The sequence below is a fragment of the Prionailurus viverrinus genome, chromosome D1 (genome assembly GCF_022837055.1).
Source record: "Prionailurus viverrinus isolate Anna chromosome D1, UM_Priviv_1.0, whole genome shotgun sequence".
Lineage (NCBI taxonomy): Eukaryota > Metazoa > Chordata > Mammalia > Carnivora > Felidae > Prionailurus > Prionailurus viverrinus.
The window spans coordinates 57,139,788-57,210,142 of record NC_062570.1 but is presented as its reverse complement, the minus strand read 5'-3'; the positions used below and the strand labels follow the sequence as shown (position 1 = coordinate 57,210,142).

Genomic DNA, 70,355 nt, shown 5'->3' with positions numbered 1-70,355 from the left:
GTTCAATCAGTCCACATCCACCATGTTGTTAACTCCATGAGGACTCCCAAACCACACTGTGCTATTTCTGCCCTTGTCTGTCTTCCTCACTAGATATGGTAAACAAATTGAGGGCAGCGACTGTCCTGATTTCTCTCTGCATCTCTAGCTTCTATTAGCATGGTCTAGCACCTTCCAAAGGCTAATTAAAATTTTCTTAAAAAAAATTTTTTTTTATGTTTTATTTATTTTTAAGACAGAGAGAACACAGAGCATGAGTAGGGATGAGGCAGAGAGAGAGGGAGACACAGAATCTGAAGCAGGCTCCAGGCTCTGAGCTGTGAGCACAGATCCTGACATGGGGCTCGAACTCACAAACTGTGAGATCATGACCTGAGCCGAAGTCGGATGCTTAACCAACTGAGCCACCCAGGCACCCTGCCAATTAAAATTTTCTTAAGTGAATGGACAAATGGGGAAAATTGTATTCAGCAGCTTGATGCTTACTGTGAATGTGAAAACCACCTCAAGTCACCATACCCACGGAAAGACTTAGAGCGAACTTTGAGAAATACTTTGGCAGCCTCTGCCCAATGGAATGATGCCTTGTAAGAGTTTATTATAAAATACAATGTTCACATAGAACAAACATATATAAAGTCTAATATACAGTTTAATTGTAAAGTAAACACCATGTCATCACCATCCATGGGAGAATGAAACATTGGCAACACCTCATAAGGCCCCAGGTGCTCCTCCTTGATTACAAACCTCTCCCTCTCTTACAGAAATAACCCTGGGGCACCTGAGTGGCTCATTCGGTTAAGCCCATCTGACTCTCGGTTTCAGCTCAGGTCATGATCTCGTGGTTTGTAAGTTCGAGCCCTGCGTGGAGCTCTTGGCTGGGTCGGGCTCTGTGCTGGTAGCAAGGAGCTTGCTTGGGATCCTCTCTCTGCCCCTCCCATGCTTGCACATTCTCTCTCACAAAATAAGTAAGCTTAAACAAATAAATAAACAAGATAATTTTTTAAAAAAGAACCCCAGGGGCGCCTGGGTGGCTCAGTTGGTTAAGCATCTGACGTCAGCTCAGGTCATGATCTTACGGCCGGTGAGTTCAAGCCCCGCTTCAGGCTCTGTGCTGACAGCTCAGAGCTGGGAGTCTGCTTCAGATTCTGTGTCTCCCTCTCTCTCTGCCCCTCCCTGTTCATGCTGTTTGTCTCTCTCTCTCTCTCAAAAGTAAATAAAGATTAAAAAAATTTTAAAAAAGAACCCCACTTTTCATTTTTATAAGAAATATGCCTTCTCTTCACAATGTATGCCATCTGTATGCATTTATAAAAAAATGTAGGGGGCGCCTGGGTGGTGCAGTCGGTTGAGCGTCCGACTTCAGCCAGGTCATGATCTCGCGGTCCGGGAGTTCGAGCCCCGCGTCGGGCTCTGGGCTGATGGCTCAGAGCCTGGAGCTAGTTTCCGATTCTGTGTCTCCCTCTCTCTCTGCTCCTCCCGCGTTCATGCTCTGCCTCTCTCTGTCCCAAAAATAAATAAACGTTGAAAAAAAATTAAAAAAAAATGTAGTTTAAGATACCAAATGTTTTCACTCATGTGAATCCTGAGAAACTTAACAGAAGACCATGGGGGAGGGGAAGGGGGGAAAAAAAGTTACAGAGAGGGAGGGAGACAAACCATAAGAGACCCTTAAATATTGAGAACAAACTGAGGGTTGATGGGGGGTTGGGGAGAGGGAAAAGTGGGTGATGGACATTGAGGAGAGCACCTGTTGGGATGAGCATTGGGTGTTGTATGGAAACCAATTTGACAATGAATTATATTTAATATAAAAAAATGTAGTTTAGCCTTGCCTGTCTTTAAACTTTATATAAGTGGCATCATATCATATATATCTTTTTGAGTCATAATTTTTTTGCTCAACACTTTGTGAGATTCCTCATGCGTATACATAGTTCATATGTATGCCATATTTTATTGGCATCCAGTGTTACATCTTAGGAAAATTTTACAAGTTATAGAAATGTTGCCATGCCAGATAATAAAGTATGTAGATCTTCAACATGATAAGACAGTGATGAAGTGTTTTCCAAAGTGGTTGTACTTACGAACACTCCCACTATCAAAGTGTGAGGGTTCCATCAACCCATATGCTCCCTATATTGGATATTGTCAGACTTGGACATTTTAACCCATCTGATGGGTTTTCTAGTGGTAACTATTTGTTGTTGTAATTTGCACTTCTCCTGTTACTACTAGGTTGAGTGTGTTTTCTTAGATTTACTGGTCAAGATGCTAATTTTCCTTATGACTTGACTATTTCTAAAAATTGACCTGAATTAATTCTCTCTGTATTCTGGATGAATCCTGGGTCCTTTCCTTGGTGATATGCATTGCAAATAACTTTTTCTGTTCTGGAGCTCAGCATTCCACTCTCTCTTTGGTGCCTTTTGATGAACAGAAATTCTATATTTTAAAAGCAGTCAAATTTATCATTTTTTTCCCTAGGTCTAGAGTTTTTGAAAAATCTTGCTTAAGAAATACCTCCCTGGGGTGCCTGGGTGGCTCAGTCAGTTAAGCGTTTGACTTTGGCTCGGGTCATGATCTCGTAGTTCATTAGTTTAAGCCCCTCACTGGGCTCTGTGCTGACAGCTCAGAGCCTGGAGCCTGCTTCGGATTCTGTGTCTCCCTCTCTCTCTGCCACTCCCCTGCTCATACTCTCCCTCTCTCTCTTTCTCTCTCAGAAATAATAAAAATAAAAACATTAAAAAAAAGAGAAATACCTCCCCATCCCAAGATGAGAGCTATACTCTTCTATATATTTTTATAGTTTTGCCTTTCATATTTAGATATTTAATGATTATTTAATGCTTGCTTGAGGTAAGGGACAAATTTCATGTGGATACCTGATGGTATTAATACCATTTATTATATGTCCATCTTTCACACCGCTCTGCTGTGTCATGTTCATATATTTAAGGGTCTGATTCTGGGCTCTCTATTCTGTTCTATTGATCTACATTCTACTCATGTCTTAATAACTAACTTTTCTGTGTTCTCATATTTATTACTAGTTTAGCATTATTATATTAAAAAATCTATTTGATACTTTTATGAGACTGACTCACTGCCCAGCGTGTTAAGAAGGTGATAATTTTGATACTTTTAAGAAAATACTTCTTCTGTTTTATCTGACCTTTTTCTTTCCACAGAAGGGTTGATTTCATAGCCAATATATCATTAATGGAAATGGAAGTCTCAATGGTATATTTTGGGCCCTACTCTAAGGCACTCTTCCCTTCCAAAAACATTTTTGATGACATAATTTATTTTTAGCACAGCGGTATCCTGGGAACAAAATTAACTACATCTAAGAATCAAGGGTCCCTCCAATGCCCTGGGTCCTGGGGACATGCCATTCTGGTGATGGCTGCTTTGACATCCTTGTTCCTCAGCACATAGATGAGAGGGTTGAGGACAGGTGTGAGAATAGCATATACCACATTGCCCATGATGTGGAAGTCAAGTGGCAGGTTAGCTCTGTAGGCCACATAGACTATGGCAATGGATAAGCAGTAGGTGCCAACCACCAGGAGGTGGGAGCTGTAGGTGGAGAAGACTTCTGAGCATCCTTCTCGGGAGCTGATGTGAAGCACCGAGGCCAGGATGTGGGCATAGGAGAGAAGCACCAGGACAAAGGGCAGGAAGGATACTGCCATGGCGATACAGAAGCCCATGAGGCATGGTGTCCGAGAAAGAGGCCTGGACCACAGCCAGGTGGTCACAGAAGCAGTGATAGATGTGAGCAGCGTTGTCAAAAGCCATGTGGGAAGTCTGCACCACTGCTGGGTTGGCCAGGAGGAGGGCAGTGAGCCAGGCACAGGCTGGCAGTGCAGCATTGGTCTGTGGAGTCATGAGGACAGGGTAGTGCAGTGGGTGGTAGACAGCCACATAGTGGTTATAGGCCATGACCACCAGGATAAAGGCTTCTGAGCAGGAGAAGCTATGGAAGAGGTACATCTGCAGGAAGCAGGCAGGGAAGCTGAGGAAGTGGTCCCCAAGTAAGAATAAGGATGACATTTTGGGGACAACGGTTGCAGTAGAATGTCCAAGGCTCAGAGCTGATCAGGAAGAAGTACACGGGCTTGTGGAGGCTGGGCTCTGCCACCACAGCCAACAGGATCAGGCATTTCCCAGCAGGATGAGCAGGTAAATTAAAAGGAAAATCAAGAAGACAGGGAGGAAGAAAGATTCATGCAGAGACAGGATGCCTACCAGGTAGAAGACCAGTGAGTAGTTCTCTGATCCATTACAGATGGCTTCCATCAGCACATATCTGGAAACCAGAACAATCAGGGAAACATTAGCTAGAACATTCATCTTTCCCTTTTCAACCATAGATCTCAATCCCAATAGTTTCTTTGAGTCTAGAGTTTCATTTCACATCTAAGATGCCCATAATGGTGAGGTGTCTAATGAGCAATGCTTGAAAGAGCTGGTCCTGTCTGGGGGAAGAAAAGTGGACACAAACACCTGAAGGGCTGTTAAAGGGCAGCCATGCTTACCAAGAACTAGTGCTAGTGTTAGTAGCTCCAGGAGCCCAGAGTTCAGCCCCACACATGGAATAAGTTTCTTACAGTTAGAACTATCCCATTAGGTACAAATTTGGCCTGAAAATTAGTAGATTCCATATAACTAGAGGTATGCAGGCTGGGGGCTTTTTGGCTGAAATGCTACAGAGAGGTTTTAATATCTGGGTAAGAGCTAGATTACAAAACTTTTATGCAGCCTTCTAACCCTAGATCCATTGGTTCTTAAAAAAAAAAAAAAAGTAACATAAGTGAATCACGTCAATCAGATTGTGGAGTTTCGTGGGCAGACATATTCCATCCAAGAGAATAAGTCTTGGGAAGCATCCATTTCAGCTCAAATGTCAATTAAAAATCAAGTAGCTACTTTGTTAGTTAGTTCAGTAGCTCCTTTAAGGCTGTCTTGTATGGTAGCCTACCTCCTGCCACCGTGGGTGAAGGAACATTCTGGGTAGGAAATGTGGATGAGCCCCTCATTGGATTTTGCTCTCTGTCAGCACTAGAATCTTGAGTGCAGTCATTTGTCACAAGCCCATCCGGTCCAGAGATATCTACATAGCAGTTCCTGGTGGAGTTCTTTAACCTGAGACCTCGTAAGGACAATGGGATCACTGGCTGATAATGACAAAGCAAGGGCCTGGGTGACTCTGTCACTTGAGCATCTGACTTTGGCTCAGGTTGTGATCTCATGGTTGGTGAGTTGGAGTCCTGTATCAAGTTCCCTGTTGTTAGTGTGGAGCCTGCTTGGGATCCTCTCCTCGCCTCCTCACTCTCTGCCCCTCCCCTGCTTTTGCTCAATCTCTCTCCCTCAGAAATAAAATAAAACATATGAAAAGAGAGACAGAGAGAACAACGAAGCTAAAGTCTGTGGTAAAAACTTACATACCTTACTCTAAGGTTCCCTTGACCCTACTTACATACCTCTGAGCCTAAGGGTTGTCAGTGGATTCTGATAAAGGCTTTCAACTCATAAGCTCTATGGGACTGGTGGGAAGCCTTCTTCAGAGACACTGAGAGAACCATTTCTATATAGCTCTGGATTCAATTCCTCTTCTACACCCCACATCCCACCCCATTCTCATCTCACACCATCTGGATTGGGACGTTGTCTCTTGAATCAGTGTCCCTTGTCTCTACGCTTCCATTTGCTTGAGGACTCCCTTTCTATGATATCTTACCGTGATATCGTTGGGAGGGCTGCTTTCTCCAAGGAACACTACAGACTGCTATCTGCCTAACTCAGGAACAGTCGCCCTTTCTGTGTAGCTGGGGCTGTGGGCCTCTGTCTGTCTCCAAACTGGGTACCTGTGACCTGTCTTTCCATGGAGCAACAAGAACTGATTTTCCCAGAACTTCCTTGTGTTAGCACTGAAATTCCCATGTCCCAGGAAATAGCTCCATCCACAGCAAATCAAAAGTTGGTTACCCCACAAGGGTAGAGGTACTGTATGTGCCTTTGGTCGAAGGAGTCATTTTCTGAATGGAATCTGAGTTGGAGATGAATTCTCCCCCAGTGGGGAAAAAAACAGACTCCAGGGAACTTCCATATGTCTTCCCTCTTCCTAGCTGCTGTAGCTTGATAGGTGTTGTTACTGTTTAAGTATTTTATGCCCAGTAACCCCAACCCTTCCTTTCTTTCTTTTTTTTTCTTTTAAGTTACAAAATTCTACTTATATATTTATTTACTTATTTTTTATTAATTTATTTTCAAGTTAGTTAACATACAGTATTGTCTTGGCTTCAGGTGTAGAACTCAGTGATTTATCTCTTACATATGACACCCAGTTCTCATCCTGAAAAGTGCCCTCCTTAATGCCTGTCACCAGTTTAACCCACCCCACCACCTCCCTCCAGCAGCTCTCAGTTTGTTCTCTGTATTTAAGAGTCTTTTATGGTTTGCCTCACTCTGTTTTTATCTTACTTTGCCTTCCCTTCCCCTATATTCATTTGTTTTGTTTCTTAAATTCCACAAATGAGTGAAATCATATAATATTTATCTTTCTCTGACTGACTTCTTTTGCTTAGCGTAATACACTCTAGTTTCATCCACATTATTGCAACAAGTAAGATTTCATTTTTTTTATTGCTGAGTAATACTCCATTGTATATGTATATATACCACATTTCTTTATCCAGTCATCAGTTGATGGAAATTTGGGCTTTTCTATAATTTGGCTATTCTTGATAGCACTGCTATAAACATTGGGGGTGCTTGTGCCCCTTTGAATTAGCATTTTTTGTGTCCTTTGGGTAAATTCCTAGTAGTGCAATTGCTGGGTTGTAGGGTAGTTCTATTTTTAATTTTTTTATAACCTCCATACTGTTTTCCAGAGTGGCTGCACCATTTTGCATTCCCACCAACAGTGCAAGAGGGTTCCCCTTTCTCCATATCCTCACCAACATTTGTTCTTTCCTGAGTTTCCTAATTTTAGCCATTCTGACAGGTGTGAGGTGATATCTCATTGTGGTTTTATTTGTGTTGCCCTGATGGTGAATAATGTTGAGCATCTTTCATGTGTCCGTTAGCCATCTGAATGTCTTATTTGTAAAAGTGTCTATCATTTCTTCACTGAATTATTTGTTTTTTGGGTGTTGAGTTTGGTGTTGAGTTTGGTAAGTTCTTTATAGATTGAATACTAACCGTTTATCTAATATGTCATTTTCAAATATCTTCTCCAATTCCATCCATTGCCTTTTAGTTTTGTTGAGTGTTTCCTTTGCTGTGCAGAAGATTTTTTATCTTGATGAGATCCCCATAGTTCATTTTTGCTTTTATTTCACTTGCCTCTGGAGACATGTCAAGTATGAAGTTGCTGTGGCCGAAGTCAAAGAGGTTGCTGCCTATTTTCTCCTGTAGGATTTTGATGGTTTCCTGTCTCACATTTAGGTATTTTATCCATTTTGAATTTATTTTTGTGTATGGTGTAAGAAGGTGGTCTGGGTTCATTCTTCTGCGTGTTGCTGTCCAGTTCTCCCAGCACCATTTGCTAAAGAGACTTTTTTCCATTGGATCCTCTTTCCTACCTTGTCAAAGATTAGTTGACCATATATTTGTGGGTCCATTTCTGGGTTGTCTATTCTGTTCCACTGATATATGTCTGTTTTTGTACCAACACTATACTGTCTTGATGACTACAGCTTTGTAATACAGGTTAAAGTCTGGGATTGTGATGCCTCCAGCTTTGGTTTTCTTTTTCAACATTACTGTGGCTACTCAGGGTCTTTCGTGGTTCCATACAAATTTTAGGACTGTTTGTTCTAGCTCTGAAGAATGCTGATGTTATTTTGATAGGAATGGAAGGAAAGCTTCCAAACTCATTCTATGAAGCCAGAATTACCTTGTTTCCAAAACCAGACAAAGACCCCACTAAAAAGGAGAATTACAGGCAAATATCCCTGATGAAAGTGGATGCAAAACTTCTCAACAAGATACTAGCAAGTCGAATTCAACAATACATTGAAAGAATTATTCAAGTGGGATTCATTCCTGGGCTGCAGGGTTGTTTCAATATTCACAAAATTAATCAACGTGATACACCACATTAATAGAAGGAAAGATAAGAACCATATGATCTTGTCAATAGATGCACAAAAAGCATTTGACAAAATGCAGCATCCTTTCTTGATTAAAAAAAAAAACCCTCAAGAAAGTCGGGAAAGAAGGATCATATCTCAACATCATAAAAGCCATATATGAAAGACCCACAGCTAATACCATCCTCAGTGGGGAAAAACTGAGAGCTTTCCCCCTAAGATCAGCAAGGTGGCAGGAATGTCCACTCTCACCACTGTGTTCAACATAATGTTGGAAGTCCTAGCCTCAGCAGTCAGACAACAAAATGAAATAAAAGGCATCCAAACTGGCAAAGAAGTCAAACTCTCACTCTTCACAGATGACATGATACTCTACATGGAAAACCCAAAAGACTCCACCAAAAAACTGCTAGAACTGATCCATGAATTCAGCAAAGTCGCAGGTATAAAATCAATGAACAAAAATCAGTTGCATTTCTATACACCAATAACGAAGCAACAGAAAGAGATATCAAGGAATAGATCCCATTTATAATTGCGCCAAAACCCATAAAATACCTATGAATAAACCTAACCAAAGAGGTAAAAGATCTGTTTGCTGAAAACTATAGAAATCTTATGAAAGAAATTGAAGAAAACACAAAGAAATGGAAAACATTCTGTGTTTGTGGATTGGAAGAACAAATATTGATAAAATGCGGATACTATCCACAGCAATCTACACATTCAAATGCCATCCCAATCAAAATAACCCGAGCCTTCCTTTCTTGTGCAGTGGGCGCTGCAGAGGGCACTGCAGAGAATTGAGAAGACTCAGAACCCGGAGAGGAGAGATGGCCGAGTGAGCACTCTTCAGTGACTGTGCTTTCTGGAAGCTGTTGAATAAGGTCCCACACAACTCTGGCCACCCAAGACCCAAGTGAGACTTTGCAACCCCCAGAACTGAGCTGAGGGAAGTGTTGGTTTGCCCTTTACCTGGACTAAATGATCCAGGGCCACGTTATGCCGACATTCAAATCACTGCTTCTCTGCCCCAACCGCCACTTGAGCAGTTCCACTTGGTTTTCCCAGACCGCCTCCAGCTTCCTTCTCTTTTAACAAAACCCTCCTGAGGTCACAGAATATTTAAGAGTGGAAATGGCCCTGCAGATAGGTGAGTCCCTGATCCTTTCTTCACAAAGGAAGAATCGGGCGGGAATGGGATGGGAAACAGTCCCAGGTCAACAGCAGGTCGGTGCCAGAGTTAGTCCTGTGAAGCAGGCCTCCTGGCTCTGGCCTTGGACTTGGCTCAGCAAAGCCAGGACAGCTGGAGAATTGGGAAACTGCTTTCCACCTAGGGGAAAATCAGGCTAAGGGTTTATTTTTCCTCTCTCCATTTCTTAGGTTGATGTCAGAGACAGCTCTAAACTTCTATTTTCTTTTGAGGGCATTTTCTAACAGTTTCAGATGGACTGGTTACCAAACAGAGGCTCTACGTGGCTAGAAAAATGCTCTTTTCAAGTCATGACTTAAGGAAGAGATGGGCTGGGCACACATCTGCATGGAAAAGGTCATGGCAGCCAAGCCCCGTGTCCTGAGCAGAAAAGTTATACACCTCGTGCCTGGTAAAACCAGCTCCTCAGAAAACCTCAACAAAGATATTTTTTTTAAATTATTTATTTTGAGAGAGTGAGAGAGAGAGAGCATGTGCAGGGTAAGGGCAGATAGAGAGGGAGAGAGAGAGAATCCCAAGCAGTCTCCAAACTGTCAGCGCAGAGCCTGATAAGGGCTTGAACTCATGGATCATGAGATCATGATGTGAGCCGAAATCGAAGTCAGACGCTTAAGTGACTGAACCACCCAGGCACCCAAAACAAATATTTTTTAATGAATGAATTAATGAATGAAAGGGTAAACCTGGGTCAAGCTCCACTTTTTCCCACAATGGACTAGTCCACAGGGTTTTCTATTTTCTTTTAGCATTTAGATTGATACAAACCATATTTCCCTCAAAGTTGCCACAATTCTGAGAGGCTATCCCCTCCACTGACTAAGCCCATGTAAGCTGGTCATGCAAGGTTTGCTGGGCAATCACAGAACATCAGAGACAGAAGCGCACTTAAAAGCAAGCAATATAGTCCAATCCCCATTTCTCCCAATATTTCAAAAAGGAGTGGCTTGCTCAAGGTCGCACAAGGGTTGAAGACAGAGCTGTACTGGAAGCCATATTCCTGGCTCCTTGCCTCTCCACCTTTTTTTTTTTTCCTAAGTTTATTTATTTATTTTGAGAGAGACTGAAAGAGTGAGCAGGGGAGGGGCAGAGAAAGAGGGAGAGAGAAAATCTCAAGCAGGCTCTGCACTGTCAGTGTGGAGCCCAATGTGGGGCTCGAACTCACGAACCATGAGATCATTACCTGAGCCAAAACCAAGAGTTGGATGCTTAACAGATTGAGCCACTCAGGGGCCACCTTGCCTCTCTACTTTGGGAGAGGCACTGAAGCTCCCCTGTCTGGAGGCCCACATCATTCCGGGAATTGTCATTCTTGTTTCCCTCATTGGGAGTTCCTTAGGGCTGGAGATTGGCTCTGACTCATCTCCTACAAAACCAGCCTCTCAGTGGGACCCATCTTGCTTCCCGGTGTTTCCACAGACAGACACTGGAGCATGGCTGTCGACACCCACAACCTCAGGGCTTTCTCTCTAGCATTCCTGAAGAATCAGACAATACTTGGCTTTATGGAGACCTTACGATCCTGTTCCCTTATTGTTGCTGATAGTGAGGGAGAGGCCCAGAGAGGGGCTATGACCTGGCTAAAATCACACAGTTAGCAAATCACACAGTTAGCAAATCAGAACCAGCCCATCCAGAATGCTATAAATTGGGGCAGAAAGATTTTAACCCATCTCCCTTCTCTTAGAGCCCTTCTCATAATAGGGTGAGAGTCTCTACCTGCCTGCCCGCCTAAAGCCTGCCCTCTTAAAACCTTGTCCCTTCTTGGGCTCTGACCAGCTCTGGACTCTTCCTTTGTGGCCTTCATACCTGAGATCTCTGCAGGGTGGCCCAGTTCTCCTGCAACCCAGGCCACTTCAGCTGCCCCCTTCTCTCCCCAGGTCAGCGCTGCCTTGATGGAGAGAACCATGTGGGGCTGGTCCTGGTCCCATTAAACCTCCCAGCCCTGCCCATCACTAGCCTTCTGGAGGCTCTCCCCCTTGAGATCCCACTCTGCTGGGGCCCTGAGTAACATTTTTCTGGAGACTCCCAAGTGGCTAATTAGTAGCAACCACTGGGCTTTGCTGATATGAGAACAACAAGAATAACTGTCTTCACCGGGGCTCAGAACTGTGTGGTCTGTGGACATTTTCCCAGCTATTCACCAATAACTCGTATCCCTGTGTGATGGATGAGGAAACTGGGGATCAGAGGTGAAGGGATTTTCCAAGTCACACAGCAAGCCCAGGGCAAAGGGGGGATCTGAGGTCTTACATTTGCTAACTCTCAGACTAGTCTCTGAGCCAACCAACCACACAAATGAGGAAAAATTTGTGAAAACTCTCTATGTAAATGTGAAACCAGTCCTGTGCTAGTGGCCAGGGGATGGGGGTAGGGCCTTGAGTGTTTTGAAGCTAGAGAAACAAGTGTGACAGCAGGGAGCCACTCAGTTTCCCAGATCTTCACTCTTTCACACTCACCTGCCCTCTCTTGCTCAATCTTGCTCTTTGTCAGACACTTTATAACTCAGTCCAACTTCCTCCAGGAAGCCCTCTGTGATTTCATTTCCTCCAGCTCCCAGGGCTCTTGCATTCCTCTGGATTAACTAGGCCTGGCTACCTATGCTGATCATTTTAAAAATAAAGAGAACTGAGGATCACCACTCATTCCATATTGAATGAAGTTGGCTGTGTTCTGGCTGCCTGACCACAGTGAATCGACACAGTCTAGTGGGGGGAGTCAATGGCAACACTGACAAGCAATCATATCCAGTGTGATGTGTACTACTATAGAGTTGGAGGGCTCAGAGGAGGGAACAAAGCAGGCTTGTATCATGGAACACATCTTTTGGGCTGGTTGTGAATTATAAGCAGGTGAAGAGAGCCCTTCAGGCCAATGAGGCAGAGACAAAGTCAGGAAGGGCTGAAAAAGCAGAGGGGCAGATAGAAGAGAATTTGGGGTGCAGTACAGAGGGGAAGACTGGGAGTCTCAAAAAGTGAAGCTACAAAAGTTGGCAGGGGCCAGAGAGAGAAGAGCTCAAATTCCAGACCACAGAATAAGAACTCAGCATGAGACACTGGAGAGCCAGGGCCAGTTTTCAGGCAGGGGACTACCAGTCAGCTGCCTGTTCCAGAAAGATCACCCCCACTGCCAGGTGGAGAGCAGATACTAGCTGTCTAAAGTGGCTAGAGGCAGGGAGGCCAGCTGGGGAGCTGATTGATGAGAAAAGGAATGGGGAGAAGTAACAGCATTCCTGATGGCAGAAACCGCTGATGTTCCTGAGTGCTAACTTGTGTTAATGATGTGCCTGGGTGGTCACATGCTTCATCGCAGTTCATCTGAGTGTTGGTTTTCATTACCCTGGCTTTATAGATGAGAAAGCTCAGAAAGGTTAAGTAACTCAACCTGCTCTTGTCTCTCCTCTGGGCTGACAGTGAGTCACTGTTAGAATTCTATCCATCTCCAAGGATTAGAGAAAACATCAAGGGACTGAATGGCCAAAATTTGATAACTGTGCATGGAAGAATCCAAGCATTCTGGCTTGGGTGACAAGGCAGATAGTGGTGATGTTGAGACACGGGACATGGTGGTGGGCAGTGGGCAGTGCAGGTGGGAAGATAGTTTTGGAGGAAGATAATGAGTTTGGTTTTGGACATGTTGCATTTGAAGAGCCAATGAGACATTCAAGTGGAGATGTCCAGCAAATATTTGAGGGATTAAGCCTGGAGCCCAGGAAAGAGCTGAGTTGCAGACAAGGACCGGAGGAGGCCTTTGTTTTATGGAGCTAAGGAGAGTGTGAAGTGAGGGGGACAGAACCTTGGAAGAAACCAGCATGAGACAGAGGCAGAAGAACAAGAAAAATCTGTAAAAGTTGCTGAGAAAAAAATGCCCAGAGAACATGAAGCCACAATGATATCACAGAGGAGTTCCAAAGGGCACATGTGGCCAGCAGCAGTAAAGCCGCTGATGGGACCAAAGGATGAGAAGTAGAGACTGTCCAGGGGCCCAGCGAGGAAGAGGCTGCTGGTGACGTTGGAATGAACAGGCCCAGGGGAACCGTGGGTGTGGAAGGTTGGGGACTGAGTAAGTGCAGAGAGGAATAGACAGCATTTTCAAGATGTTTGGCTGTGAAGAGAAGCATGTGGTTGGAGGGCAATGAGGGGTCATGGAGGATTTTGTTGTATTTTTTAATTGGAGATATTTGAGCAGATTTCCCAGCATTTGTTGGTGGAAATAAGCCAGTAGAGAGGGAGAGGAGGGAAAAAAATGGGACAGGGAAGGATGGTCAACAGAGGAGAAGAGGAGCTTCAGGGTCCAAGGTCTGGACTCCTGGTGAGTCAGGTGTGGTGGGGGAGTTGGGAAAGTGGGAGGTGGTGGTTAAAAAAAGAAGGGGGTAAAAACCAGTTTGCAGATTTAGCAGTGTCGGTGGGGGGGGGGGAGTCTGATTTCAGACAAGAGTGGTAGGAAAATTTTGTGAAGCTGTAGGGGCTGTGGGGAGTTTGTTCTCCACGCAATGGGAGCTGGAGCCTCTTATAGAGGTCTGTGCTCAGATCTTGGTGCCAGACTGATTGGGCTCAAGCCTGGCATTTAGCTTCTTGAGACTGAGTTTCCTCTTGTGTAAAATGGGGGTTTGCTCATTGAGTAAGTATCTCTAGAGTGCAAGCTCTGTGTTCGTGCGGTGCGGGTTGAGAAGAGGTGAATGGTGCGAGCTGTTGTCATAAGCATTTTCCACCCAAATCACACAAGCCCTGTCCCTCTTGCCTGGCCTCTCACCTGGGGCCATGGGAAGGCTGGTAACTCTCACAGTCCAGGCCTCTTGCTCCTTAGAAAGGGGGGAGGTCCAGATATGTCTCCAGGAGGAGCCTGTGCATCTCAGGAGCTTTTCTGGGCTCAGAAGAGAAAACAACCTGGCCCTCTGAAGTTCCCACCCAAGCAGAGGCCAGCTGCCTGTGCCACCTCGCCCTGGAAAGTCCATGACATTCTGTCTCTCTGTCTCACCCCTACCGCTCTTCCCCCTCACTGACACAACGCTCTGACAGACTCGAGAGGCTGGAAAAGGAAGGTGCCAAGGGGGAAAGGGAAGTTATAAATACATTCAGGGAGAGCCTAGGCTGCCTTTCCAGCTGTGGGCAGGAGGCCATTGAGCTCCAGGGAAGAGAGTCCAGAATCAGGGCCCACATGGGTGGGGCCTCCAGCATTCTCATCCCTGTCACCATCCTCCTGCCACCAGGAGGCAGGGTGGCACCAGCTTTGGGGGTTCAAACCCTAGCTCTTTCACTTATCACTCCACTTGGGCAAATGACTTCACGGTCTCTCTGCCTCTGTCTCCCCTGAGGGAATGGGGAGCACCAGTAAAAGCACCAGCAACAGTGGCTGCAGTGAAAGTCTAGTGAGATACTCTAAGTGAGAGTATTTTGCAAGCTGAAGGGCTGTGAGGAAGTTTTCTATTGCCATCACCACCATAGCCACAGAGAGGCCACTCCCCTGGATGTCTTCTCTTCTAAGGTTTTTCACCTTGGAAGGGTAGAGGCAGAAGAACTGGCTGTGGAAACCTCCCTGAGGGTATGGCCAGACTGTTCAATGCTCACAGACCAAGGTCTGTGTAGAGAACTAGGATATGATTCTGACCTTGTCCATTTTCTTCCTGGAAGAGTCAGAAGGAACACTTGGGGCCGGGGGCGGGGGGGGGGGGTGGCAGTTGGCAGTGGTCCTTGAAGGGTGAGTGCTAATCCTGCAACAAAGGGAGGAAGGACATTTGTCCAGGGGGGCACTGCACATGTACAAGTACCAAGACGTAAGTGTGTCTGGTAAGCTCTGGGCAGGGGACCATTGCAGGTGGGGAGGCTGGTAAGGTAGGTTGTAGATAACGAAATGACAAACATCAATTTTAGGCTAAAAAATAAACTTTGCTCTAAGGAGCAAGGCTGGGTGCCATGAGATTGGGGTTTAAAGATGACTCTGGGAGAATGGGGGGAATGAATTAGAACAAAGAAACTGGAATCACAGAAGAGCAAAGGGACTGCAAGAGTTTGGAGGAATTAGGAGTGGAGTCAGCTAAGGTGGTTGGGGAGAAGGAGACAAGAATATGAGGGCAGAGACTTGCTGTGGGGAGGGAGTCTGGGATGGGCCTGACTCCAATGAGACTGGGCGCTTAACAAGGGCCTGGCAGGGGCAAGTCTCCAAGCCAATGATGAGCTCTTGCTGAGCTGGAGGTACCTGGGTGACCCCCAGAAACAGGTGGACATCAGGAGGAGCAGAATCTAGGAATCTGCTGGAATTTAAGCCCTTTCTGCTGTGAAAGGGAAACCTGAGATTTGAGGAGGAAAGTGACACACCCAGACTCATTCAGATGGTCATCAGTAGAATAGGCCTGGACCCCTGTCAAAGGTGCTTAACTCAGTACTCAACTCTATTCAACCCCACGGCTTAGGGAAAGGTAGACAGATGACTGAATCCTCAAACTAGCTGTCTGACATAGTTAAGTGCCATGATTCAGGACACAAAATCTAGGGTCAGACTGTATAGGTTAAATACTGGTTCTGCCTCTTAGCAGCTGTGGGCGAGTCTCTAATGTCTCGGTGCCTCAGATTCCTCATCTGTAAAGTGGGGGTTATAATGGGTGATTGGGAACATTAGCTGAGTCAATGCATGTAAAGAACTTAGAACAGTGTTTGGCATGTAATGAATACCAGCCATATTTATTATATCAGTTGTATAGTTGGGGAAACTGAGGCTTAAAAAAATGAAATAGCCACCCAGGGCCACATAGCTAGCTGTGGGCAGAGCTCAGGCCTACGTGGCTCCAAAGACTGGATTGGTTTGCTTATGCTGAACTTCTTTCCCTTGTGGCTATTTCTGGAAGACGGTTGATGTTTTTAACTCAAGAGACAGGAGTCCCCAGCCTAAGGACCCTTGAGGAAGAGACTCTGTGGTCCTGGGCTCTGATTCTGGGCCCTGCTCAGATTTGGTAGACAGATTCACCCCACCCTTGCCAGAGACCTGGTCTGCTCTATTTGGGACATCTCAGGCCTGGTCTCTCCCTTCTTCCAGTAAGACTCATGTGTGTTTCACCCAGAGGACAAAAAAAGGGCAGGCCTTTAAATAAGTACAGCACCACTTTGCTAGTGAGAGTGTTCTAGGCATGAGTGCCAGAACAGTCAGAGTGAGCAAATCTAGGAAGAGTGTATGCCGAGTGGGAGAAGTAGGTGTGTTTGGGGTGGAACGTGAGAAGGAGAGAATTGAACAAAATGCAAACTGACAATGCTCCAAATAAACAGCACTGATGGAACCAGCTAGCCTGTTCCAGCTGCTCCTGAGAGTTAGAACAGAGGCAAGTTGGGAGTCCTGCCCTGGCCCAGACTAGGCCCTAATGCCAGACAGAATTCTATTTGCCCCAGCAATTCTCACCAGAGCATCTGCGGAGGGCCAGCCTGGCAGGGATCAGCTGCCTGTGCTGCTCTGCTTCCTGTCTTCCCTATCTGCAGGCTTACAACCCCATCAGGGAGGAAGTGACTCATCTTCCTAGATGAAGCATGCGGCATGCTTCCCCGGCAGCTGGCGTAAACTCTGCCCGAGTCACAGAAATGAATCCTGGGGAGTAATAGGCCCTTGGGTTTCTGTAGATAACCCATGCAGTGCTGCTGCATGTACTTTCCAGAGCAGTTGCCTCAAGAGGATAAAATAACAAGTAATGTTGACTGAGTACCTATTACCCACCTACCAGGCCCTGTGCAAAGACATCCCCTTATTAGTCCCATCCTACAGATGAGAAAACAGAGGCATAAAATCACACAAGGATATGGAGTTTCAGTTTGGGGAGATGAAAAAGTTGTGGAGACGGGTAGTGGTGGTGGCTGCCCCAAAATGTGAACGTACTTAATGCCACTGGATTGTACACTTACAGTGGTAACAATGGTAAATCTTACGCTATGTGTATTTTACCATGATACAAAACAACTTACAAACAAGCAAAGAATTAAGTAACACAGCTACCAAGTAGAGAAGCTAGGAGTCACACCCTGAAGTCCTGCCCCAAGGCCTTGTTCTTGACCATTTGCCATTTTGTCTCATCTGCAAGTGGAGATACTGACCTGGCCGAAGACTACAGACAGACTGGGGCACAGGCCATCAGGCTGGGAAAGATGGGTTTATCCTGAGGGCCGCTGGGGAGAGCAGGGGAGGGCAGGGTTTTAAGCAGGGAGGGATAGCATTAGATTTAAGGATTGGAAAGATCCCTCAGGCTTTTAGGAGGAGGGGCTGGAGGTGGGGAGGAAGCTGGGGCAGGGCCCAGCCAAGAGCTGTTGGTGGTCTGGACTAGGGTGGGGACAGAGGAATGGGACGAAGTGGGCCAGTTTGAAAGACTTGTGAAGCAAAATAGAAAGTTGTGGAGGGGAGGGAGAGAGGCAGGAGCAAGCTGTGACTGGTCTCACTGGGCTCCTCCTGGCCTGCCCACTTCAGCCTCCTCTGACAGCGGTCCTTCCACTCCCTTTCCCTGACTGGAGTCTCTGGGAGGAAAAGCTCAGGGCGCAGCCTCCTCTCCGGTCCCCAGGGGGCAGTGTTGCAAAGCCTTCTGAGAGTTGGCCCTTGCTTCAAACTACCTGCAGTGGGGGGCAGATGCTGGCTCCCCTCTGTCTCTCCTCCCAGCCTTGGCTGCACCCTTCCCCCACGTCCTTTTTTCCAGGAGCCAAATTATTAATAACCGTAATCCCTCATGCCCCACACTTGACACTTTACAAAAACAGTGATACATGGATAAACTCACGTGGTTCTTCCCCAAAGACAAGAGTGGGGAGTGAGACCCTTCCTTTTATCCCTCCACCACCATTTTATACTAAGGAAACTGAGGACAGGCAGGAAATGGGATCTGACCAATGGAAGTGTGTTAGTGGCAGAACCAGGGCTAGGAGCCACGGGCCAGCCAGTGCCTGGTCTAGAGCCTGTGAGAGGGCACCACCCCACAGCGCCCATAGCTGCTCACAATGGTCACCCAGCCTGCCTGCCTGCGCCCCAATTTTGCCCTGCAGTTCCCTCCCACCTCAGGGGGGCTTCTCGGTGATTTATTCCCATGGGGTTTGTCAGTCAGGTCAGACTGACCTGGCACACACCTGCCGTGATTTACTTCTTCCTCATCCTCTGTTTCCAGAATTACAAGAGTCATCCCATTACCATCGTCACCATATTAATAATGGCTCTCGTCTGCTCAGCTCTTAGAACTTAGCAAGTGCTAATCCATCCATTAGCTCATCTGAGCCTTATGACAGCCCTGGTCACCCAGCCAGGTCTTGGGAGAGTTTATAGTCTGCTGGGATAGGGAGGCTATGCATGTACCAAGTTGAAGAGAGGGTGAGATGGTCGGGTTTATTGCAGATTTGCCTGGAGGTTTCCTGTTATCTCAGATAAGGAAACTGAGTCTTTGAAATCTTCTTACTGGGTCAGTTTTGAACTATCTGATGGCCAAGCTCATGCTCTTTCTGGGGCTTGGGGCTGCCACTTTCAGGGAGGGATGCAGAGTTTCTAGCATAGTATTCTCTCCAGGCTAAGGGGGAACCTGGTGGGAGGTGGATGCAATTGGACCCAGGGAAGGTTGTTGTTGGGGCAAAAAGTCTTCCCGGGGAGGAACCTCCAGGGTGGTGTAAGCTGTAAAGAGCCCACAGCATGGGCTGTGCAAAGCTGGCTGTGCTGAGCCAGGGCCGGTGGGGCTGCATGGCCAGACCAAGTACCCACCTGTCTGTAGGCCTATCCTTCTCCTCAGATGATTGGGGAATTTCCTATGTTTTGATCTAAAAGCTGTGCCAACAAAGAGGGATAAGATCCTGAACTGTTGGCAGGAAGGGGTCTGTTTCTCATCCACCAGAAAGAGAAACACTGAGGCCTAAGGAGAGTGAGTGACTTCCTTGTCATCTCACCAGGCCTCAGTCTCCCAGTCTGAAAAAGGAAAGGGATAGATTAAATGAGGTCCCAGTTTCTTCCCACTCTGACCTTCTAAGCACCATGCGTCCATCCTTGCTGTCCTTGGCTCTGATCCCAGCCCAGGCTGTATATTTGACTTGTAACTCTGGGCAAATCACATGGACTTTCTGAGTGTCAGGGTCTTCATGGTGAGATAAGTATGACACAGCCTTCCTTGGGCAGATTAAATGAGCCATGCATGGGAGCATGTCTGTGTAGCTTGGGTTTTGACTCCAGGCAGCGTCCAGAGGCAGGAAAGGCTGAGACTCTGACTGAGGTCCTCACTTGTCTGCCCAGCCAAGGGCTCATTTATAGACATCCGCTCCCTGGCTGCCAGGCCAGAAGGGAAGTGGGAGCAGAGGTGCTGAAATAGCAGTTTGGAGCCTTTTTCAGGAAGGAGGCACTGGCTACCCTTCCCCTTCCCACCCCTGCCCCCCATCTTCTGGACATTCTCACACTGATATTAATGAGTCCCAAAGGGGGATGGTTGGATGTCATGATCTCCATTTAACATAGGAGAAGACTGAGACCCAGAAAGGGGAAAGGACTTGCTGCAAGTCCCATAGCTAATTAGTGACAGAGCTGGGACTGGAACTGGAGTCTCCAGTCGAGGACTCAGGACTATTCCCTTACACCCAAAGTCAGATAGTTCTATAAAATGAAGTGTGCTCTATTTTTCTGGGTTTGCAAACCTCCAACATGGGTTGGCTTAAAGAAGGGAAAGGCCTGGGTTCTGCAAACAGCCCAGGGTTTGTGAAACGGCATCAGGCTTGGCATGAGACACAGGACTGTGCACACATCATGGGGCCCCAGAAGCCTCAGAGCTCTGCAAACTGTGCTGGGCTATGCCAACAGCATGGGACTCTAAAAAAGGCAACGAGTTTTGCAAACTGTGGGAATCCACAGATGGTGTTGCCATCTACACACACCATGGGGCTCTGTAAAATGCACAGGGCTCAGCAAACCCCATGCTGGCAAGTAGTAAAGCTGGGGTGCCAACCAGGTTGGCTGAACAAGCTGGGACCACCCACAATGGGGCCTCACTGCAGGATTAGCCCAAGAGCCATCTGAAGACCTGTTAGCCTACCTCTGAGAAGCTCCTGGGTACCTGACCCTTGCTCCAATTCCAAGCTGAGTTCAGGAATATTCTTGGACCAGACTGCGTCAGCCTGTGCAGGCTGAAGTGATGAATGAAGAACACTCATGTCTGAGGTTCCTGTATGTTCCATGCCTTGTGGGGTGTTGTGTGTTGTATATTGTCTCACTCAAAGATTGATGACATGAATGTAGCCTGCCAAGCTGGTCCCAGCATATTCCCAGACCAATCCATGTATAGAAGTTTTTCAAACCTCTGAAACCAACATGGAGGCACCTGAGCTTCCAGAAAGTCTAAAGGGACCTTCTCTTTCTTAACTATGCACCTGCAGTTTGGAATCTGAAGGTGGCACCTCTGCTGGTCTCTGTGAGGACTCACAGTGCTGACTTCAGTCTGAAGGATTTAGAGAAATAGACCCAATTGGTTTTCTCAAGCAGGAGCCTCAAGCTGAACGGGGCCTGGTCTTTATATCAATCTGAGTCAACTATTGACCTTTCCCAGTATAGTGGTCATGCATTCACATTTCTGGTTTCTTAAAGACTCAGTCATGCCACAAGTACCTATTGAGCGCCACTCTGTGTCAGGATGCACATTGATTATTTCAAATACTCCCCACTTCCCACTAGCCCCTTCATATAGCCCCCAGAGCCAAGTGGGACTGATGTCTATTTCTCTATCATTGCACCCTAAAACTTGGATTCCAAACCTACATCCCCATTTCATGCAAAGACCCTATTCCTGGAATTGGTTCAAGTTCACTTCTGTATCTTGGATTTGGGGAAACCCAGAGGTCTTCCTCAGAAAATGCTGCCTGGGTAGAGGGAAAAGCCTGTTTCAATGCATGGCCCTACCACCTACTAGCTGGGTGGTATCTGGGCAGTTGCTGAGACTCAATGCCTCATCTGTAAAATGGGAGAATAAATGCTTGGCCTATGAGGCCAATAGGAGGACCCAATGGGGTCTCATGTGTGAGAATGCTGAACTAGCTGGAAAAGGCAAGCAGGTGTGTTTTCTCTTGCTGTCCTGTTCTGAACCCTGGCTTCCTTCTCTGAGCTCCAGACCTTCAGGCCTTTTTTTTCTCACTCACTGAACTTGCACAGCAGCGCTACAAGTGCGGGGCCAGCTGTCCCTTCTTTATGGATGAGGGAAATGACACTCAGAGAGGTGCAGAAACCTGCCTGAGGCCACACGGCCAGTGAATGACAGGACTGAGAAAGAGGTCCAGGTCTGTCTGGCTCCAAGGTCTCCATCTTCAGCCTTCAGTCCAGAAAACTCTGGAAATGTCATATTTACCCTTCTGCTCCCCAACCCCCTCCACCAAGATGCCTGTACTTTATGGAGCTGCTACCATGAGTTCCCCAAGGCGGGCTGGCCATTGTGATTCCTGGTGAATGGACTTCCTCTTGGCTCTGGATCCTCAGAGCTCAGAGAGGAGATGGGGGTTTGGTGAGAGGGGATGAGATCTTGCGGGAGACAGGGATTCCAGGGAGGGGGACAGTGGGGGGGAACAAGGGCTCTAGATGGGGCTCATGGAGGGTGACAAAATTTCTGTGAGGGGGGGGGACAAGAGCTTGGTCAGGGACAGACTGAGAATGGGAGTGTAAGAAGAGACTGGAGAATCGGGACTGAATGATCCCAGGGCATGGGGATCATTGAAATTCCCTCTCCCTGCCATCTCTTTCCTGCTAACAGAGGAAGTGAAAATATCCAGGGGAATGCTGAGGCATGAGGCTGAGGGGAGGCGACACAGCAGCCTCCTCCCATCAGTAGGGCTGGATCTAAACAAACCCAGCCTCCCACAGAACTCTGGCCCTGGGCTGTCCCAGCCAGGAATCAGAGGAATTCAGAGAGACAGAGACAGAAGGAACAAGTGGCTGCATGAGGCAGGCACTTGGAGAGTGGGGTCAAGTTTTGCAGGAATTCCTAACCCATCTTGGAAGAGGTGGCTGCGGTCCAGTGTGGCCCAGGCAGCATCAGCCTGGTGCCTGGAGTCTCCACATTAGCGCCTCCCTTCTAGAAGTGGCTCGCAACTGCTGTCTCCAGGGGCCTCCCGATAAGGTCTCACTCCCTCTCTCCTGCTCAGCTCCACTCTTGAAATTGAAATACGGGCTGGAATTCACTGCACCCCAAAAATCATGGGACCCAGGATAGGTAAGTCTAGATGACGTAAGGAAGGGGCATTGGGAGGGAGTCTGGGGGCTATGTTCCCAGTGTGGAGGGTGAGGAGGTTGTAGAGCCAAAATGGGTAAACTGGGGTGAAGTCGGGTGGGATGGGGGGCTTGGCGTTCCCCATGCAGAGCCAGACATAAGGAAATATAGTGAAGGTGTATTGAATGAATGAGTGAATAACCAAAGGGGCAGGAAGGGATACTGTTTGCTCAGCTGGAGGCAGGGAACCCAGCCTATGCTCCCTGATGACACAAGGATGTTGAAAGGGCGGTGCAAATTCAGGCCACTGAGCCCCTCACCGAGCTGAGCCCTGTTCTCCCTCTGAAGTAGGCAGAGATACAGACAAAGCAGAGAAAAACACAGATAAAAGTGTAGTCAGAGACAGAGCAAGTCCAGAGATATGCAGTCAGACAAAGGCTGGGACAGAAGGGCGACAGGACAGAGGAGAAGACAAAGACCAGCAGGTGTCTGCAGGAGCATGCAGGGAAAGGGAGGGAGGTCAGCCCCAGAGAGCTGGCTGCAGAAGAGACAGGGAGAAATGAAGAGAAGCAGAGATCATGTGGGAGAGAGAACCAGAGACAGAGACAGGAGAGAGACAGGAGACCTGCCACGAAGAATCTGAAAGATCAGTAGAGAAGAGAAACAGGTTCAGAGAGAGACCTGCAGAGCCAAGCCTGGAGTGTGACTGAAGCACCACGTGGAGACGGTGGCAGTTCTGTGAACAGAGCACCCAGTTGAGCATTTCTTGGGCAGGCAAAGGAGGAGGAGGAAACAAAGGGTTCTTCAGATGGGGTGGCCCTCCGGGCTGGCTGCCCTGTGGTGATCACTTCTGGCCTCTTTCTAGCTGTCTGTCCTCCTCCAGCTGTGTTAGCCTCACCCCCACTCAGGCAAGACTGAACTTGCTCCCTGTCTCGTGCACGCGACAGTAAGGGCTTTGTGGGCAAGCTGACGCACCTGGGGACCATGGCATGGCAGGAAGGGTGGGATGGATGCTTCCTCTAGGGACCTCAAAGGAGAGATGACAGTGAGATCAGAGTTGGACGGATTGGTTTGGAGATGGGTCACTGACAAACCAAATTCCCCCTCAGCCTTGGCTCATGGCAGGATGGGAGGGTTGGTGATCTTATAGGTATGGGAAGAAACTAGAGACTTTGGCTGTACTGCGCTTGCCCCCTGCCCCACTGTTATTCTGACCCCTGCAGGGCTCAGTTCTGGAATATTCTCTAGCTGCCCCCACATCCCACACATAGAGCAGGAGGCTGACCCCAGCATCTACCCACTGGGCCACCAAAAGTCTTGCTTCCTGAGCTCTAACTTAAGCTGAGAGGCTAGTCTTCCTCCATGCTCTCTTTCTGGTCTGAGGGCACTCTGAAGGATGTGGGAATTCAGGTGGGGCTGGGTATAAAGCCTGGATCCTGGGAAAAGAGCAGGGACCAGCTTTCCTGAGGGAGGGAGGCAGCTCTACCAGCCAGGGGCTGACACACAAAGAGCAGTCAGGGTCAGATCTGGCTCTTGGCCTAGCCCCACCACCAACTCACCACATGTCCTTAGGCAACACGCAGAGCTTCCCCATCTGTGGGGGAGGAGTTGGAGAAAATGATCTTCCAAGGCCATTCCCATTTTGTGGTTTCAGAGAAGCCACTTTCCTACTTCTGCCCCTTTGCTCAGCTTTTACCTCCACCAGGAAGGTATTTGTCCATTTTTCTTCACCCATTCTGGTGAAATTTGCTATTTTCCTCCTTCAAATTTGCCAACTCTCCAAATGCCAACTCCTCCAGGAAGCCTTCCAGACCAATTCTCCCAGCTGGAAGTAACCTTTCTCATATATGCTGTTTCACTTTTCTTTTTTGAGGTTCATCTTTTCTTGTTCCTAATATTGTTTCTGTTGCTTTTGAACCCCCCTGGGTTCAAAGTGAGCCAATCTAGGGCAGACAGGTAGGGCAAGGGAAAGAACCAGCAGTCCTGGGTTAAAATTTGAACTCTGTATCACTGGCTTTATGAGAATGAAGTGACAATCTCTCAACCTTTCTGATAGTTGAGGAAACAGATGCTCAGAGAGGGCAAGTGACTCACCCAAGGTCACCCACCAAAGGAGCAGCAGAGTGGGGGCCAGAACCCAGGTTGTCTTGATGCCAAAGCTCTTTCCTTTCTCTGCCATTACCCTCAGGGCTCCCACCTCCCTTCCACAGACCCCACACTAGTGAGACTCCACCCATTTGGGCATTTCTCCACTGGTTCCAGACAAAGCAAACTATTCTCTGTGCTAGTGACTGGGGAGTAGGCAGGTTTGGGGATGATTATTTCATCCCAGGCTAGGCCTTGCCTACTGGGCCAGATCTCAGGCAGCTGTGAACCAGATGTCAAGCTAGCCTAGAGCCTACAATTGGGTGCCAAGCATTCAATGCCCAGTCTGCTTTCTGAGACCCACTGTCTCTGTGCAGTAGATGGAGGGGGTTGGCCAAGGTGGTCGTTTGGTCTCTTCCTGTACTGAGAAGCTCAGTCTTCTGTGTCTGCAAGGAGCAATGCAGCAAGGGCCTCTCTGTAGGGGAAGAGATCTCCCCATCAGTGTTAAGGGAGCCTGGCTATTTCCAGGGTGCCAGCTTGAACTTCAGCTGCACCCTGGGGGTCAAGAAGAAGTAAAGACATAAACTTGGTTCCAGCCACCCCTCATATGCTACAGCCCAGAGCCCTAAGCACTAATGCTTGAAACAATGGAGAACAATGCCAGTCTCACCAGACTGGGGGCTCCCTGGAGGTGGGGTCACATTTGATTCCCTTCTTAAGGGCCCAGATCTGAGCACAGGCTGGGCAGAGGCACGACATTGGGAAAGTCACGGTACATAGACTGTCCTCCTTCACTCCATGCCTCCCCCATGACATTCCTTCCTTCCCTCCAACCTGTTGTGAAAGCCTACTCTCCTTGAGGACAGGAGACTCATGATATGGAGTGAGGTTGGGTTTGATAGGGCTCCAAGGAGTAAATGTAAGCATGGAGAAATGAGCTGGGACTCACGGTTGGGGGACCGAGCATGGCCAAAGTCAGTGGCTACCTGTCTCTGAGCCTCATTCTCAATGTTTTAAGCTGAAGGAGACCGACCTGAATTCCCTGTGGGCTCAAGGCTTGCCCTCCCCCCAGGCCCTCCTCATTATTTTTAAGGTCTTCTTGGGTTCAGATAGGATAGCCAGGGCCAGAACTGGAAACAGAAAGTCCCAGCACAGAGTGCCTGACCCAGCTTGGAAACCACCAGAAAGTGCTTGGCCTCCTCCCCCACCCTGCATGGATCTCCTTCAAGAAGCAACAGCTGGAAGGCTCGCAGTAGCTGGACCTCAAGCATGCTATTGTCCTCCCAACAGACCACCCAAAGTCCTGCTAGCAGGAATTTCCCAAAGATGGCAGCCAAGCTCTTCGTGGCTTTGACTCTTCCTCCTCCAGGAGCCCACCAGGCCATGCTGGGAACTGGAGCACTAAGGGGGCCCACTCCACCCCCACCCCAACCTGGGCCCCTCCTCTCCAGGCCCTGGCCTTCCCTTCGCCCTCATCCAGCTTAGCTGAATTCAACAACCATGTTTTTAAGCTGAGCCAGGTCTTGAAAGATAAGAAGTGGTTTGCTGGGGAGGAAGGACACTCCAGGCTGAGGGTACAGTACGTGCAAAGGCTGAGGGGTGAAAAGAACAGGATGAATTTGGGGAAGGGCAAGCATCTACGGGGCCAGAGAATAATGTTCGCTAGGGGTGGGTAGATGAAGCAGGAACAGTTCCTGGGGGCCTTGCCCTCTTGAGGCTGAGGTGTCGGTACTCACATGTTGCGGATGGGGTGGGAAAGGAGGAGGGGGCTAACTGTTGTTGAGGACTGCAGTGTACCCGGCACAGCATTTTCCTTCAATCCTACAAAAAGGCCACGAGACGGGCACTCTTCTCTCGCTTCCAGAGAAGGAAAATGAGGCTTACAGGGGTTACATAAACTGCCCTAGGTCACATAGCTACAATGTAGCAAAGCAAATATTTGAATCCAAAGTCTTCTGACCCAGAGGGTTTCAGCAGGCACTTGACATGATCCCTCGGGACACAGGACGGGACAGGCTCTGCCCTAGGGAGTTCACTGCTTAATCAGGGGGACATAAGTAGTGCAGGAGACTGACCAGCCCTGTGGCCCAGAGCAAGGGCTTAGGCAACTGGCCCAGGAAGGGGTTTTATGGAAGGAAAGACAGCTGGTATGGGCTGCAGGAGCTAGGCAAGAAGGACCAGCAAGCCGAGGGAATACAGGGCAAGGAGGTAAGAAGGGCTCGACGCAAGGGTTGGCCACACTGGCCTCCTTCTACCCCAGCACTTCCAGAGAGAGCTGTCTGCTTGTTATGAGGGACAGATTGCCCAATACTTGCCGTGGGGGATATTTCCCTTCCCAGGCTTGGGCTGTGGGGGCTGTGTGTGCATTAGTGCTGGAGGCTGGTGGATTTTCCAAAAACATCTTGGCGCCTTTGGAACACTGTCCCCTCCCCTGACCTTGGCATCTGACCACAGTTCCAGGGCGGGTTTCTCTTTCGCTCTGTTCTCTTCAGGTGGGGCACATGGCAGAGGCGTCTCATTCTTACTGGGCAAGTTGCCCACTTGTGGTTTCTGTTACCTTCTCTCCACTCATGTCTCCAGACAGCCAGAGATCTCGCTCCAGCCCATATCCCCTCATGGGCTCTCCTGGAGCCCGTGGCCTCCTAGGCATTTCTCCCTTGGTGCCCCCTGGCCACCCCAAGCTCACCATGGCCAAGGCTGAGCTCACCACTCAGTACCACCCTATAATCCTGGCCTTCAATGTTGGCATGTCCAGATGCAGAGCTGCGCCTCTCCCCACTCCACCCCTGCCCCCAGGATTCCTCAGCCTCCTGCAACCCCCATAGCTGATTTTCCATGAAGTCCTGCCCATCCTACTTCCCACTGTGGTACCTTGGCTTGTTACTCTCCATTCCCACTGCCACTACCTGACCCAGGCCCCAGAGTCCCTTGCTGCTCTGGACCCCACCCCTGCCTTTGCCCTAATCCCTGCCCACCACCTGACTTCTCCACTTTCCCTGCAGAGACATGGAGGTCTTCCCAGGAGGCCAAATCGGACCTCATCCTTGGGCTCAGAACAAAGCCCAGCCCTACAGTCTGGCATTCAAGGCTTGTCAAGTCTGGCTCCTCCAAGCGCTCTAGTCTCACCCCCTCAACCTTGGCCCCAGGGCTCCAGCTTTGTCAGACTGTTTGTTCCCTGAGCATTCTTTGTGCTTTGATACTTCTGCCCTTTTCTCTGATGTTTCTTCCTTTAGGAAGCTTTCCAGAAACTTGCAGTCTAGGCCGGGGACTCTGCTCTGTTTCTGTAGGCTTGAAACTCCTTGTATCACATCAGTGAGCACATTTCACTGTGATTCTGTGTTAGATGTCTGCCTCCCCCCAGCCCCCCCATACATACACTGGGAGCTCCCTGAGGACAGGGACTGGGGCTGCTGGCCTCTGGGTCCCCAGAGGCCTGCCTCAGGTTGCTGTCAGGATGTGTGGAATAAATCTTCACTGTGACTTCTAGAACCAGCAGGGACCAGTTCTTCCCATATGGTGACCCTGGGCAAATCATAGCGCTCTCTGGTCCTGTTTCCTCATTCCTCAAAGCGTTAACCTAGCCCTGGCTTCCTGTCCAGTGGACTCCCCAGGCCCAGTGTTGCTGTGAAGTCACAAGCAGGTGAAGAGAGTCCATCAAACAGACGAGACAGGCACCCCCCCCCCTCCGTCAAAGAGACTCCAACAGGGCAAATTGCCACATGTAGGCCCAGAAGCTTGGACCAGCTGAGTGTTGGCATATGAGAATGTGGGCCCAGTATTGCCAGATCTGCTAATCTTTCAAAAAGAAGCAAAAAAATCTGGAGTTTATGTCAAGTTTCCTGTTTTTAAATGTTGGCAACCAGCTGAAAAACACTGAGAAAGCAAGCATTGTGAAAGCCCCCCAAAATGTCTAGAAGTCAGATGTACCCCCCCCCCCCCAGGCAGGACTGCCATGTGCCACACCACTCCAGATGGCACCATTCACTTTGTGGTGCACAGCCCACACAACTGTACATGGGCCTTTGGCCAGGGCCTCCCCATTGTAACCTCTGCCCTATACTCTATCTCTGCTAGTTCCTTTGGTGGCTTTGGCAAAAAATGTGGAGGAGAGAACTTTCGTTCTCTTGCACAGGGAAGTTATTAGGAAAAAAAAAAGACGTTTGAATGCAGCTGGTGAGATGGGTTGGGGAGAGGACAAGAAATAGCAGAGGGAGGCATCCAGAGGGGTCTGTATTGCTTCAGGGATCAGAAGGAGGTGAGAGAGTGACACCAGGGCTGAGTCTCCCACAGGAAGGAGTATGAGTTATTCTGGGGCCTGGTGACCACACCTGGAAATAGATTCCCTAGTGAGTTTGGGGCAGAGGCTGACGAAATTGCTACTTGTGGGACATCCTGATATTGACAAAGGGTGTTATCCTGTGTGACCCTCATACAGGCTTCAGAGACAAGGTTTAGTATTCCTATCTTGCAGAGGCTCAGTGAAGTCTACTTGCTGGCCCAAGGCCATACTGGGTCTAAGTGATCTTTGATCTTGCTCTCTCTGCTGGAGACAGGCTCTTTCTTGAGAGAAAGAGTCATTGCCCTGACCCCCCCCCCCCCCACTTAGTTCTCAGGATGTGGAAACTGTCACATTTCTCAGCAGATCCCTCCTGAAAGTTCAATTCTGGGCCTTGGTGATGAGTCCTGAACTCCCACCATACTTAGGTCCCCCAGAGTATAGGACTTAGATCCCCACATGTCCCCCTTCCCTCATTATCGTTGCTGTTGGGGGCCCAGGAGTCAGATAGATCCAGGTTCTGGTCCAGGCTTTCCCATTTACCAGCCCCAGGACTCTGGGTAAGTTGCTTTCCCTCTGTGCCTCAGTTTCCTCCTCTATATCCTGGGGTCACAACAGCTGTCTCAAAGGGTTGTCTGGAGGATTGGTGAGGGAGCCCAGCCTAGCCAAGCACAGCACATAGTATTGCTTGGTCTGTGATAGCCCCTCAGACAAGCTCCTCTAAGTCCCTTCTTGTAGAGGATTAGGGTGAGCCAGAGAGCTGAGTCTCCCAGCCTCCCAACTTTCCAGCCTTCCTGGGTTGAACTTTTTCTGAATTCTCAAGTACCAGATGTGGTAATGTTCCTTGCAGTCACAAAGCAAGTATGGAGGCCTGTCGGGAGTTTGTGTCAGGATAGACAGCTAACGGAAAGACTGGCTGCCTGATGAGGAATAAAACAACATTTACTGAACATCTGCTATGTATTGTATCCATGCTGGCTCCCCACATATTACTGACATAACCTGTTGGTAAGACCAAGTTTACCATGATAAGGGATAATACCACTTCTCAAAGCTTTGGCACGATTCAGAGTGGGGAGGCAAGGTCAATATTTGTTGAGAATTGAAAGTTTGTTTTAAGGCAGGTCTTTTAGTATGGGGAGGGAGGTGGAAGAGGGAGGCTTGACTGGGATTGGGTAAGAATCATGATACAACAGTTTGTTGGTGGAAACAGAAGATAAGGATTTTGTGCACAGAGATTCAAAGAATCAGAGGCACACACTCTGTTGATGGTTTCCCTTGAAGAGTCGAGCAGTCTTTCAGGAAGTTCCTGTAATGAACAATCAAGCCATTTGCTTGAGCTGGTCAGTCTGGGAAGAGTAAGAAGAAAAAATGCTAATGAAGACAGTGGAATTGCAAGGTCAAGTTAGTGCAGACCATAAGATGTGGTTCCAGGCTTTCAGTGTCCAGGCTAAACATGGGGTGGAAGGATCTGATTGTCGGTGGGTGCTTTGTGTACTGGGATGTAGGGATTACAGGCCCTGTCACAGATGAGAAAGCAAAGGGGCCACTGGTCCAAAACCACACAGCAGGATTGCAGCCAGTGGGGATTGAAACCTGGGCAATTGCTTCTAAAGCCAGTGAGTGTGCATGGAGGGAAGGGGTTCAGGTCCTCAGGTCTTGTGGTAAATTTGGGCCTGGATGAAAGGCAGAGACAATCTAGGGATGGAAGAAGGAGGTGTTAACTTGGAGGGGTCAGGTGCACATGGAAGGGAATGGGTTCAGTTTGACCTTGTGGCCTCGGAAGCACTTGAAGGTTATAAGGAGAGGGGAGGGCAATCGTCCTCAGTGGGGCCTACTGTATCCCAGGCCTGAGCCAGCCCCCCTAGATGCCTCTCTTAGATGAGGAAACTGCTCAGATGTTTCCTCTGAGATGAAAGGGCATGTCCAGGCTCACACAGCTGCCGGTGGCAGAGCTGGGGTTCGAGCCTAGGTCTGAGGACTTTGAAACCCACACTCAGCCCCACACCTGCCTGGAATTTTCTTTTTTGCAGCTGGGAGGTGGCTGGAGGAGGCCAGACTTTGAGCCTTTCCAGCAAAGAACAGGCAGAGAAAAGTAGTCCTCTCTGTCAGGCTACTCTCTGAAACCTTCCTCCCCATCACCATGGATCCAGCTGGTGTGAAGAATACTGACTCTTGTCATGGAGGGGGCAGGGAGACCCCAGACCAGAGCCCAGAGGCTCTGCCTCTGCCTTGCAGACATTCAGAGTTTATCCTTCAGTGAACTGAAGGTCTCTGACAGACATTCAAGATGACTGTCTGACTGGCTAGCTAGCTAGTTTAGCTTATCTGAACAGACAAGTCTTCTGAGAGACAGCCAGACCAATGACTTACCAGCTGATGGACATGAGTTGGCCTGTGCGTGGCCAGCCATGTAACCAACTGACAGACACACAGACCCCTTGCCTGCCACTCTAGGGGCGTGGGCTCCAGCCCTGGGAACCACCTGGCCTACCTAAAGCCCCCAAACCTGGTTGCTCACCTGGGAGAGAAACAGACTCCGATTTTTTCCTGGAGCCTGACTTCCTGACTCTCCCCTCATTCCCACAGGATACCCAGTCCCAGCCCAGGTTCAACTCCACAGCTGCCCGCTCTTCTGTCAGGGATGACCCCTGACAAAGTTTTCACCGGATGGGAAGGTCCTCAGAGATGTCACATGAGGAGGACCTACCTTCCTGGTCTCAGGATCCTCCTGTCGAGAGGAGCTTTGTCCTTATTCACAGAGTTGGACTGTTTCCTGCCAGCTCACTCAGAGGCCTCAGCCCACAGGAAGAGCTTGGAGAGGTCTGGCTACCTGCCTGACCAGCCCCGTTCAGTGTTCAGTGATCAACTGACCACCCTGCGCACTAACTGGTGGCTGCTTTCAGATCCCAGGGGCCACAGCTTCCCTCTACTAGACCACAGGAAGGTGGAACATTCTAAGCTGGTCCACTGATCTTCTGTCCCCCTCCCTCATCCATATCCTGGACTTCTTTCAGAGCTGGGGCTCCTGGTCAGCGACTTCTGCCCGCCCCCCAACTCAGCTCCAGCCTCATCATCTGGTTGGCCTGACCCCTTGATGTTATTGGGTGGGCACTGGCCTGGTGGCCTGGTTAGGCTTGGTTGGGCTCAGACAGAGAAGAGCATCTCCCCCTCATCCATACTGTGCAAGGAACATGGAGTGATGTTGAGGTTAACACCTGGGCTTGAGTCCCTGCACCAACATTAATCAGCAGAGCTAGCTACTTCTGAGCCTCTGTCCTCGTCAGATACAGAGATAACGAGAGCACCAAAGGCACAGAGCTATGGAGAGGTTTGCATGCATGTGAAGGCTGAGTTGCATGTAAAGTGTGTAGCCCAGAATCTCTGCTGTAGTAGGTGACCGTCTATGCTGGTGAGTGGAACCAGGGCTTGCAAACGTCCTATCAGCCTCCTCTGGGCAAGTTCACCTGGAGCCCCCTCACCTCCTTTTCTCCTCAGTGACCTCCGCAGAGCCCATCCCACCCCCACTTCACTGGGCCAGCCCCTTATCTCCTCCTGGTCAGGTGTCACTTTTGTTTCAATATCTCCTTGTTTCCTCTGAATACTTACATCCCCCATCGGGACTCCTCCCCAGCCACACACACTTTCATTTCCTCAAATTCCTCAAGCTATCTGAATAGACATTTCTCCAAAGAAGATAAACAAATGGCCAATAAGTAAGTGAAAAGACTCAACATCATTAGTCATTAGGGAAATGTTAATCAAAACCATACAAGATATCACTTCATGCCCACTACGATGGCTATCCTCAAAGAGACATGATAATAAGTCTTAACAAGGATGTGGAGAAATTAGAACCATCCTATGCTGAGGGTGGGAGTATAAAACAGCGCAGTCACTTCGGAAAACAGTTTGGTAGTTTCTTAAAAATTTGAACAGAGTTGCCACATGACCCAGGAATTCCGCTCCTGGCTACATACCCAAGGGAACTGAGAACACATGTTGACACAAAAATGTGTACGATACATGAATGTTCACAACACCTGATACAATCCAGATGTCCTTCAACAGATGAATGGATAAACAAAATGCGATTTACATCCACAAAATAGAATGTTGTCCAGCCATAAAAAGAAAGGAGGTACTCATATGTGCAACAACATGGAGGCACCTTACACATTACGCTACGTGAAAGCAGCGAGGCGCAAAATAATTACATATTGTACTATTTTGTGTATATGAATTTATATGAAATATCCAGAATAGGCAAACCCAGAGAGCCAGAAAATAGATTAGTGGTTGCCAGGAGTTGGAGGGGAGGCAGGACTGCTAACAGGTATGTGGTTCTTTATTGGGATGATGAAAACGTTCTGGAATTAGTGGTGATGATGTATAGCTTTTTGAATATACCAAAAAGCACTGAATTGTGTACTTTAAAAGGGTGAGTTTTATGGTATATGAGTTATATCCCAATTAAAAAGAAATTCCTCAGGCTCTCAGGTACCTCGTGTGAGGAGCACAAACCCTTGGCTGTGGTGGTTCCAGGCCTCTGTAGCCCCTCCCTGATTCTGCCTTCTGGGTCTGGAGATGGAGAGTCCCTACCCCCCTACCTGGGTCAGAGGTGTCCTGAGTCCATTTCCAGACTCTACAAGGAGCTTGTTGAATGAGGGGAAACTCCTGCCAGGTTGAGAAACATAAGAAACAATGGAGGAGGCTTCCGCAGGAAGTGGGGCCCCAGGAAAGGAGGAAGGCCAAGGTGGTGGGGGTTTCCATCTAGGTGGAGGCATGGAGTCTCCCAAGGCTGGACTTCAAGCTCCTCACCGATAGTAAACATCAGGAGGGGCGCCTGGGCTCAGGTCATGATCTCATGGTTTGTGGGCCAGAGCCCTGCACTGGGCTCTGTGCTGACAGCTCTGAGCCTGGAGCCTGCTTCAGATTCTGTGTCTCCCTCTCTCTGCCCCTCCCCTGCTTGCACTCTCTCTCTCTCAAAAATAAATAAACATTAAAAAATTAAAAAACAAAACAAAAGGACATCAGGAGGCCCCAGGAGATGCCCTTGTGGGGGTTCAGCTTTCCTCTCACTGCAGTGAGTAAAATGCTGACATGTTACCGGTTTCCGTGGAAAAACCCAGACATGCCTGATGGGGCCAAGGGTCCAGGTTCTAACCATAGCTCTGCTTCCTGAGTCATCACAACACTTGGGGAGTTCAGTTTGTCCAGGGTGAGGGAGGTAGTTAAATGGGATGACCTCTGAGGGCCATTTCTGCACCAACTAGCAATATGGTTTGATTCATGAGTTAGAGATTGGGCTAGTTAGCTCTATGATTACATGCAGGGTGGTGCCCTGTGGGGGTGTTGGTAACTGTTTTGAACTACTCCCAGGAAAAGCCTTTACCTGACCGTGGACCAAGCCTTGACCCTGCACCTGACCCCGAACCTGTGATTCCCACACCGAGCCAGACAGACCCACAGCCACTCAGCCTCTATGAGCACCAATGTCTCACAGCTACAGGCCCAAGGGGGTCTAAGTCTGCACATTCTTACTCCTGGAGACCTTGCTTGAAACTTATGTAGTGTGGCCAGCAATGCCTCCCTAGAAGGAAGGTTTATGCTGGGAAAGGAATGAAGTCACTGTGAGATAGGTGGTTTCCGTTAGGATCTGGCCAGCGTGGGCACGTGGGGCACATACCCTCTTAGGAAGGGCCCTCCCATCACTGGGACTCAGGGAGGCTGAAGGTGCTCAGACTCTCAGATTCTCACCTATGCCTGGAATACCTTGGGCGACCTGAGTCAGGGACATCCTCTGGGATTCCATCTCTACCCTCACCTCCTGGATGTCTGTCCCACAGGTCCAGTGGGTGAGGAGCCCCGGATGTCAGACAAGGACACCAAGGCCATGATGAGCACAGAAGACATACCTCAAGGCAAGGCCAGCCCAAACTCTCAGGACTTGCAACGAAGTGTGTTCTATAGCATCAAGGTATCTCTCAGGGCCTGCCGGGAGCAGGGGTGTCCGGACCTGGCAGAGAAGGCCGTGTAACTCCAAGCAAGCTGCTGCTTTTCTCTGAGTCTCAGTTTCCTCGTCTGTAGAATGGGTGGCTGTGAGAATCAAAGGGACAATCTACCAAAGCATTTAGCTTAGTTTTGGGCATGGAGAAGAAACAAGGGCTGCCCCGGAGGCAGTGGGGCACCAGTCTCCTTGCCTCCCCATGTCCCTGCAAGGAAAGAGAAGGACCCCAGAGATCCTATCTGTATGAATATCAGGGAGCTCTGGCTCCACCAAGGGCAGCCCTAAAAATGCAAGTGACCCCTGGGCGCCGGGGCCTGTGCCAAGTGACGTCTTGTTTAGTCCTCGCAGTCACCCTGAGTGGCAGGGATGTCGTCCTTGCTGTGTGCAAGAGGAAACCAAGACTCAGGAACAGAGAGACTGTTTTTAAGCTCTGGAATAAACACCCTTCTTTGAAGCAAGTTTTCCTTCTCCTGGGAATACTGCCAGTTCACCAGGAGGGAGGCCAGACGTTTAGGATGGAGTTGGGTGGGGTGGGCAGTTTGGGGATTCGGTGTGTGCACGTGGTCTCCCAGAGGAGCTCTAAGGGGAGGACCGGGTGGAGTGAGCAGGGAAGGATCCGGGAGAACTTCCCGGAGAAAGGGGACAGGGTGGTGGAATAGGGAGGACGGTCCAGTCTAGCCCAGGTGGGCTCTGAGGGTCAGAGTGACTCTCATCATTCTTGGCCCCACAAAGACCCTACTCTCAGTCATGTGGGTCTGAGATGGCACCCAGGACAGCTTGTGTAGTTTTTAGGCCTGTGTGAGAAGCCATGGGCTACTCCAATAACTCTCTCTCTCTTTCTCTCGCCCCTCTTGTTCTTGGCCCTCCCGCCCTTACTCTCTCTCTCTCCTGTGTGTCTATCTCCTCTGACTCTATTTCCCCATCTTTATTCCTTGCTCCTCCCTTCCCCCAACTCTGTCTCTGTCTCCCAACCACCACCCTCTCTAACTGCATCCCCACCTGTCTCCCTGCTGCCCCGCCGGCTGCCACCGCCTTGGCCCCTCCGGCAGTTCTTCGTCCTGTGCCACAGCCTGCTGCAGCTGGCACAGCTCATGATCTCCGGCTACCTCAAGAGCTCCATCTCCACAGTGGAGAAGCGCTTCGGCCTCTCCAGTCAGACCTCAGGGCTGCTGGCTGCCTTCAATGAGGTACTGGCCCTGGAGGAGTCACAGGGGTGGGTGTTGAGGGCGACTCTCACCTGGCCTCCTCATCCTTCTCTCTCACCACCCTGACATAGGCCCTTCCCCTCCTGGTGCCCACAGGCGACCCCATTACAGCTTCCTCCCCTAAGATTTTCTCCTCAGCCAGCTCCTTCCTCATGTTCCGGTAGAGAAACTGACCTCTGCCTCCCTGTAACATCAGAGCACTGGCAGTCCTGCCCTCAGGGGCACTCTAACGGGGGGTATGGGGTATTTTAGAGCTAGTCAGAATTCCCGTGTCCACCCACTCTCCCTTTGGTTCCTTTACCTTCCCAGGGACCTGGCTGTTGCCTGTCCCAGGAAGGACTCAGAGGAAGTCACTTCAATAGTAGAGGGAGAGATTTAAATTAGATCAAAGGCAGAACTGTGGACCAGTGGGTTGTGGGGGAAGGGAGCCATACATGGGATGAGTGTCTCCTCAGAGTTGCCCAGAGATCCACAAGTCTGGGGCCGACAGCCAAGCGATGAGGAGGGGACAAGCTACTTTGGGGGGATTTAGAGATCAGGGTCCAGCTGTGCCCCAGCCCCCCCCACCAGATGTTTTCCACCTCAGAGAAGGGTCACTGTCCACAGTACCCTTTCTCCCCTCCCCATAGCAGATTTCTGTGCAGTTGTCTCCCCCTGGGGTGATGTGTCACATTCAACCCAAGGCCTGCCGACTACACCCTCAGATATCTCTCAGACCCCACCTCCAGATGTCAGAGGTGGGAAGGAAAGGTCACTACCTAGCTCTGGGACCTTAGGGAAGCCACTCCACCACTCACCCCACCCCCCCAACCCCCCAGAGCCTCAGTGTCCTGTCTATAAAATGGAGAGTGGCTACCTTCTCAGACTTGGTCCACCTACCAACTCTCTTGCAGATACTGCCTCACCCCCCCCCCACCCCCCAGCAGCGAGGAGCCTGGGGCTCAGGGCGAGTGTCACAGCCAAAAAGCAATGGGCAGCACATTTCAGCTTCTGGTCGTAGAGCCTGCCCCATCGCTGCAAGCTCTCAAGTCCCCTCCAGTGCCCACATCCTAAGTTTTTTATTCTAAGGCTTGAAATTCCAAGAAATTCTTAGTCCTCTGGCTTTAGATTTTATTTGTTTGCCTCAATTGTGATATCCCAGAAACTTAACAACCCTTTCCTTAACTGTCCCCCCTCTTCCGTGTTCTAACATGGGGTCCAACCCATTTTCCAGAATGAAATTGAACTGCTAGCCTTGTCCGCTCTGCCCTCATTTCTCTCCCCTAATGGGACAGTGGGGACCCTCCTAGGGGGACCCAGAATCTGCATAAGAGGGGCCCGGATGATTCTCATTCAGCCAGCTAGTCCTTTATTCGGATGGGAACCCCAGATTGGTGACAGAAGTGAGGGTGGTGCTGGCCTGTGGCAGCTCTGCTCCATTCGAATGGGTCCCCTCATCCCTCGGCAGGTGGGGAACACAGCCCTGATTGTGTTTGTGAGCTACTTTGGCAGCCGAGTCCACCGGCCCCGACTGATCGGCTATGGGGCTGTCCTTGTGGCCCTGGCAGGCCTGCTCATGAGTCTCCCACACTTCATCTCGGAGCCATACCGCTACGACCATGCCAGCCCCGGTAAGACCAGGAAGGGCTGGGCTGGAGACGTACGTGAGGAGCTGCATTACCATGCACCAGGGCCCATCCCCAGGCCCGTTGGTCAGAACGGGCATTTTCTGTTCCTCTCCACTCCCTCAGTCCCAGTCCGGGTGGGTCCTTCTGGCAGTCCTGGAGAGTGGGGTTGTCTTGGGGCGGAGGGCTGAAACCCTCTGATCCTCTCTTAGTGAGGGCCTACTTATATGTCACTGTATTTTTGAGGTGGGGTGAATTACAACACAGCCTCCGTCAGGGCCTGGCACGTAGTAAGTCCTCGGGAAAGGATTGTGAAATAGTAATAACGGTGTCACATACCACTTATGGTGTACCAGACACTGTCCTGAGTATTTAGGTGTATTCATGCATTTATTTAGTCCTCACAAGAAGCCAAGATGTTAATGAAAGAATGAATGAGTGAATGAACAAATTAAAAAATGAAAGAATTTTAGAGAGGAGTAGTGAAGCCCCTGTTTAGCCCAGTGAGATTTTGTTGAGGGCCTATTGGACAGATAGATGCCTGTCCCTTGGAGAACAACCTAAGAAGCCTGAGCTTTATTCCTTCTCTCTCCCATCTACCCATGTATTTACCCATCGATCCCTTCACCCCTCTACCCATTGATCCATTCACCCATCTATCTACCTATCAATCCATTCATCCATCTATCTACCCTTCGATGCATTCACCCATCTAACTACCCACCCATCTATCCACCCTTCCATCTATCCATCTATCCTCCATCCATCCATCCATCCATCCATCCAGTGGTCCACCCAAGAAACCCTTCATGCTGCAGACTTTTTGTCAGGCCCTCTCAGGGGACTCAGTATTGCCTCCAGGGGGCTCCCAGTCTGGGACAGGAGACGGGCAAAGAAAAACCCTACAGTGTGTCCCTTGTGTGAGAAGGGAAGCACAGGGACTGAAGGAGCCCATGCCCCAGCCTAGCATCATGGAAGGCTTCCAGGGGAGGAATGTCTCAAAGAGCATCCTTCCTCCCTCCCTCCCTCCCCTGCCTTCTCATCAGCTCACATCCTGGGGCTCCCACTCTGTAGCACCAGCCCTAGGAAAGAGTCCAACTCCTTGGGAGTCAGCCAGAGAGAGCCACTAGAGCCCTGAGTGGACTGTAGTGTGGGGGAAGGAAGGCATTTTGAGTGGAAGGAACCACAAGGGCAATGGCAAGGGAAGTAGAGAAGTAGATAGTGTGCATGAAGAGCTCAGAGCTGTTATCTAGGCCTGAGTGGAAAGCGGTCAAGAGGCTTGATTGGAAGGCTGAAAAAAAAATTTCTGTGTCCAGAATTTCCACTTTCACAGAGCTTTTTCTGTACAGAGTCATACACGTTCTTCTCCATCCTCCCTGCCATACAACACCCCTCTGCCACAGGAGCCCTGTGAAACCCTGAGTAAAGCCTTCTCCTGCCTGAGCCTCAGTCTTCGATGAGAGACTAGGCTCAGTGACCTCCGAGCCCCCATCCTGCTCTGGTATTCCAGGCTATTTCATTCACTCATTCTTCACCCAAAATTAATTAATTTATTGTTAATACTTATGTGCCAGGCCCCTGATAGGCACTAGGGTTACTAGGGGTGGCCAAAGAAGACAGGGCTCTATGACAATCATCACATTTAATGGCTAGTAGGTGCTGTGTGTGGGCACCACTCACCACTCTTAACATTTACAGCCTTATAGCAGGTATTCTCTCAGTAGCCCATTTTACAGGTAAGGAAACCAATGTTCAGAGACAGGGATTTCCCGAAGGCCCACAGCTAGTGGAGCCATGACATGTCCAGGTAGCTTGGCCCTAGAGTCCCTGAGCCACTGAATTATTGTGCTTCTGAGTTTCTGTAGAATTTCCATTCTAGGAGACTCTTTTGACAGATGAGGAAACTGAGGCCCAGATGGGCTGAGGGCCTCTTGTCAAAGTCTCCCAGTCTTCTACCCAGGCAACCTTGGTTGAAGGTCAGGGTCCTTGACCCTGGTTCACGTGGCTTTTTCTCAGAGTCCTGGCTTCTATAAAGAGCTGGGCCTGCCACAGAGAGAAAGCCACTTCTACACCCACATTTGGGATAATAATAGCATGAGGGTCTCTTTAAGTTTGCTCACCAAATATTGGTGAGCTACAGGGAACAATTTTCTGGTACTAAATTAAGAAATTCCCCTTTACTGAACTCTGCATCTGTGTCCTGAGATGACACTGAGCCCACCCAAAATGAAGGCCAAGGGCACTAGAGCCCTCCACAGTCCAGGCCCAGCATCCCTCCCCTGCCCAGCCCTGCCCTCAGCCCTGGCTTTGCCCCTCACCCTCTGTGAGCCAGCCATGCTGAATTTCTCAAGCCCCTGGGTTTGCATATGCTGTGACCTCTCCCTGGAACACCCCTTCCACCTTCTCTTTCTGGAAAATCTTGTTTGTTCTTCTTGGCCTTGTTCAAACTCTACTTCCTTTGACAGCCCCTCCCTATCCCAGAGCCATGGTCACCATGGTATTTCTATATACCTCTGCTCAAAAAGGTGGCATAGGGTGGTTTTAAGACATAGACTCTAAGTTGAGCTTCCTGGGTTCCAATCTCAGCTCTGCTTTTGCCAGTTGCTGCCTGAGCATCAGTTTCCTCATCTGTACAATGGGAGTAATGAGGGCAACCATCCTCTAGGTTTGTTGGGGGAGGGAGTCAAATGATTTATACACACATCACTTAAAATGCTACCTTGCATCTGGTGCATGCTCTGTAAGTCTTAGCTATTGCCATAATATTTTTTTATCATCTCTTAGTGGACATGCCACAGGATTTTGAGGCTTCTCTGTGCCAGTCCAAAACCTTGGTCCCAGACCCAACCCCAGCTCCCTCCAACAGCAGCTGCTCAAGCTACACGGAGACCCAACATTTGGCTGTGGTAGGGATAATGTTCACGGCACAGACCCTGCTCGGCGTGGGCGGTGTGCCCATTCAGCCCTTCGGCATCTCCTACATCGATGATTTTGCTCACAACAGCAATTCGCCCCTCTACCTTGGTGAGGACCGGGGTCTGAGGGAGGGCCAGGCTCAGAGGAAGCGGTATGAGAGGCTCAGATAGGGGCTGGGCATGAGTCCCTGACCTCTGCTCCATGTGACCAGTAAAGGTCCAGAGAAGACCCAGAGTTTCCTGGGCCTAGCCAACTGCTCTTGCCTATTAGAGACTGGGCGGGCACTGATCTGCTGAGGGAAGCCAGGGCCAGAGGAGACTAACCCAGCCTTTGTGTTGCAGGGATCTTGTTTGCAGTAACCATGATGGGGCCAGGCATGGCCTATGGGCTGGGCGGTCTCATGCTGCGCCTTTATGTAGACATCGACCGGATGCCAGAAGGTGAGCCTCAGGAGCGCACAGTTGTCCCCGGGGGCACACAGATGCTAGCTAGCTTATGGATTGCTCATCTAATAGGAGACAATGAGCCAGGGGACTCAGGTTCAAATCCCAACAACCCCACTGACCTTGGACATGCCTCTTAACCTCTCTGAGCCTCAGCTTCTTCATCTTTGAGATACTCTCTGTCCTGTCCACCTCTCAGAGCTGCAATCAGAATCCAATGAAAGCTGAAGATAAGCTGTAAAGCACCATCAGACAGGGGAATGGAGAAGCATGCAGGAGAGAAGTTCTGGAGCAGGACTCAGATGCTTGGGCCTACCTCAGATGGAAACTTACTGGGTTGACCTCTAAGGACCCTTCTAGTTCTGACCACTTAAGGGTCTGGGAACCTGTGCCGAGGGCACCATTTAGGGAACCTCAGTCACTACTCCAGGTAGTAGCTGGGGTGGGCCAAAGAGTAGGTTGGAAGCTTGGCCTGAAGGTGCCAGGAGAGGGCAGTGGTAGGGGTCCCCGTGCTTTGGCACCCTACAGGGAATAGGAGAGGATTCCTTTTAGAACAGGTCACTGTGGCATCTCAGCTGCCTGATTGTCACATCTAAGCAGCTCTGAGCCCCAACCTATGCCTTCTACCTCCTGCTACTCAGAAGTCCCATCCCTCACCTGGAGATTTTCAGCAAGCTCTAGAAAGCTCAAGGTCACACACGTATGAATGGATGGACACGCAGATTCTGCTTCTTGTTCTCTGGTTTTTGCACAAAGGTGCCTCCAGGACAGGTCTGGGCAGCTCTGAACAGGTCTCACTAGGAATAGCCCTGCCCCGCCTTCCTCTCTTCTAGAAAGCTGGGGCCAGGAGCCAAGCGTGAGCTCTGGTTATTGTCCTTAGGTTTCCCAGACACGTCCCAATGCCGGGGAAGGGCGGTGTGTGTTTTCTGGCTCTGTTGACACCATCCTGGCAGATGTGGCACCTTCACAGGCAGATGTGGTGTTCCTGTGGACTGACCTCCCTACACTTTCTCTATGGGGGATTTCAGGGGTGGGCGTGGCGTGTCTGCTGCAGGCACAGCTGGGTGTGTGAGAAGCGGAGGAGTCAGGGAGATACGTGTGCTGACGCTCGCCAGGCTGGCACAGAAGCAGGGGAAATAATAGGTGTAGGAGGGATTTAGTGCAAAAACCAACTTCATTCCCAGCTTTACAGATACATTTGCTGAATGCCAGTTGTGTACTCTGGCCCCTGGCCAGGTAAGCTCAGGACCAATCACCTGGGAACCAGCCCCGCTCATGGGGTTGGTGTCATTATGCATCTGTGTCTTTATAAAGTGTTTGCGGATGCTATAGCAATTGAAGGAGGAGGTATCTGACTCAGCCTTGAGGTCAGGGCTTGGATGGGGGATGTGGGTGTTCCAGTCAGGAGGCACATCTGGAATAGTCTAGTCCTGATTACACCTGGGGAACTTGTTAAAGGTAAGACTCCTGGGTCACCTTCCCACCCCACCCCGTGGTAGTTTTAAGTTGGTCTTGGGTATTTTTGACAAAAACTCTGGTGATTTTGATGAGAATCTTGTGCTGAGAAGCACAGGAGTAGCCCTGACCATAACTTAATAATAATAATAATAATAATAAATCACAACAGTAACAGTAAGATGAGGAAGATGAGCAAACTCCTATACAGCACATACTCTGTGCTGGCACTATTCTAAATGCTTTACATGAGTCAGTTTCTGTGATTCATCACCTGTGATATAGGACTACTACTGTCTGTATTTTACAGAGGAAGACACTGAGGCACAAAGACGTTAAGTAATTTGCCCAAGATTGTTATGTTAGTAATGGGAATTCAGACTCAACGGTCCATTTCCAAAGTCCATAACATCGACCACTACACCCAATGCCAGGGTAGTTGAAAAAGCTGAGGTCCAAGAAGGGTCAAGGTCAGATGCGATGTAACTGGCAAAGCCACCACTGAAGCCCAGGTCCCCTGACTCTTGGTCCAAGTCACCTCACGTCTCAGAAGCCAGTCCCACGATGGTGGGATCCTGATCCTAACATCACTATGGTCTTCTCTTTCAGGTGGTATCAGCCTGACCTCAAAGGACCCCCGATGGGTGGGTGCCTGGTGGCTGGGCTTCCTCATCTCCGCTGGTGCGGTGGCCCTGGCTGCCGTCCCCTACTTCTTCTTCCCCAGGGAGATGCCCAAGGAGAAGCATGAACTTCGCTTTTGGCGAAAGGTCTTGACGGTCTCAGACTCACCTGTCAGCAAAGTAAGCCCCCTCCACATCCCCACCCGAGTCCAGGCTCCAGCCCCACCCACTTGTTCTCCTTTGTAACCTTAAACTTCATCCCTCCCCGGCACTGCACTTCACAACTTGCAAATCCATTCCTGTCCAGGCTTCACAGCATCCGCCTACAGCCCCACGCAATGAGTATGTCTGGCCCCTTCCACAGCTGAGGAGATTAGGGGCCAGAGGAGGAAATGACCTTCCCAAGGCCACAAGGCCACTGAGGGCATCACTGGGACGAGAACCCCAGCCTCTCTGATCCCATGCCCTGTCTCTAAACACTACACTTTGCACCTCTTTGCTCATCACTTCATGGTTTTTGTGAGTTCTAACTGTGCTGTGCCGGAGTAATATTGAGAGCTAGGGGGAGGGGAGAATGGGTGGGAAGGTCTGAGAAGACTTCTCTGAAGGGGTGGAAATTGAGCTGGACTTTGAAGGATGGTGGGAGCCTAGAGAAGGGCGTTCTAGGTGTGGACACAGTAGGTCAAAGAGTTCAGCTGTTGAAATGAATCTGGCCTTTTTAGAAGCAGTGAGGGGACAAACACACATTGAGTGCCTCCTCTAGGCCAGATGTCAGGCCGACACCGGAGCTCAGCACATGGCCTCTACCCTTAAAATAGGCATGGCCTAGTGGGGACAGAGATTCATAGATAAGTAACAAGCCATGAGGTGCTGGAGGACATCTCGCTGAAACCCCTGCTCGGCTGTGGGGCAGGTGGTCTTTCCTCAGAAGAGACCCACTGGGCAGATCAGATGACTGGTCGGGGGGCCTCCCTGTTTTCCACAGACTCACCAACACACGAGGCCCTAAAAACAATACATTGCCTCCAAAGTACAAAAGAAAATGACAAAATAGAAACGTTTCTTAAAAGTTCAATATACAAGTAATGTCAGCTTGATCAGGTTTTCTGTAATACACACATTTCATGACATTCTGAAAATCTGTACATTTGATTTTCTTGTTTCCCAAGTTCTCACACACACAACGTTTCTGTGACCAAATGTGTGGAGTTCCTCATGCCGATCAATTCTCGGCGATACCAACAAGGTGTCCCACTCAACCCTGACACTGTCTACCTGGAGGTAGCATCTGATCCCACAGGTTAGGGCTCAGATTCACAGTTGAAGTCCCACTTCATTTGCAGACAATAGGCTCACCCCCTGGTTACCCACAACTTCTGTCCTACTTGGCTGCAAATCAGGTTCCCACAGCCCCCTTCTTGGATTCCATGATTTTCTAGACTAACAGCTCACAGAACTCAGGAAAGGACTTACATTTACCAGCTAATTATGTAACAAGGGATATGATAAAGGGCATTGCTGAACAGCCAGATGAGATTACATAGAGCAGGGTCTGGGAGGGTCCCCAATGCAGGAGCTTCTGTCCCTAGTGGAGTTGGGGTGTGTCACGCTCCTGGCACGTGGATGTGTTCACCAACCTCAAACCCCATACTATTAGGATTTTTGGGGGGCTTTCTCCATATAGACATGATTGTCCTTAACTCCATTACCAGCCCCTCTCCCCTCCCTGAAGAATTGGGGGTGGGGGTGGAGGGGCCTGAAAGTTCTAAGCTTATAATCATGGTTTGGTCTTTCTGGTGACCACTTCCCATCCAGGAGCCCACTGAGAGTCATCTCATTAGAACAAAAGATGTTCCTCTCATCCAGGAAATTCCAAGGGATTTGGGAGCTTGGTGATAGATGCTCCCAGCACTTAGGAAATTATACAGATCTTAGGGCTCCATGTCAGGAACTGGGGTCAAAGACTAAGTATTAGAAGATTCTCCTAAGCACTCTTATTTACAAGAGTTTTAGGAGCTCTGTGTCAGGAATATATATATATATATATATATATATATATATACACACACATATATATATTTGCTTATTTATTTATGTTTATATATTTCTTATTAGTAATTGTGGAGAAATCACAATCACAAATCATTTGTTGCTAAGTAGTTCTAATTTCAAAGAGATGATTTGTAAAAAAGACTGTTGAATATTTTGCAACAAGAATAATTCTATTTCATGAGGCAGGTTGGTGCATTTGAATATGCTTGCTGTGATGTGAGCAAGAAAGTTTGGGCCTTGGAGAGAGGGCTGAAAATGTCTTCACCTAGAAAGGCTAGAATTTGAGCCCAAGTCTGTCTGACCTCAAACTTGGCTGTTCTATGACCCTCATGACCCATCTCCCTCTGCCCCCACCAGCACCACCGCCACCACCACCACTGGAGCAGAGGGTATATACACGGGACACCAACAAGAATTGATATTAGAACAGCCAATAGGGGCCAGAACAGGAAAGGCCTTGCCTGCCAGCTTTGAGAGCAGCAGGCAGCCCTGCAAGGAGGGTAAACAGGGGTCCCGTGGCTCTATCACTAGGTTCTAAGCTGAGAAAGGGACAGAGGAAGTGTGTGGACGTGGCTGGGGGTGGGGAGACTGATGCAGCAGCCATGGCTGCGGTCCAGGTGGGAACCGGTGCATTGGCAGTGAGGCAGGCCAAAGAGAGGAGTCCAGGAGCCTCCCAGGAGGGAGATTGCTTGGGCCCCGATGCTGCTTTGCTATGGGGCGTCCAGGATAGTGCAGGGCTGGGCTGATGCTGGGCTTGGAGGCAGGAGAAGGCAGGCCCTGCAGAGGGACCAGTATCATGGGAAGAAGACAGCTTGAAATCACAGATGGCACTTACTGGTTCTGCCTAGCTCAGGCCAGAATTTGAACGAGGTAAGGATTCCTAGAACTTGGAGGTGAGTTCTTAGAAGTAGGGGTAGTCATAGAGGAAGAGAAGAGCCTGGGTTTTTGGTTATGGGCAGTCTCCAAGTTGGGCCTTAAATCTGAGCAGAGAACAACCACTTGAGCCATGGGTGGCATCTGTGGGAGAAGCAAGGGTGAGACATGTGTCAGTTGTGTGACCTTGAGCCAGTCACTTCCCCATTCTGTTCTGTCATGGAAGACACTGAGGTTGGATTCCTGGAGCAATATTCTGTGTGCCTCGAAGTCTAAGAAGGCACAGTTTTTGGAGTTGAAGCTGCTGTGATGCAGAGATTTGGGTTTTAAGAGCTGCATCTCTGTGATGCTTTGAAACCCTGGCTCCCCGGCTGTGAACCTGTCTGGCTGTCTGGATTCATTCTGTCAGCACATTGGGGATGGGGAGTGAGGAAGGAAGGGGGTGAGAGGTTCTTAAAAAAGAACCGAAGGCTGAGAACATGATGATCTGCTTCCAGCAGCTCTCAGGCAATAAATATTGATGTGGGAGGAATTGTTCCCCCGCCTCCTTGAAGCTGCCTTGGCCAGCTCTGCTCGCAGTTACTCAGACTGGCCCAGCCCACTCAGGCCACTGAAGAGGAGGTAGATGGACGAAGAGGAAGGGCCCAATTAGGCAGAACTGGCAGCCAGAAAGTCCAGGCCCGCAGACATGGGAAGTGTAGCTTCTATAGAGAGCGGGAACAGGCAGGGGGAAAAGTGAAGGGAGGCTATTTCTCACATCCCTTCAAGCATCTTCTCCCAGGCTCAGGGGTCCCCTAAATACCCTCCTATAGTAAATGCAGTTTTTAAAGGTGGTGTGATGGTATGTGATATAAGGGTCGTGTGACCTGGCGAAGGTCTCTGACCTCAGTCTCCTTATCTCTAAAACGGGCAGAAGATTGGACAAGGGTTTACCAGATTCAAGGACGTCTTCTCTAAATGGCTCCCTATCTCTGGAGCAGTACATGAGCCCTTTCCCTGTGGGAGAAAATGGTGCCGTCCACAGCCTCTGCCCCAAGAAGCTCTCAGGTAATGAAGGCAGGCCAGACTCAGACAGACTGACTGACAGCTCAGGTTTCTCCAGGGTCGGTGCTTAGAGTTCTCTGCCTACAGGGAGGGGAGCATGAACAGTCTCCACAGAGAAGACTATAAGATGGTAGGTGGGGGAGGCTACACGGACGTGAAGGGGCAAAAGCTCTGCTTTCCTGCCTTTGATTCTGCCCATGTGTCTGTGGCCTCCTGGTGGCTACCAGACATCCTTCTCAAAGTGAACCAGGGCAGGTCTTACCTTTCTGCAAGCCACAGTGACCCTGTCTATAACCAGACAGTCTCTAAGTCAAGCCCCAGGACTCCTGGCAGATGGCTCTCTAGAGCCTGTGGAGTAGAAATGGCCTCTCAGGGGCTCCCCAGCAGGTCATCCGGTTCCATTAGGACCCCATTCAATCAGCAACACTCCTTTGCCCTCCACACCCTCAGGTCCCTCTTAGTGCCTACCCTTGGGTCTAGGCAAGGGGCTGACAAAGGCCTCATCCTTCGAGATCCCCTGTCCCTGCCCAGCCTCTGAGCACTGCTGGCTTCTGTCACCTTCTCTCTGTTCCAATTTCCCAGGAGTCTCCATGTCTGTCATTCTAGGCTGTCTCTCAGAGTCTGGTATTCTAATATTATAAAGTTCTAAATTTTGTATTTCTAGTAAAGATTCTCAAGTACTTGTGTTCTATTATTCTAAGATTCTATGCCTCATATGGTCTGTGACTCCAAAAATTCATATTTCTACATGGTTACAATTTGGGCTTATGAGTCTAGGAGTCTGTGAAATCTGTTTCCTCCCAATTGTTAACCTGATGTGCTTCTTTGGGAGAATGGTCAAGGATGGGGACAGGAGTGGGCAGTGGCAATGGCCCTTAAAGCCTAGGACTTATGGCCATCTAGGAGGCTTCTGTTCCCTTTGGACTTTGTGCTCCTTTTACAGCCCCTGTGAGGTCCAAGGTGACTTGTGTCTCTCTTATGCCTGGTACCTCTCCCTTGCAGTAACTGCCAGCAGCCTAGGCTGGCTCATGTCCCTAGCAACCCAGGCCTTGTGACTACCCCCCCCCCCCACCCCTCCTCAACTCTCTAAAGTAGAAGGTCTTGTGTGATCATCCAGTTCAACCCCCACTCTATCTTACAGATGGAGGGATTCAGGCCCAGAGAGGGTCAAGGTTGTTCCCAGAGCTGGACGAGTACCACCCCACCTTGCACCAGTCTATATAAGGCCAGGTCTTGGCCCCAAAGGGCTAAAGTGAGTCCTCCCCCCTTCATGGCCTGGTGTAGATCAGAGCTTCATCAAACACTGGGGCTGGAAGGCACTTTGGGGTGACCTGCTTGAGTGGTTTCAACAGAAACCCAAAGGTGCCACCATAGAGAGAACCCCAAGGGTGCCACCATATGGAGACTGAAGAGAGGTGTCTGCAGTAGAACTAAGGGCCTTCCACCTCCCTGAACACACACGTGCACACGCACGTGTGCACACACACACACACACACACACTTCAATCAGACAGATTCTACTTTTATGTGTTTTGATACCAGTCTTTTGAGTGAGGTTTCAATTGGGGAAAGGGTTTTGCTGCTAAAAACCCAGTTTTCAAAACACCGATCTAGTCCAGTACCTCCGTTGACTGCCGAGGAGACTGAGGCTAAAGAAGAGAGCTTACTGGAAGCTGATCTGGCCCAAGAGTTTCCTTGGTGCCTGAGGTGTCTGAGTGCCGGCCTAGCGGGAGGCCAGCAACAGGAGTTAGACATATGGTGTCTGTACCAAACCAGCCTGGGTATGAATCCTGCCTCTGCACTTATAAGTCTGAAATCCATAAAATGGGTATAATCACAACGTTCACATCTTGGGGGTTTTGTAAGAATGAAACAAAGTGTGAAGTGGGTTGTTCAATGCCTGACAACCAGGAATGCTTGTTCTTAGTATCTTTCTCTGCTCCAGCCAGCTCTTTAGAGTTTTGAAAAATAATGGAAAAATTATCTTTTTTTTCCCTAATATTCTTCTTACAGCTCACACCAAATTCACGTACAGTGCTAATAAAAGAGTGGGGAATTAGGCTGACATCTATTGCCTACTCTGTACCATGCATTGTTCTAAGCCCTTGGTATGTATTATCTCATTTAATCCTTGTAATCCACCCATGAAGTAGATGCAGCTATTACCCCCATTTAACACCTGAGGTGCCGAGTTACAGAAAGATTAAATAACCCGACCACATGGCTAGTGAATGGTGGAGCTGGGATTCAGACCCAGGAAGAGCATTGCAGGACCTGGGCTGAATCACTCAGCCGAGACCAAGAAGCAGGAAAATAGAAACAGCAGCAAAAGTTTGTCAGAATGAGAGAGAGAAACATAGGAGCATGGACCACAAAGATGAAGTCAATTGTTATAACTGAACCACTTATTTGGTTCTGAGCTTTCTGGTAGTCAAAGGGAAAAGAGAGGCATGGCCTGTTGCACGGATCTCAATACGAGAAAGCCCGAAGCATGTCACAATCTTCTGTGAAGCTCAGATCTCTAGGCACTCTGCTAGAAACACGACCTCCCTCCCGCAGCAGGTAGGAAGTCTAGCAGATAACCCCATTCCCTGTGGCCGCTTGCCGTGGCCACCTGTGATGGAAGCTGAGGGCATCACCTGCCAGGGTCAGCGTGGCTCCGTGGGGTCACAGCTCCACATAGAGCTTTCCAGGAACCCAGCTTCCTCTGAGGATGACTCCCTGGAGGCCCGGCAGACAGGGTCCTTTCATGTGGGGGACCACACATGGTGTCCGGTGTCCCACAGGCTTGCAGCAGTCAACACATGGCCCCGAGAGGGGAAGTTCTAACCAGCTCACTAGCGCAGGCCTGCTGACCTGGGCAAACCACAACCAGATGTGTCCAACTCCAAATCACAAGGCTTTCAGTTTCAGGAGCTGGCTCTTAGTCAGGAGTCCTCCGAACAGATCTGGAGAGAGAGGCGGGAACTTGTGGAGAACACAGGACTGGAGCTAGGTCAGTGCTCCCAGTACCTACCAGATAAGGCCCAAGTAAAGTCCCTTAGCATGGCCCTCCCAACCGCCCAGCTCCTGCCCCAGCAACTCTTACCCATAGTCAGGATGGCTTCCCCATCACTTTCTGCACTGATAGACCCCTTCCCCCCAGCCACACTCCTGCTAGACTATGCCCTTGCTTCAAATAACCTCTTCCTTCCAGTCCACAAATCTCAAACCTCACTTCTCCTGGATGCCTTCCCTGACCTCCCAGCTCCTGAAGGTCTGCCCCTCCCCTCTTGTCTCCAAACCCCATGCTCTTTTTCACAGCATGAGACAGTGTGGTACTATAGGACCCACATTTGAGAACCTGCTCTGCCCACTGCTCCCTAGGTGACACTTCCCTTTCTGGGGCCTCAGTTTCCTTTTCTGCGAAATAGGTGCGGTAATAACCCCTTCATCAGACTGCTACGGGAATCAGATGACACAGTGGATGTGAAAGTGCTGGGTAGACCATATAGGGTTGTACATGCAGACACTGTGGTTGACTTTACTGTTTACATCAAAACAAGGAACTCACAAGGTTCTGCCTGTCCAAGGTTCTGTCTTGTCCAAAGGTCAAGCCTGTCCTTCCATCCCTGATAAGAAATGCTGGGAAGTTAATAGTTTACCTTAGCCCCTCCTGCTTCTGTTTCTGGGAAGTACCCCAGGCCTAGTACCCCTCCCTGGGGTCCCAGGACCTTCCTGCACCGCCCTCCATAGCTTAGCTAGGACTAAGAAAGGCGTAAGGAGATTCCCTGATTTTCTTGAAGACAGTGTGTCCAAAAGAAATATTATGTGAACCACATATGTAATTCTAAATGTTCTGGCAGCACATTCAAAAGTTAAAGACATTAATTTTAATAATTAAGTTAACCCACTATATCTAAAATATTCTCATTTTAGCACATCATAAATATGAAAAAAACTAATGATGAGGTATTTTCCCATCTTTTTCATATCAAGTCTTTGAAATGCAACCTGTATTTGGTATTCATGGCACCTCTCAGTTTGGACAAGACATAATCCTGGTGCTCAGTGACCACACATGGCCGGTGGCTGCTGTGTCAGCACAACTCGAAGGTATAAATGAATAACAGACCCCCGGTAACTTACCCAGAGTGGGTAAGACCCAAAGTGTGGGCTCTCAGGCCCCTCCACATAACACCACAAAGGTGCCTCCCAATTCTGCCTGTCTTGCATCAGGGCCTCCAACTCACAGGGCTTAGTGGATAAAGCATGAGTTTTCTACTCAGGTAAGCTTGAGCTCAGATCATAGTTCTGTGCAATGTTGAGCAAGTTACCTCACTTCGCAGCTTCTTTGCTCAAGTGTGAAGTGTAAGACCCCTTCCTTTGCAGGTCCCAGGGAGGATGGAGCAGGAGCCCACATACTGGTGGCCTGGCATATCCTGGAACCCCCATTCTGCTAGGCCCCTGGGGTACTCAGTGTGGACGTTTTGCCCTATTCCGAACCAAACTGAACCCACTTCTGAGCAGTGTACAAGCTTGCCTGCATCACATTAGCATCTCCTTTTGATCTCATTTTTCTTCCAAGAGGCCAGCATTGGCCGCACCCATTGCCTGTTAGAGACATCTGTTGCGTTTCTTCTTTTCATGGATATTTATCAGATGCCCACTATTTTACCTCAGGCCCTATGCTAGGCACCAAGGTTTCAACAGAGAATAAGATAAAGATGATCCCTGAGCTCTTGCAGAGCTCAGAGCCCAGCAGAGGAGAGACCCTGAACAAGGTTTGACTTGGACGTACATGTATATGTAAGATCGTTATTTTCTCTTCAAATCAACTTACCTTCTATTCTGAATGCCCATCTTGCTGGATTAGCAAGACACTCAACTTCAGCCTTTCTTAGGGTTCCCCCACCAAGGTGAAGCAAAGGTCCTGAGGTCTTACAGGGTGTTGAGGCACCAGAGAGGTCTCACCCCCAGCCAGCAGGCATCAGCAACAATCCATTCTGGCCTGTTCAGAGCCAAGAACAAATGGAACACTGCTGGCCCCTATTGCTCCCGATGAGGTGACAGCCCCATACCCTCTTCTCTTTCAGAGTGTTTCCGCACCCACAGGCATATCTGGGCAGAATGTCTGGCACCCAGCTGACTGCCTGGGTTGTGTGTCTTCCAGGGTGAAGATTCTCCCTCTGAGCAGAGTCTGCGGGAACCTCTAGAGAAGCAGGATGGCCTAGTCCAGATTGCACCAGACCTGACTGTGATCCAGTTTATCAAAGGTAAGAGAGCTCAGGCCAGGATATGGGGAAGGGGGACCAGAGGGGCATTTGAGGCTGCAGGGGATCCAGCCCCTACCTGCCCTTCTTGATTTATCTTTCACACCTACAGGCCCCTCATGAGCACTATACACTCCTGTAAGTCTTTGCTTATATGATCCCCTCTGGCTGGAACATCAGTTTTTATTGCTATCTATCAAAATCTTCCTGTCCCTCTAGGTCAAGCTCAAGTGCTACTCCTCTCCTTCCCCCAGCAAGCCTGGCTCTCCCTCCTCTCAGCTCTCTGAACCCTCAGGGCCAATAATCCTTGCTCTGCTTCTCTCAAGGACTATTAGGAGAAGCAAATGGGGTGATGAATGGAAAGCCTTTTGTATAATATAAAAAAAAAAAAACTTTACTTATATAAGGTGCAATTATTATTTCGATTACCACCCGTGCCCTATTGCTATTATTCTGACCATGTCCTGGGACAGTAAGGTGAGCTGCCTATGGTTTAGGAAGGTGATAACCACAGGGTTTGCTTCAACACCCATCCCTGCCCCCACTGAGGACTTTTGAAACAGGAAGTAAATTAGGCCCAATTCTTGGAAGTGTGTCCTAAGACTTGTTGTTGGGATGCCAGTAATCCAGCCCCCAGTTTTTCAGTATCCCCAGGGAATGTGGGCAGGGGGGTGGGAGGTAGGAGGGGGCTGGACCTAGAGACAGGAGGGGCTTTGACTTCCTAACCTCAGATCACCCACAGCTGCTGGAAGGCCCCAGCACACTCTCCATAGGAGAGTTTATTAATCACTGCTTTGGCTTCTGCCCAGAGGGAAGCTGGGGCCAATCACTGAAATTGGATCCTGGAGCGGGTGTCCTGGGCAGATAGTCTCTGGCTGTTTCAGCTTCTACACGAGCCTAGAGGAGACTGAGGCAGGGCTAGCCATAGGCCCTGAAGTTGGTCAGCAAGCTTGACTTCTGAGCTTTACTGCTGAGTTCTGGGGAGATCATTGTGACCTGAGGTTTGGCCTTGACCACATGGGACCATGGGGGAGCCAGAGGGAGGAGGAATCATGGCCCTTAGCTGCAGGAGGCCTAAACTCTTAGGGGAAAACAGTCCCTGAGTTAAAGAAGGTCCTTGTCTGGGGGAAACATAGTCCCTGTGCTGGGAGAGATCCTATTCAATGAGAGAGACACAATCTCTGTGCTGGGGGGTGGGGGGGGGGGTGCTGTCTAATGGAGGATACATAGACCCTGAATGGAGGGAGAAAATGCTTTGTCTAATGGAGGAGAGCTGGCCTCTGTGCTGGAGGAGGCCGCTGTCTGATGGGAGAGATACTATTGTTGAGTTAAGGGAGGCCCTTGACAAATGGAAGAAACATAGTCCCTAAAGTGAGGGAAGACCTGGCCTCTGAGCTGTGAGAGGCTCCTGTCTGATAAGAAAGACATGGTCTCTGAATGGGGAGAAGCCCTAGCTTATGTGATAGAGGAGACACTGTACTAAGCTAAGGGAGGTAGCTACCTAATGGAGGTGCCCCTGGAGTTCCCCTTTAGGTATCCCTATCTAAGTGAAAGGCATAGCCCTGCCTCTAGGAATTTTCCATCTGTTCTAGGGATAGGCTGAAGATGTTGAAGAGAGATAGAGGATGGGTACAAAGTGCACTGCAATGATTAGCACAGGAGAATGGGATAGAAACAAGGAGACAGACCTCTGGAGTCAGGCAACCAGAGGGGCACAGGAATGTGGAAGAGGCAGGGGAGGTAATAGCAGACAGAATGACCTTTACATTCGGAGTTAGGAAACCTCTGGAAACTCCTAGCCGTGGCCCAGCCTCTCTAGGGGAACTTGGGTGAGTTCTGTGGTACCCGTCTGTACAATGAGGCCAGTCCTGGCCAGGGTAGCTCATGGGAGGGAAGGAGGCCAGAGCAGCTGTCTGGGGTAAAGGCCACATGTGATACCTTCTCATTCCAAGTGCTGGCTGAATGCGCTGCGTGGCAGGGACTCAGGACAGGAAGCAGGCCTGGGACAAGGAAGGGGGATTCCACAGCCCCAGCTCCTACCCACCCTGCCTAGACTATTTGTCTTTATTTTCTGGCGCCTAAGGAAACAGTTCCTGGCCTGGCCCAGAGAGCCAGAGGGCCAGAGGGCCAGCTGACTGGGCTCTGGCCATGCTCTAAGGACAGATAGAGATCTCAAGTGACAGAGGCCCTGGTCCTGCCACTGCAGGAACAAAAGGGACCCCCCACTTGGCCCAGAAGAGCCCCATGGCTGTCTTTCCCTACCAGTCACGACTGCCAGGTGGTTTGCTCCTCTGATCTTGGAAAGGCCTTTCCTCCTCTCTCCCCTACGCCTCCAGTTAACTTCCACCTCCCCTCCTGCAGGCAGAAACACGTCTTTTCTCTTTTGATGTTAGTGGAGAGAGAGTTGCGCATGTTAGAACAGGAAGCATTCCTGGCTGTCACCCTGGCTGCCCCAGCTGATGAAGGCCCTGAAGCTCTTTCAGACTTACCCCATGTTACATGCCCTTTGGGTTAGCAGATCTGCAGTGAGGAAACCTGTATGCTGGACATCAGTTTAGGAGCTAAAAGGAGACCGGGGAGGTCCGTCAAAGCCAGACCCGTCACTTCTATGCCTTTCTCCGTGCCTTTGTCCCTGCTGCGTCCCTATAGGGATTCCTTTTCCTTCAGACCCATTCTTCAGGCCCTACCCCTGTCCTGCCTTGAGAAGCCACCCAGCACTGAGCCTGCTCAGTGTTCACCTTCTCTGGAGGTCTTGGTCCTGCTCCAACATCTTGATAGTTGATCATATATGGGCCTGTTTGTCCATTTGTTCATTCCCTCATTTATTCCATAAATATTTATTGAGCGTCTGCTATGCCCCAGGCTCTGGAGATTCAGCAATTAACATAACAGTCAAAGATCCCCCCTGCTCTAAAAGAAGTTTATATTCTAGTGGAGCGACTAGAAAATGGCTGAGTGAGTGAAACATGTGGTATGTTAGGTAAAGTGCTATGGAGAAATATAAACTATTTCTGTTTTGCGCTGGGGACACCAGAGGGAAGACGAAGGGCCAGGTTGGTTTGGAAAGAGCTAGAGCAGGACAGGATGAAAAGGACTAAGTGGGAAAACTACGATGTGAATGGGTAGAAATGGAATGAGGTGGGATGACATGAATGAACTAGAATCAAATAGAACTACATGGAATCAAAGTTTGGATAGAATCAAACGGAAAGAAGCATGATTAAATAGTGTGCAATCTAACTCCATGGAATGTAATGAAACAGTTTCAAAAGCAGAATAGAATTAAATGGACAGGAGTCCATTGTAATGGGATAGAAGCGAATGCAGTAGAATTAAATGAGATGGGATGGAAGGAATAGATCTGTCTAAACTGCACAGGGCAGGATGGGACAGAAATGAAAGAATGGCTGGCCTGCCCACTCTGACCTTCTCCCCACTTCCCCAACAGTGTTCCCCAGGGTGCTGCTGCGGACCCTGCGCCACCCCATCTTCCTGCTGGTGGTCCTGTCTCAGGTGTGCATGTCATCCATGGTGGCAGGCATGGCCACCTTCTTGCCCAAGTTCCTGGAGCGCCAGTTTTCCGTCACAGCGTCCTACGCCAACCTGCTCATAGGCGGCCTCACCATCCCATCGGCCATTATAGGCATCGTGGTGGGGGGCATGCTGGTCAAGCGCCTCCACCTGGGCCCCATGCGCTGTGGAGCCCTCTGCCTGCTGGGGGCGCTGTTCTGCCTACTTCTCAGCCTGCCCCTCTTTTTCATGGGCTGCCCTACCCACCGGATTGCAGGCATCACCCACGAGCCTGGGTGAGTGTGTGCGAGAGCGTGTGAGCATAAGCAGGCGGGGAGACGTGTCAGGGAGGGGGCCAAGACAAGGCCAGATGAATTAGGGGACCCATCTACCTCAAATCTCACTTTCCACCAGCACCTTCTCCTCCCCTCCCCACCTACCTTCAGAGCAGTGGGACTTCTGTCTCCGGGTCTCCGGTGAAGGTGTCAGACATCACTAGAAGGGGCAGGGAACATCACAGACAGGACAGTTTGGGTCTGCGGAAAGATGGAAGCCAAGGCAGGGCAAAGCCACTCGTGGGGATGGCATCTCCAGAGTGGCCAAGCCCTGTGAGCCAAGGGGAGGTGAGACAGAGGCCACGTCAGAGAGCAGGACCCAGCTCAGCCTGAGGAACACTTAGTTTCTGGCCAGAAGAAAGGCTGGCCTGGGAGCCTGCATACTCTCCATCCCTGGGGGAGGGGGGGCAGGAGTATAGAGAGAGGGGGTGAGCAGAGGGCTGGAAGCCATCTATCATGGATGCTGCAGAAGGGGCTTAAGCTCTAGGAAAGAGTTGGCTTACAGACCTCAAAGATTTGGGGTTTTTAGAGCCTGGCAACTAAAATTCTGTTATCCCACGACCTTAAACCTTTATAGAGTTCTTTTTCCACATCTGGGCAGTACCAGGAGGAAAGCCTCTGATGCCTATCTCCCTTCTCCATCTCTTTGTCCCCCCATCCTGCCTCAGGCAAATGCCCTCTCCCAGTGGGGTCTGTCTTGAAGAGGATGTTGGAAGATACATTGCTGCCTCTTCAGAATGATTTCACTTTTCCCGGGAACTGCTCCAGGCTCAGGCTGGCCCAAGATGCAGCTAGAATTCCCCAGTTGTCTCCGTGCCCACCTCTCTCTGGGCACTTCCTCTCTCCACCCACATGCCAGCTCTCCCCACCTGCAGGAGGCACAGCTCAGGGCCCAGAAATGCTCAGCTCTTCTCTCTGTCCCTGGTCCCACAATAAAACCTCTCCCCCCATCTCCCTTTCCCTTCCCCTCCTTCCTTCTCCCTTCTTTTCCCATTGAGCCGACTCTACTGCCTCCTGTCTGCAGAGCCCTTGTTCGAGGCACGGCTGGTGGAGCTTTAGCCAGGCCCTCTAAAGTCCCCTGTTTGAGGAGCGAGCCAGAGCCTTTAAATGATTTGTAGAGTAAAGAGCAAATGGATATTTTAGCACCAGTTTTGCAAAAAGGAAATGGAAAAAAGTCACCTAGCACACATGCCAATTTCCCTTCCCTTCTGCCTCTCACCTTGACTCTGACATCTCATCTCACTGTGTTCTCCTCTTTGTGCAATTCACTCAACTGAGCTTTGGGCTCTAATTCATTGAAGAAGCCTTTTGGGACAAACTGAGCAAATTAAGGAGAATTTCTCATATTCCAGCCCAACTAATGATACTTACAGCCACCAAGAACTGAGGGTCTCCCGTGCTCCCAGCGTCCTGCCCAGTTCTTCCCATATTCTGTCTCATTGAATCTTCACAGGATCTCTGAGATGGGTCCTACCATTATCCCCATTTCACAGATGAGGATAGAGAGGCTCAGAGAGGTGAAGTCACCCACCCAGGGCTGTCCAGCTGGGAGGGGCCGAGCCTGACGCCAGGGCTCTCCCCACAGGAGCAAGGGGCCGAGGAAGAGCCCCCAGCTCTCATCCACTCGGCCTTCCTGATGAGGGTCTGCCCCTGGATGGAGTCCCCTGGTGCAGCCTCAGTTCCAGCAGTGCCAGCCCATTCCCTCCCCTGCCTGGCAGAAAAGGAGGGAGAGATGATCTCCACCCCCCCCCCCCGACCCCCACACACTGTTGGAGGGAGACTCCTCTGAGGGAAGGAGAAAGAGTAGAACTCACCTCTGCCCCAATGCTCTCCCACCCCACTCCCAACTCTGGCTACAGGCTGGCTGACTCAACAGTCGTCCTACTCACTTCCCCTGCCCCTGCTGGGCCTCTTCTCCAGGGAACCGGGATGGCACAAAGCTGGCCAGGCCTGCCACTCTGTCCATACCCACCCTAAGTCCCCAGGACCCTCAGCTGGCCACTCTGGCCTCCTCTGTAGCCTGGCCATAGGCTCCCTGGCAGGTTTTCTCCCTCTTGGTTATGAAGTCAGGTCACATTCTGAGTCCCAGGGGGCCCCCTCTGCACCTCTCCCAGGGTGACTTACCCCTTGAACTCATCCTCTCTTCTGATCTCCTGCCCCTGTCCACCCCATCTTGCCCCAGCTGACTAGAGTGGGGGCACTCCTGGGACTTGGGGGCAGGCCCTCCAGAGGGAATTGGCGGGACTAAGTCCTGCAGTAGCCACAGTGAACAGGGTAGTGATGTGAGCTGAGAGGTTGTGAAACTACAGGATGGCGATGGGAGGGGGTCCCCAGCTGAGCTAAGGGAGACACTGAGGCCCAGTGAGAGGCAGGGACAGGTCAGTGATCCTGCAGCTAGTCAGGTGCCCTGACTGGTCCCAACACACATAACTCGAATTTTCTAAGAAGAGGAAGCAATCCAGCTCATCAAGAAAAAAGCACTTTTCATCTGAGACTAAATTCTGGGATGAGTTTATCTTGTGTTCCCTAAAGAAGGGCCACTGAAGAGTGGAGATGCTTGCAAAAATTCAAAGGCTCGTAGGGTGTTGGGGCTAGAAGGGGTCTCAGAGGCCTCCATCCGACTGTGCTCGCTGCTTCTCCCATTGGGAGGCCTCCCACAGCCTCTAGTTCATCTCCCTGCTTGCACATCTCCATTGCAAGGTGCCCACCACTGCACCTTCATGGAACAGCCCTGACAGTGAACAAATCTCTGTGTGGAGTTGAAACATGTGGGCATTGCTCTTGGGGTGGGGAGCTGGGCTACAGGGGTGAGGCGGCCAGGAAGCCAGGCTAATTCTGCCAGCTTTGTCTCCCCCCAGCAACTTGCCTGGACTAGAACAGTTTCCAGCCTGCAGAGGGAATTGCTCCTGTCCATTGGACGACTTTAACCCTATCTGCGACCCCAGCACCCATGTGGAGTACCTCACACCCTGCCAGGCAGGCTGCACAAGCCGGGTGGTCCAGGAGGCTCTGGACAAAAGCCAGGTGGGTCCGGCCTCTGACAGCTTCCTCTGCCTCCCTGGGGTTCTCCGCCCCTCCCTGTCTTTGTGCACCCATCACACTCTCCATCTTTGAACATTCTCATTCTGTGGCTTTTCCGTCTGTCTATCTGTTGGCCAGTCTGTCTCCTTCTGTTGGCCGATGTAGAACATTATTCTCACAGTAAACTTTTATCGCCAGTCTGGGCCCAGCCATGGGCCAGGCCCCAGAGCACAGGGGTGAACCAGATCTGGCTCCAGCTGTCTGTGCAGGGGAGAGGCAAAAGGAAACAAGTCAGGAATTCCAGGGCTGGTGGTAGGCAGGAAAAAGGGTCCCCACAAGTACAGACAAGGATAGAAGAAGATACATCCTGCCTGGAAGGGTCCTGGAAGGCTTTCTGGGAAGTGGCCTTTGAGCTGGATCTTCAAGGATGAGTGAGCAAACTAAGAAAGGGCTTTCCAGGCAGGGGGAGCAGCAGAAGCAGAGTCTGAGAGCGAGCACGTGCACATGGCACACGCACACAGCGTTTCAAGAAACTGCAAAGAACTTGTTGGAGCAGAAGCATAAGGTTTCAAAGAGGGAAACCGAGGCCCAGGCAAAGAAGAACTTTGAATGCCAGGCCACCAGTAGGGACCGTATCAAGAGAGTGATGGGGAGCCTTGGATAGGTTTTAAGCAGGCAAGTGACAGGGTCCGATCTGTGTCTGATCACACTTGAGACCACAGTGTGGAGGAAGGTGAGCCGAGTGCAGGCTAGGAGACAGGGAGACGGTGGGGAGGCTGGCACAGTGAGCCCGGTCGGTCAACAAGTCAGTCAACAAACCTTCGCAGAATCCCTCCTCTGTGCCAGGCCCTGTGCTGGGGACTGAAGACCCAGAGGCAAGAGGCCTTACCCTCAAGGGACTCCCAGCAGGGAAGAGAGGGCAGAATAATCAGCAGCGTGCACTCTGTGAACCTTAAAAAGGTCACCGAGACTAGCCACTCCTCTTTCCCTTTCTCCTCAGTCCCCCCCAATGACAAATGAGGATAATAGCCTTCCTCAGGCCCCCAGGCTGTAGATTAACATGTGTGTATGTGTGTGTGTGGGGAGGTGCTGGGGGGGGTACAGTGTCAGGCTGGTCATTAGGACACCATGTCCCTCTCTCCAGGGCTCCCCACCTTTGTCATGCGGAACCCCTGCTTTTGCATCCTGCTGGGTATCGGCATCTAAGCCCAACGTTCCTCCAAGTAGAGAGATCTGGACCCCACGGCTAGTGCAGAGTAAAGCACCTGGTCAATGGGGTTTCAGAACCAACAGGAGCCACCTGGGCTGTGCAAACTGTATTTGCAATAATCATAATCCCAGGCCTTGGGCCTCCTTAGCACTCACTGTTCTTGCCCGGTTTGATCTCCCTAAGACCCTTCCAGAGGACCCCAGGCCCTGCCAGCTGAGGCAAGATCCCCAAGAGAACAGTAAACGTTTGTGGATATGGGCCCCTGAGCACTAAGGCCAGGCCACCCAGTTCAAATCCCTATTCTACCTATAACTGGTTCTGTTACCTTAGGCAAATTATTTGATCTGTGCCTCAGTTTCCTGGTCTATAAAATGTAGGTGATCATAATGAGTACCCACTGTATACTAGCCACTGTGCCAAATGCTTGCCCCAGCTGAATTCATTGAATAGCAAGTGAAGAGCCATATTGACATAACCTACGAAAAGCACTTAGCGTGCCTAGTGGCTGGGACATTTTAAGCACTTGGTGATACACACTCCTGCTATGTCCATTATACAGATGAGAAATGGAGGCCCAGAGAAGGATTAGGCATTGCCCAAAGACTTAGTGCCAGAGCTGGGATTAAAACCCAGGGTTCTGGCCTCCCAGCCCAGCCCCCTCCCCAGAGCATCCTTAGAGGTTGTGTCTGGGTATAGTATTGGGGGGAAGGTGCAGCTGGGCCCTGGTCAGCATCAGGAACTGTCGCCCTGGCCTGGAATAGTCTCTGGCCTGCCTCTCCAGGTCGATGGTGAGCTCATGGGCTCAGGGCTGGGTCAGTCAGCGCCCAGCATGGCTGCACTCAGTAACCATTTATGAACACGTAAAGGACCAGGAGAAAGATGGAAAGAGGTGGGTGCTTGGTGGGATCTGGGACTCAGGGGGTAAGGCTGAATCCCCCTGGGGAGTGAGAATCAGAGGCAGCTGGAGAGACTGAAGTCATCCATAGGAAGAACTTCCTGCCAGAATTAGATGAATGTGAACAAGGGCTGGGAAAACCCCAAGAGAAAGGCCTCTCACTTTGTGTCCACCCCTGCAATCTTCTGCTCCCCAGAAAAGGCACGGGGGCAGGTGATTTCTCTTCCAGTAATCTTGCCTTCGCATATTTCTCTCCTTACCTGTCCTTCCATTGAACCGGGTGGGCTGCTTAGCCTGTAGGCAAAGGTCCAAATGGTGTGTGCTCAGCCTTAGCGCGTGCAGGCGCTCTGCGAGGCAATGGAAAGAGCACCCAGTTACCCAAGCCTGAATCCCAGGTCTCTCTCTTCCTCATTTTGCCTTGCCCTAATTTTATCTATTCAATATCTCTCAAATCAAAACCCTTTTCTGTATTCTCTGCCCCCTCCTCCTGCCTCCCTACCACTCTCTCCACATTGGGCATCTTGGCCTGTCTTCGCACCCCCCACCCTCCCCTTCCCCGGGCCGTCCCCTCCCAGGGGCCAGAGCAGCTTTTGTACTGTCAGGTCTTGTCCCTTCCAAGCTTACAATCTTCCCAAGGCTCCCAGGGTCCAGCTCAGGGCCTCCCAACCCTTTCCACAATGGGAAGTGTCTGAGGCCGCCAGGGTTGAAGGTGAGAGGCTGCCCCAGGCCGACCAGACCCCCTCGAGGGCTGATGGGACCCATCCCTGCACACCTGTCTCCCAGCAGAGGCCGAGGGTCCCTGGGGCACCAGGTCAGAAACTCTGATCTATGGGGAAGAGAAGCCTAGGCTTCCTGGCTTGCTTTGTTCCTGTGAGGCGCCTGAGGGCACTGGCAGTCTAGACCACTTCTGAAAGAATCCTAGGCTGGAAGTTTTCCAGGCCACGGTAGGGGGTAGGGATTTGGGCTACAGTCAGACACACCGTTGGGCCAGCCTAGGGGCCATTCCTTACAGTCTGAAAAGGACTCAGCTTTTACTCAGACCTCAGCCTCTGGAGGGGTCCCAGTTTTCTGTGGGTCTCCTAGTAGACTTCATCCTGGCAGGAGGGAGGGCTAAGATTTATCCTCTGGCCCTGAAGCCCCCAGACCTCAGAAAGCTGTACTCCCTAGTACAAGTTCCGCAAACATATCGCGGCCAAAGCTTATTTCCGGATTCTGCTCACCTCCCTGGATTCCAGGCACTTAGTACTAACCCGAGTTTTTCACTTTCTGCCAGCTCATGGATGCACTCAGGACAATGTTTTCAATACTTCATCCAGCATTTTAAGTTGTTGGCAGTATGATTGGCAGGGTACTGGTGCACTGTGTTTCTGGAAACAGCAGTCCAGGTTCCTCTTTTGTGTCCCAAGCTGTTCACCATGTCTTCCCAACGCACTCCTGGAGCGCCTCCCCTCTGCCCTCTCCCGCGTGCACGCTCTGCTCCAGGCTCACTGAAAGATTTGCTAGGTTCTTTCCTTCCACTTTCATGGGATTTTGCATTTGACCTTCCCTCTGCTCATTTCAGTTTTCCTCTCGGAAAACTCCTATTCATTCCTCAAGACCCAAATCCAACGCCCCTCTTCCAAGAAGCCTTCCTTGCCCTTCACGTGCTGAGCCAGGGTGCCCACTGTGCTGCCTGCATCTCTCCATCCTTTTGGAGAGAAGAAATCTCCATTTTCCCTTGAGAGTCTAGTCTGGAACCCAGTGCCCTGGAAGAGGAACCCTGAACTGGAAAATCCGAGTTCCTTCCCCAAAACACTCTGTTACTTTGATTCCTTGTGCAGCCAGTCGGGAATTTGGAACATTCTGGCATTACCAGGTGAAAGAAAGAGAGTGTGTGTGCACATGTGTATGTGTGTGTGTGTGTATGTGACTGGGTGAGTGTGGATGTATGTGTGTGGGTGGGTGTGTGAGTGTATGTTGTGGGACTGTGGTGTGTGGGAGAGACAGTGTGTGGTGTGTATGTGTATGATTGTGTGAGTGTGGGTGTATGTGAGCGTGTGTGAATGTGTGAGTGTGGTGTGGTGGGGCTGATGCTCTTCCAGGCCCTTCTCTCTTTTCTGTTCACCACTTCCCTCTCCCGGCAGCCTCAGCCCATGTGTGTGTGAACCATGCGTGTCCAGGGTCATGCTTGGCTGCAGGGGTCAGAAATCCCAGCCTCCAGCCAGCTCCACCCCAGCTGGCTCGTGCCCTTGGGGCCTTCTGGGGCCTTCTGGGGCCTTCTGGGGCCTGGGCCAGCTGTTTGCCCTTGGAGGCTCCTGAAGGCTTTTCTCTGCCCCCTCCCCACCCTAGGTTTTCTACGCCAACTGCAGCTGCGTGGTAGGGGGAGGCCCTGTGCCCGCGGGCTCCTGCGACTCCGCCTGCAGCCACCTGGTGCTGCCCTTCATGTTCCTGGTCAGCCTGGGTGCGGCACTGGCCAGTCTCACCCACACACCCTCCTTCATGCTCATCCTAAGGTGAAAGCAGGGGCAGGCCACACCTGGTGGATACCAAGAAGTCCTTAACCCTAGGCAGGACAAGGAATCCTGAGGGAGGGGTTCCAAGAAGGAGGCCACTCGGGTGTGCTGGGCCCCCCGCAACAGGCCAGGCTCTCGCTGCCCCGTCTTCGTCCTCACGGCAACCTGCTAAAGTGAAGTTTCCTCCCCATTTACAGATAGGAAAACCGAGGCTCAGAGAGAGTCAGATGTCAGCCCCAGGTCTTATCACAGCCGCTGGGTGGAATAGTACTGGTGCCAGCACCAGAGCCCAGGTCCTCACTTACCTCAGGGGACGGGAGGCCACACCTAAGGCCCTGCCCTGGCCACCCAGTCACAGCAAGGAGAAAATGGAGTGTCCCCCAACTCCCCGCCCCCACCCTACCTGTGATGAGTGAGCCACAGGAGGTACACCCAGAAAATCAAGCCCTGTAAGTTGTGGCTCATGAGCCTTCGAGTCAATAAGCACTTGTGTGTCCACTGCGGACCCAGCCCACGCAGAGCACTGCTTCTTGGTTCATGTTCTTTCTGGCCTTTGTCCTGAGGGTGCCTGCTGGGACCGACAAATTGTTACGTAAGGCCAAAGTCAGCATTCCTAGGGTGGGGGCTGGAATAAGGGGACCTCAGAGCAGGGCAATTCTAAATTTTCATCATGTTGGGATTATTTTGGTTCCCCATCTGTTTTCTAGAAAATTAGAAGGGGGATGGAGACCCTCATAAACACGACAAGACATGTAGATCTGTAAAGCAGCCTGGCCAAAAGAGAGAAGGTAGAGGAATCAGATGCCCGGGCAAGGCAGAAGTTACTGCAGGCGGTGTGCTCACAGATTCTGACCCCCCGACACCCACCAGCTGTGGGGTCTTGGCCAAGTCAACTTGTCTAAACATTCATCAGTTTCCTTACCTGTAAAATGGGCCTGATGGCATAAACGACCTCATGGGGGTGAGGCGGGGGTTGCAGTACAAAATGAGCTCATAGGAAGCACTCCCAAAACACTAGCTGCTGGTATTACTACGAAGGAGGAGCCAGTGATTTCCGGGGCAAACTAGGCTGGGGCTTCCCGGCACTTGTGGAAGTTGGAAGCCATGTCTGGCCGCCTAGCTTCAGGTTTTGCCAAGTGTAGGAGGAGAGGGGAATCTGGTGGGCCCAGGGGTAGGGAGAGGGGAGGTGTCTGTGGCCAGGAACACAGGGAGGCCAGCACAGGACCCTGATGGCCAGTGGGGGTGCCTGGAACATGGGCGCTGGGCTCGACAGGTTGAAGGGAAATGGAGTATGGAACCTGAGCCCACCCAACCCCAAACCCACAGACCTTCAGACTGGGGGAAGGCTGGCCCCTGGGTGGTGAGAGAGCAGGGGATGGTGAGAGCCCCTTGAGGGCCAAGACCCTCTCAATCTTCATGTCACCGTGTTTCTGCTTCTTAGGGGAGTGAAGAAAGAAGACAAGACGCTGGCTGTGGGGATCCAGTTCATGCTCCTGAGAGTTTTGGGTAAAGAACCTTCCTGGGACCCTTAGACACCCACTGTGTGCTGGGCCTGTGGCACAGGGATGAGCGGGACCCAGGTCCTGACCTTAGGGTTCACAGGCCCATTGGACAAACTGGACCTGGTACCCTGGAGGTGGGTGTGCAAGCAGCTAGAGGGCTGTCCAGGGAGGCAGCGTCTCACATCAGGGTGAGGGGTGGGCTTGAGGGCCAAAGACTTATGGGACAAGAGGCCCCAGTGGCTCTGGGGGGGTTGCATATGCCAGGGAGTAGGGGGTTGGGTAATGCAGGATGCCAGGCCCGTTGTCCCCTGAGCATGTCCTCCTCCAGCCTGGATGCCCAGCCCAGTGATCCACGGCAGCGCCATCGACACCACCTGTGTGTACTGGGCCCAGAGCTGTGGGCGGCGGGCCGTTTGTCGCTACTATGACCATGACCTGCTCCGAAACCGGTGAGACCTGAGGTGGGGGGGGTGCCAGGGGCCCCATGGGGAGGCTGCCGGAAATACTCTTGGGGTCTCAGGTGGGACAGCAGCAGGGACGAGAGGCCCATCGATATCCCCCTGCTAGGCAGCAGGTACTATATCCAGTACTGAGCTCACCAGTCCTGCGAGCTAGCCACTGTCCCCCCACTCTTCTGGATGAGGAAAGTGACCCATTAAAGCAGCCCAAGGTCACACAACTGATAACAGGCAAAGCTGGGCCTCGAACCCAAATGGTCTAACCATGGTCTGTGCAGGAACATGTGTCACCGTGGCGGACCATGGGGGAGGATCAGGGGAGCAGCCCAGCTGTGAGAAAGATGGGGAGTTGAGGTGGGGTTGGGAGAAGGCCAATTTAGGACACAGGAGGCTTGGGATCCAGCCCAGCTCTGTCTCTTTCATTGGGAGACCTGTCTTTTCTGGAACTCAGTCTTCCCATCTGTGCAATGGGGAACCCAAAGAAACCTGAAGGCAGAGAGCTGCTGGGATGGGATAGGCGGTTGAAGGGGACTCGCTAACAGGGCTGGGAGCAGGGAGTTGGTCACTTCCAGCTCTGAGGAGGGCATGGCTCCTGTGGGCTGGGACTGACTAGTGCTCATTCTATAGGAAGAAAGATCAAATAAGAGCTTTGGTGAGTTAGGGAAAGAGTGGAGAGGGAATCTTCTTGTGGCAGGTGGGGTGATCCCAAGTTGCAACTATCAGGCCCCCTGAGCCCTTAGACAGAGAGGACTGTCCCAGGCTATAAGCCAGCTGGGGACAGGGCAGGGAGGATGCCCAGGCTTCTGCCTCCCTGTTCAGGACTCCTTCTGCAAAGCATCTCCCCCTTTTCCAGGGAAGGGGCTAATTCCAGGGGCTTCCCCATCTCCCCAACCAAGGCCATGGTGATAGGGTCCATTGCCCTGGGGCTGGAAGCCTCTTTTCCACCCACAAGGTCTCAATGTCTCTGATCACACAATGGGTGATGATTGCTGACCCTACTCTGCCCCAGGCCAAGGCCATCCAAGCCCTAGACAAGGGAGGTCCTGAGTTGACAAGTCCCTTGCTCTTTTCCAGGTTTGTCGGCCTCCAGTTCTTCTTCAAGACAAGCTCCCTGGCCTGCTTTGCCTTGATTTTGGCCATCCTAAGGCAGCAGGACAAAGAGGAGAGGACCCAGGTCACCGTATCCATCCCTGGCCTACAGCAACAGCAGCCATTAGTGTCAGGGCCAGAAAAGAAGCCTGAGGAATTCAGACCGTGAGCTGGTCCCAGAGTGGCCGCCACTGGGAATACCTCCTCTGGGCTCTTTGCCCAATATTGGGTGTCAGGAACCCCGTTTTCTAATTCAGACTCCTCTGCTAACTTGCTATGTGACTTTGGGCAAGTTTGACCCTCTCTGGGCTTTTGGGACTCATCTGAACCAAAGAGTTGTCTAGGGGTTTGGTGTGTTGGCCACTTCTAATGCAAGATGGTCTTCCCCCTTCCTCCCCCAGCCAGACAGGCTGACCTGACCAGGCTTTCCTGGTGGAAGGACTGCATATCTTTCTCCCAGGTCCTAAGATAGAGAAGTAGACAACAGTAGGCCAGGCTGCCCTGCACACCTGGTCCTAGCCTAGCTTTGCCACTCACCGGGAGCACCCTCTCTGGGCCTCAGCCACCACCTCTGTCAGGTGGAAATGGACTTGCCAGCTTTCAGGCCTTTTCCAGCCATGACCATCTGTGTGGTCAGTATGGACTCAAGTCTCATCTCCAGCCCCACTCAGCCTGGAGGTGGGGCCAGGACAGCCTCTGTCAAGAAGTGTCCATTTGGCGCCCCCTGGAGGCAGAGCCCTGAACTCTGAGCGGGACCTACTAGGGAGGGAGCTGGCCTCACAGGACATCCAGGCTGATTGGGGTCTCCAGCAAACCTGGTGTGAGGGCCCCTGGGGAGTTTAGCTGAGGTGGAGGCTCACTCTCTGGACTCAGGAAGTCCCAGTCCTTGCCCTCAGGGAACCACAGTCTGGGTGTGGCCTAGTCTCGGCCTTAAGGGCTCCAGTGGGGAGGGAGACCCAGGTCCCACACTTGGGCATTTTCTGACTTCAAAGACCAAACACACTCTGCACACATTCACTGGTACTTATGCATTGCCAAGATTTCACTCTGAGCAGGGCCCACCAAAGTCACTGTTACTTTTGTGACTAGATCCTAATTTCACCATTTCCTTCCTGGTGCCTGACTCTTTGTGGCCTGGGGCTGTATAGATGCCTGGTTCTGTGATAACCATGTTTTGGGGGTAACATCTGGTTCTCTGTGATGCCTGAGTTGGTGTAAGCACCTGTTCTTTGTAAGGCCCAGGCCTAGAATGCTGGGACTTGTTAATGTCAGGCTCTATGTAATGAGCGGGTCTGTGGAATGCTTGTGTCTGAACCAACTGGTCCTTATCTTCAGTGGCCTTGTCTTGTTTTATGGCTAGTCTTATCTGGCCTGGTTGTCTCCCTGAGAGGGGGAGAGAGTTTCCCTGATCTTCTCCAGCCCATTCTGTTGCCACCACATACCTGACCTGGCTGGGACCTGCTGCTTGGGAGGCAAGAGGCAGGTCTGTCAGCCGCAGCTTCCCAAGCCCTGTGCTGGAGGCAGGGGAGAAGCTGGGGGGCAGGTGGGGGACAGGAGGGCAATGCAGCTCTGACCCTCTGAGCATCTCCCTGTGGCAGGGCTTTGAGGCTCTCCCATGTGAAAAAGGAAGGGGAAGGTACAGTTCTCACTCCCATTTTGATTCTATTGGCTGGTATCTTTAAATGTTTAACATCTATCTGAGCCTGTTATCAATGCCGAGAATTTCAAATTCTCCTCCAACAAGAGGAGGCTGTTTACGCTTTATATTCCTTTTCCCAGGTTTTGCAGAAATAATTTGGAGTTATAGATACAGCTTATTATTAAATTTGTTCTTGCATAATGTCTCTTCTATTACAAAATTCCTTTCTTACAAACTGCATTAGAGTTTGCAACAACCACATTACTTCCAGCTATTTAGATTTAAGTTTTACTGGATTCATTATTCACTATTATTTCTTATATATGACATCTTTCCCTGTCTGTATATTCTGGTCTAATTTTCATTTGACTGGGTTACTTCCTCTAGTCATGGTTTCAGAAATGGGATCAGGTCATGAAGTTTGTGAGGCTTCACCTGTCCAAATTGTCATTCACGTTTTACAGAAAAGGAAACAGTTCAGAAAAATTAAGCAACTTGCCAAGATCAGACAGAACATAAATGGTGAAGCCAGGGTTTTGTGTGAATTGAAGCTTATAAACTTTGGGGAGCCCTCTTTAAAAGAAAAAAGAACACAAAATTGGTAAGAAAGAGTGAAAGTTTACCTCTTTGAAAATAATGAGAAAAGAAGTCAAAAAAATACATCACACAATTCAGGAAAATAGCATACTTTTTACTAACTCTCGTGCACACCTCTAAAATACATTCTCCCCCCTGACGATTGGAAGGAATTTCTGCAGCCTCGCTTCTGGTTCTGTCACTGCAAACCTGTTTCCTCTCTAGTGCCCATGTACTTCCAGGGTCAGGTAGCATAAAACACATTCATGCTATGAGATGACCTCTGGATATGATACCTTGATGTCACAATGCTGAGTTGGACAGTGAGGAGGAAGATTCTTAGAGGCCATTCTCTATACAGAGGTAGCTAGCAATGATTTATCTATATACAGAGGGGACTGAGAATCACATAAATATATCCCAATGAGCCCAAATTAAGGTGATCCCCAATTCAACTGCCCCTTAGCCAGATCCCAGAAATGCCCATGGCCCCTCCAACCACCTCACATAAAGAGAAACTGGGACACAAGTAGCTGGAGTAAAAGGAACTAGCAATCTTAACTGCTTGTGGTTAAAGCATCTTACTTTTGCAGATTTCCCAAGGATATGACAACCTGAACACATTGCAGAGGCCCCTTCCTGGGCCTAGAGAGAGACCCGGATACTCAAGCAGCATTAGCTTCATGCTGAATCTGCCTCTGGGTCAAGCTCAGCTTTGAAGGAGAAAATGAGGTCCTTGTGTTTAAAATCTCCCAGGCTGGTCAGGGCGAGGAGACTCCAGGAGTCATCGCAAGAGAGACATGGAGCTGAGAGCCAGGGGTGGAACAGGTCAGGGCTGGAGGGGTTCCCAGGGACTGATGGATTCCAGGGAGCCATGCTCTTATGGCCTCTGGCCAATGAGGAGCCACAAGCTATTGCATCTGTGAGCTTTCTTCTCACCCTGCCATTGGAAGTTGGGAGAAGTCATTAAAGTCTCCATGCTAGTGTCAACTGGTGGTAAAATCTAGCAGTTTCTCCTGGGACCAGAATGAACATCTTGATGCCTGGCCTAGAGGCCCTTTGGCAGACCCACCCTGGAAAGTTGCAGGTCAGGCAGATGCCTCTCTCGAGCTGGGAGCCAGGAGCCATGATTGGAGTGCAAATAAATGAAGAACAAGAACCCACAGCACCTTTGACATTCTTTGGCCACGTTGAATTCTTTCCCCCTAACATTCCCCAACACGGGCACTTCCCGCTACCTAGTAGGCCTGCTTCATCCCCACTCCACTGCTTGGCTTTCCATCCCACCTCATGAAGTCCTACCC

At 50.3% G+C, this 70,355-nt stretch overlaps 1 protein-coding gene and 1 pseudogene across 3 annotated transcripts; one reads left to right on the top strand and one right to left on the bottom strand.

Annotated features, from left to right (window-relative positions):
• Window positions 1-3,362: 3,362 nt before the first annotated feature.
• LOC125146462 (olfactory receptor 2AT4-like) lies at window positions 3,363-4,311 on the bottom strand (annotated as a pseudogene).
• A 17,857-nt stretch (window positions 4,312-22,168) lies between these two features.
• On the top strand, window positions 22,169-68,676 carry SLCO2B1 (solute carrier organic anion transporter family member 2B1). Of its 3 annotated transcripts, XM_047878473.1 has the most exons (14): window positions 22,169-22,492; window positions 34,700-34,830; window positions 35,910-36,047; window positions 37,513-37,675; window positions 40,454-40,693; window positions 40,927-41,025; window positions 43,093-43,283; window positions 52,225-52,327; window positions 55,773-56,130; window positions 59,028-59,193; window positions 63,624-63,787; window positions 65,229-65,293; window positions 65,618-65,738; window positions 66,822-68,676. In XM_047878473.1, exons 1-14 carry the CDS (start codon window positions 22,477-22,479, stop codon window positions 67,003-67,005), a joined length of 2,139 nt encoding a protein of 712 aa, XP_047734429.1. In that variant the 5' UTR covers window positions 22,169-22,476; the 3' UTR covers window positions 67,006-68,676. The 3 variants fall into 3 exon arrangements, with proteins under 3 accessions (XP_047734429.1, XP_047734430.1, XP_047734431.1); XM_047878474.1 differs by lacking the exon at window positions 40,454-40,693; XM_047878475.1 differs by lacking the exons at window positions 22,169-22,492; window positions 35,910-36,047; window positions 37,513-37,675 and having other exon boundaries at window positions 34,698-34,830.
• The last annotated feature ends 1,679 nt before the right edge of the window (window positions 68,677-70,355 follow it).

What these genes read in the sequence shown, in the direction of transcription:
- SLCO2B1 (XM_047878473.1), top strand. An exon ending in CAGACTCACCTGTCAGCAAA is followed by an intron (nt 43,284 to 52,224) that starts GTAAGCCCCCTC and finishes TGTGTCTTCCAG; the next exon opens with GGTGAAGATTCTCCCTCTGA. An exon ending in CATGACCTGCTCCGAAACCG is followed by an intron (nt 65,739 to 66,821) that starts GTGAGACCTGAG and finishes GCTCTTTTCCAG; the next exon opens with GTTTGTCGGCCTCCAGTTCT.